General features: G+C 33.9%; 4 protein-coding genes and 1 non-coding gene across 7 annotated transcripts; 2 read left to right on the top strand and 3 right to left on the bottom strand.

Moving 5' to 3' along the window:
* The first annotated feature begins 32,969 nt into the window (after window positions 1-32,969).
* Window positions 32,970-36,232, top strand: LOC149394884 (O-fucosyltransferase family protein). The gene is made up of 6 exons (XM_089614762.1): window positions 32,970-33,787; window positions 33,871-34,039; window positions 34,139-34,228; window positions 34,514-34,797; window positions 35,118-35,376; window positions 35,486-36,232. The coding sequence occupies exons 1-6, from the start codon at window positions 33,165-33,167 to the stop codon at window positions 35,720-35,722; spliced, it is 1,662 nt and encodes a 553-aa protein (XP_089470888.1). The 5' UTR covers window positions 32,970-33,164; the 3' UTR covers window positions 35,723-36,232.
* Window positions 36,233-39,737: 3,505 nt separating this feature from the next.
* On the bottom strand, window positions 39,738-42,756 carry UPM1 (urophorphyrin methylase 1). Its single transcript, XM_089614763.1, has 5 exons — window positions 42,043-42,756; window positions 41,887-41,964; window positions 41,693-41,762; window positions 40,752-41,029; window positions 39,738-40,286 (listed from the first exon to the last, which is right to left on the bottom strand). Exons 1-5 carry the CDS (start codon window positions 42,583-42,585, stop codon window positions 40,137-40,139), a joined length of 1,119 nt encoding a protein of 372 aa, XP_089470889.1. The 5' UTR covers window positions 42,586-42,756; the 3' UTR covers window positions 39,738-40,136.
* A 1,813-nt stretch (window positions 42,757-44,569) lies between these two features.
* Window positions 44,570-44,651, bottom strand: TRNAS-UGA (transfer RNA serine (anticodon UGA)). The gene has a single exon. It is a non-coding gene; the product is annotated as a tRNA-Ser (tRNA).
* Window positions 44,652-51,315: 6,664 nt separating this feature from the next.
* LOC149394881 (putative E3 ubiquitin-protein ligase RF298) lies at window positions 51,316-54,659 on the bottom strand. Of its 2 annotated transcripts, none has more exons than XM_089616038.1 (3): window positions 54,358-54,659; window positions 52,413-53,870; window positions 51,316-52,131 (listed from the first exon to the last, which is right to left on the bottom strand). In XM_089616038.1, the coding sequence occupies exons 2-3, from the start codon at window positions 53,859-53,861 to the stop codon at window positions 51,616-51,618; spliced, it is 1,965 nt and encodes a 654-aa protein (XP_089472164.1). In that variant the 5' UTR covers window positions 53,862-53,870; window positions 54,358-54,659; the 3' UTR covers window positions 51,316-51,615. The 2 variants fall into 2 exon arrangements, with proteins under 2 accessions (XP_089472164.1, XP_089472165.1); XM_089616039.1 differs by having other exon boundaries at window positions 54,430-54,659.
* A 6,273-nt stretch (window positions 54,660-60,932) lies between these two features.
* On the top strand, window positions 60,933-63,412 carry MBD4 (methyl-CPG-binding domain 4). Of its 2 annotated transcripts, none has more exons than XM_089614038.1 (2): window positions 60,933-61,123; window positions 62,713-63,412. In XM_089614038.1, exons 1-2 carry the CDS (start codon window positions 61,046-61,048, stop codon window positions 63,205-63,207), a joined length of 573 nt encoding a protein of 190 aa, XP_089470164.1. In that variant the 5' UTR covers window positions 60,933-61,045; the 3' UTR covers window positions 63,208-63,412. The 2 variants fall into 2 exon arrangements, with proteins under 2 accessions (XP_089470164.1, XP_089470163.1); XM_089614037.1 differs by having other exon boundaries at window positions 60,939-61,123; window positions 62,710-63,412.
* The last annotated feature ends 8,677 nt before the right edge of the window (window positions 63,413-72,089 follow it).

Below are 72,089 nucleotides of genomic sequence, written 5' to 3'. Positions count from 1 at the left end.
CAAAAACAAAAACCAACACCTACGAAATGAAGAATCTATAGATTTATTGTTATTCTTCTTCTTCCAAGCTTTCATGAGACAGAACTGATTGGACTGTTTAACCTTGGCGATCTCGTAGACATATTTGACAAAGAGAGCGGTGGCGGTCACGTGGCCGGAGCGGCCGCTTCCGAAGTTGATTCCCGCCGCTTTCTTCAGGTCCCAAGAGACCTTGGGAGATCTGACCACTAACCCGAACGTGTTGTCCATGAATGTCGTGATGGTGACGGCCATTGGAGTGTCTGACTTGTACTTCTGAGTCCGAGCGTTGAAGTCCTTGCACAACGCCATGAGGTTCGGCCTGCACTGTCCCAACGTCAGCCGAGCTACTCCCACTGGAACTGCGAGTCGAATCGTCGCCGCCCCCGGTCGCCGCGTCAGGATATCTTTCAGGCTCGACATCTTCGTTAGGGCTTTTTCGGGGTTTTAGGGATTCGGTTTGGGTTTGGGTTTTAGGGTATGACACAAAAGAAGAAGAAGAAGAAGAAAGTTTGGGTTTTAGAGAAGAAGGGAATTGGAGAATTGGAGGAGGGAGGGAGAGGTGAAAGGGGAAAAAAAAGGCAAAATCGTATATGCATATTGGGTTCACTAGTAAAATTGTCCAAATTATGATTTTAGTGGAAAATAAGTTATCAAATGATAATAAATATGTCAATTTTTCAATAAAAAAACAGCCAATTCAAAATAACAACATTACAAAACCCGTGTAAAGTGTCAAACTTATTTCACTAACTCAACCCGTTAGAATAAGAAGAGGACAATGTTTGAATGCCCTCGAAACTCCATTATGAGCATATTATTAGTAATATGTGGGTATCGATTTTCATATTTCCATTTCTATTGAAATTTCCATTGGGTATTATCGGCTATCAAAATTTTCATGAACACTCAGTATATTTTTGCGATTTATTAGAATATTTTTGTCATTTTTTGTTAGGACTTTTTTTGTAAAATATGAAACTCGGTTTGTCCTAATATAAAATATATCATACAGCTACTTTTTTTTTCCTTACTCGTCGATAATACATAGCAAAATTTGAGTAGAATTTTGACAAAAGATAAATTAATACATGATTTAGTAATTTTATGTGTCCAGTCCAATCCCAAACTAAGACTGTACCAGACCAAAACAAAATTACAAACTAAATCGAATCAAACTATTTTACCAGTTCACCATTTTTTTCATTTTTACAAATTTAACTAGAAAAAATAGCTACATCCAAATTTAAGCAACTAAAATGCAAAAAAATAAACTAAACTATCTAAGACTCCAAACATCAAGGATAAAAGTTAAAACACATAATTTCAAGAAGCAAAAATTATTTATAATCCTAAAACTGATTATCTCTTAAAAAACCACCACAAGAAACAATAAACACCACCAAAGCACGGAGGGTCATGGAAAAAAGGGACACGAAGCCTGAGGACGCAAAAGATGAAGATGATTGCGACGACGGCATTGAGAGGGTTGGAGATGGAGGCGTCAAAAGTGACCCCGGATCAAGGGAGTGACTACCCAAACTCCGCTTCAAGAATTCGACCTGCATGAATTAGGCATCGCCAAAAGAAACCCATCGCCGACGCAAAGAAACGGTGGAGAAGAGTTGGGCGGCAGACTCGGGATCTACCATAGGGGCATAGATCCATTGCAAGACGAGGGAGGCGAAATCCACCTAATGGGGCGTTAAATGCTCCAAAAGTGATGGTCTAGAAAAGTTGAAGGAAACTCTCATCTAGGTCAAAAAACACCGGGGATCGGTTTCTCACTCCTTTTTGGGAAAATGGCAACTAAGAACCAAGAAACCTACTCTGGACTTGTTAATGGACAAAAATGTCCCTCAACCTTTTTATACCTCTCTTTTATTTTTGTTCTCTCTTATTTTCCGATGGTTTAAGATAATTTAAGATTGTTTAAGATGGTTCTCGATGATTTTCGATGTATTAGGATGGTTTAAGATGGTTTCGATGGTGCTCGATGACTTTCAATGCCCTCGGATGATTCCAAAACGTTTCAGGGGTATTTTTGTCCAAAATCATGACAAAAATTCGGTTTAGTTTTGATATTGTGTAAGAGAAATTTCATTTTGTAGACCTCAAAATTAGAAAAATATCAATATTAGACCTCTTAGTTGAAAATTATCCAAAATTAGACTTTTGACCCAATTTCGGACAAAAATGCCATTTTGGCCAATTTAACCTCTAATTTTCTATAATTTCCGATGAATTCATCGGAAATTTCCAATGGCTCGGAATTTATCGGTTAAATACATGTCGTTTGACTAGTCATTGAATGTATACATAGTATTTCAATACAAACATTAACTAAAAAAAAATATTTCTCCAAATAAAAAATCTTTAAACATCTACATTCATTTTTCAAAACATATTTAAATAAATATTATAAGTGTTAAATTATTACTTTCATTAAAATAATAAAGTAGACACATTTTTTATTAATAAAGTAGACACATTTTTAATTCATAAAGTAGACACATTTTTATTAATAAAGTAGACACATTTTTAATTCATAAAGTAGGCACATTTTATTATTTTCATAAATTATTATTTTATTATTTTTAAATAAGAGATATTTGAATTATTAATTTCATGAAAAAAAAAATCTTCTTATAACAAAAATAACATTTTGGGTAAACCTAACCTAAAAATGTTTAAAGTATTATTAGTCTCAACTTACTAATTTCATGAAAATAATAAAAATGTGTCTACTTTATTAATAAAAATGTTCTATTTTATTATTGTCATGACATTAATAATTTAAAACTTATAATATTTAGTTAAAGATGTTTTGAAAAATGAATGTAGATGTTTAAAGATTTTTTATTTGGAGAAATAAATTTTTTTAGTTAATATTTGTATTGAAATACTATGTATACATTGAATGACTAGTCAAACGACATGTATTTAACAGATAAATTTCAAGCCATTGTAAATTTCCGATAATTTCTGATGAATTCAGATGAATTTCATTGGAAATTATCGAAAATTAGAGGTTAACTTGGCTAAAAGGGCATTTTTGTCCGAAATTGAGTCAAAAGTTCAATTCTAGATATTTTTCAACTAAGAGATCTAATCTTGATATTTTTCCAATTTTGAGGTCTACAAAATGAAATTTTTCTTGTTTAAATCACATGTCCATTTAGTTTACTATCTAATAGGTCTAAAAATGGAATTCTCGTCAAAATCTAGTCCTCTTAATAATAGATAGAGCTATTTGTTTTTTAAATGCCCTAACGCCACAAAATTTATGAGAAATTGTGGCCACTAGATACCTTAGGGTAACTAGACATTAAATTAATGCACATAATAAGGAGACAATGGTCACATGAAAAGAACATGAGCCGTTCTTCGCTCTGCTTCCTCACTCCTAACCATTCTCTGTTTACGTCCCTCTATCTTATCGTCTGTCTTTCTTCAATTATTTTTTCCCACAAAAAAAAAAATTAATAATAATAAAAAATAAATAAACTAAATCAAGATTTGGCTTCCGAATTCATCCTTGATCGGAGCATTACAACGTATTAAAATAAATGCAAAAGCGTTGGGATGAGAATGTCACTTCGCATACAATGCAATGTTTTTTGGTCTCAAAAAACACACAAAAAAAAGGTTATCATTTGCTTGTATTCTGTTGAAGCAATTCAATGGATTCAAATCATTGTTGTTTCTTTTAGTCCATATATTTCAATTATTTGAGCTTCCCAAAGGACGAAAGACACTTAAAGAATTGCTGGAAAGTTAGACCTCAGTGGCTCTCATGGCATGCCCTACAAACAAGGAACACATGGACTTGTGGCCACTGTTCTATTTATTTATTATTACTTTTTTTTTCTTTCTTTTTTAGACCTAAATGGATAAGAGCTTGATTTATTAATTGAAGAATTTGTCGTATCTAGTCAATTTTCTAGATTCGTTTAAGTTTTTAGTCAAAGTTTCATTTTATTAAGAAAATAGTTCATCAGATCGAAATAATTTAATTAATTGTTTAGGTTAATTTAATTTATTTCGACCTAATTAACTATTTTCTTAGTAAAATAAAATTTTAGCTATTTGTTTTTGAAAAATAGAGTGGGTTATTGGCCTAATTCCCCTTTATTAATTTGGTCCATTAGGAAAATAGTCAATTTAAACATTTGACATTGTTAAATAACCAACGTTTGATAAATTTTAGATAAATAATCATTTTCATGTATTTACAGACGTAAATCTTAAATAAATAGTCACCTTCAGATATTAAACCACGTCATTATTTACGACTATTTACCTAAAATTTACCAAACGTTAATTATTTAGCAACATCAAACATTAAAGTTGGTTATTTTCCTAAATTACTGTTATTAATTTGCAATGTTTTCTCGTAGGCAAACTAATATATCAATTATTTGACTTCTTAGTTTAGCAAAAACAGTTCATGAGTGAGAAATCACATGGATCCGATCTTTGACTTTTGCGCAATCTATTAAATTCAGAAATTACATTATTATATAATATTTTTTTTCAAGGTTAAATCTCGTACTCAATTTGGTATTTGGTATATATAACCGGACTAAAAATCATGAAATGAAAGCTAAGAGAAAAAAAAAAAAATAACAAAAAAATAATCAGTAAATATAAGGTGGTCACAACTCACATCGATGTAAATAAACGTATGAGAATAAAATTAATAGATAAAAATCGATAGAGTCGCCAGTTTCATATGGGTTATTATTTATTCATTCATTCAAGTCAGCCAAATCAGCTGCTACAATAAGTTCAATACAAGATATAGACACTCTAAAAACCAACAAAAACGTCATTGTTAAGATTAAAATATTCACGAGCGAGTGAGTGAGCCTTATTTCGCTCCGGCGGACTGAAGCAGATAGTAAGTTCTACGTGAAGATCATGTGTTTTTGCAAAGAGAAGACCTTCTCTAACAGCAATCAGTTCAGAAGTAAAAGGATCGTAAAAAATTACCCATTTTACTGCTAAGAGCTTCCACCACATGAATTAATAGATAAAAATTGATAAAGTCGGCAGTTTCATATGGGTTATTATTGGATAACAAGCACAACGTGAATAATGCATTCACAATGAAATATTGACCGGCATTTAACTTGCACTCGACTTATATAAAGGCCAACGTTTTTAAAAATAGTGTCATTTTTTAACTCTTCTATAAGCTATATATTTTTGGATGATTTCTTTATGAATGGAAGTATAAACAATTAACAAAGTTGAATAGAACTTCAAAAAAAAAAAAAAAAACCTTAATTGATTGTATACAATTTAAAAATATTATATACAATTTAAAAATTATACAAAATATTGCATTTGAAACTAATTAATTAGATTAAAATTGTAAATTTTTTTACAAAATAGCCAATATTATATTGTCAATTTTTTTTTTGGACATTCTCCCTTTAAAATTGACGTTTTATATATAATTAGCAGTTTCAAAACATTCAAACTTGATAATACTGGTAACTCATTCAATTCAATGACTATTTAACTGTAACACCGACCCACTATCATTATTTAGGTAAAATATTGATATAGAGGACTTGGGTTTAAATTCATGCAATTGCTCTTGCGACTTTAAGAGGCACACCTCACTATACCACGTGCCAATGTCGATTGTACATTTAGCACATAAAAATAATTAATATAATGAAATATTTAACATGGTATGATCTAAGATTTATGCTAGTAGCAATAACAAATTTATCTAAGATTCTTTCTTTGAATCTATGTCCGCTTGTTGTTTACTCGTTACACGTATATAGACGGTTACATGCATGGACAATAATCCAATTTAAATATAGTAATTTTCTTATAAGATCTAAGAAAGCATAAAATAACCTCAAGCACTCATCATCTTGATGCAAAAAAAATAAAAAAAATAAAAAAAAAAAAAAAAAACACTCATCTTTTTAAATTAGGATTAATTACATTTTTTCCCTCTAAAGTATGGTGTCATTGATAAGTGACTCCCGAAATTTTAAAAAATTTTGTTTATCCCTTCACGTTAAACTCTAATTCGTTTTTAATATTTCTGTTATAATTACCTTTAAAAAAAATGTAAAGTAGCCACATGCTCATCAAGTGTTTACTAAAAAAAGGGTATTATGATAAATTTAGCTTTAATATATTTAAAAGAAACAAAATAAAAATTGAAATAAATCATCCCTCAATATGTGTAAGCAAAATAAGAAAGAAACGAGCCGAAGGTAAGATCGAGGATACGATATGACAATGAAAATACATCACCAATTCATGCAATCTCATAAAAAAGAATAACATCTAAATATTTACAACAACAATCCCATCTTTGCAAAATAAGATTTCAAATAGAAAAAACTAAAGAAGCCAGATAATAATAATAATAATAAACTATCCTTCTGTTCAGTAAACACGCATTGGGGATGTTGGTGGGGTTCTCTCTCTCATCAAGTTTGACGGCCACCACGACGATGCCGATTCGTTATTTGTAGACCAAGAACACAATGCCATTCTCTTTGTTTCTTCTTGTTTTTCTTTTATTTTCTTATCTTATAGAGCAAAAATTTGAAACCAAATTCAGGGGTTTTAATTTTTTGTTGAGTTGTTGTTCGAATTGAAGCTTGTTTGTTGACACGAAAGAAAAATAAGAAGAAGATCCGAAGGCGTATTCAAAAGCCGGAACGAAGAAGATCCAAAACGAGACAAAAAAAAAGTAGACCCATCAAGCTCTTGAGTAACGCAAACGCCTTTTCTTCTTCAAGAAATCGAAGATTTCAACTGAACCTCTGTCGCTAAATGAGGACGGCCTTCGATTGATTCCGATTGCAACCTCTCCTTGTGCCTGAGACATTTTAAACGTTTTTTAGATAAATATTTTTTGCCAATGGCAACTGAACCTCCATCGGAATCAATCAGAATCAATCGGAACCAATCGAAGAAGAAAGTGGGGAGAGAGAGTGATGAGAAATTTTAATTTTAATTTTTTTTATATAAACAAAATAAACATAAAGTTATAAGCGTTTTTTTATTTATGAAAACAAAAAGACAAAGATATTATCATAATTTCCCTCATTTAAGTCATTATGTGAAAGTCGCATGATAATCTAATTGAATTTTTAACATAAATTTTAACATAATGAATAAAAAGAAATGTGGTCTAAGCTAAAGGAGTAAAACAACAATTTTCAAAGAGTCGCCAAAGTTCAGGGGTGAAAAGTAATTAATCCTTTAAATTAATATTTTGTAAGTTTGAGCTTGTTTTAAGCACTAGTATTTTTGGATATTAAATTTCGCATGATAGTATTGTCTCACAAAATTTTGCGCATTTCGACTCCAAACATACTTTCGGGACTTTTTTGTGGGACAAAACTTATGTCGCAAAAATGTGGAAACGCAATTGGTGAAAGACTTTGTTTGACATAATGGCAACATTTTTCTGCGCATAAATATTTTGGGTGACAAAAATAAAATTCGTTTGATAAATCTTGTTAAGCACAAAGCAATCCTGGCTTATCGGGAACTCCCGCACGTCCCGCTCCCGCTTGTGTCCGGACTCCCGTTAATTGGCCAAACGGGAGTCCCGTCCCGTTAAGTAATGGGACGGGACGGGACTTTGCCTAACGGGAATTCGGGACCCCGTTAGGCATAAAAAATAATAATAATAATAAAAAATTCGGTTTTAAATGAATTTAAATAATTAAATAGAAGGATGTAATTGAAAGGAATTTAAATTAAGTGGGTAGAAATGAAGATTTAAATGAAGTTAAATAATTATATACAAGGACGTAATTGAAAAGATTTTGAAGTAAATGTGTAGAAAAATAATAAAAAAAAATGTGAAATTAAATATGGGCTCAACACTTTCTTCATATTCGTTATCTTCTGCATTCTATGAAACCCAAAACAAACACTGCCTATGGAGAACTTCAGTGATCTGATTTCTTCAATGTGAAGCATAGTTTCTGATTCAGCGATGGTCTGACAGGGAAACGACATCTTTCTTGTGAGCAACGACGATGAGCTCAGATTCATGTTTAGAGGGAAATGAAGAAATGCAGAGAGAGCATAGAAGAAAGAGAAAACGCGGTTTAGGCGGTGATGAGTGACTTGATGTGTAAGAGTTCTACATGAAATATATTAAAGAGACGTTTGATTGACCATTGTCTTAAATGCTTCAGAATTTACAAAGCAATCCTTCAGCTCTTGTTTTTCTTAAGCATAGTCCTCCATTCTTCACTGATTTAAATGAATTTAAATAATTATATACAAGGACTTAATTGAAAAGATTTTGAAGTAAATGAGTAGAAAAAAATAATAAAGAAGAATGTGAAATTAAAAACGGGCCTCCTAAAAAACCTCACCGACCCCTAAAAAGGTGCGACGGTGAGGAAAAAGAGCACCCCTTTCCTCGTTAATTATTTGAAAATTTATCCCGGACAAGGACCGGGATATCCCTTAGTTATACAAGTTAGTCTAACCATTTATGTTTACATTTGCGAAATCAACTTCAAAATCGTCAAGAATATCGAAGCACATGAATGTTTCTTGTGCTCGATTTCTATGTTGAATCCAATCTTTACCGCACGTCAATGCTTCGACCATCTCCGGTTTCAAGCTACATCTTCTATCATCGATGATGCGGCCCGCGCTACTAAAAGCCGCCTCAGATGACACGGTTGAAACGGGGATGGTGAGGATGTCTTGTGTCATAGATGACAAGACCGGGAACCTCCTCGCATTCTGTCTCCACCAAACCAAGAGGTCGATGGCTTCGTCATCCGTCCTGACCCAATCGTTCCGATCGTACTCTTGGATCTCCGGATGGGACCGTGCGTCAGTTGCGCTCGACCTCGTCTGACTTGTCCCAGCTTCTTGTTGTTGAGGTGATGGGCTGTACGCGGGCGCGTTGACGAAGACATTCGTGTATTGGTGTCTTCTCGGATACTACGTCTGTGATTGAGATGGTTGTGCTCGGTATTGCGGTAGGAGTTTCGCCTCGTATACCTTGAAAAGATCAAAAAAAGCTTCCACGATCCTCGAGAGATCAAGTGCAATGTAATCTTGGTCCACAAAATGGTTTCTAATGTACTTCAGAAATTTTTTTAAACCACCAATTTTACATCGGACGTCTAGAATGGCTCCAAAACCGTATAATAATGGAACCTTTCCAGCCCCCCCAATATTTTAAAAACTTGGCTGTCATTGCTTGAATAGAATCTTGAAAAATTGTTTCGTTTTTATATTTATCAAGATGCGCAGCAATTGCGGTCATAGTATGAAGACCGAGAAAAGAATTAGGAGTGTAAACAGCAGAGAGATAACAAGTTTCTTTGTAAAAAATGTCGAGAAAAGAAACAAATGATTCAGCCATCCTAATATCATATTCGGATATAGCGTTTTCGCCATGTTCGCTGTTAATGTAAGAAACAATAACATTGACGTAATGCTCGGATAAGAAGTTGGTCAACATGAGAAAGGTAGAATTCCACCTAATTTTGTTATCTAGGTGAAAGGTGCGTTCTTGGAGAACGTTTAGTCTAAGGCGTCTCTTAAGCTCATCTACTCTAGAGGTTGAACTATTTATCCAACTAATGTAATTCCTAATCTTGTTGATCGAAGGGTCATAACTAGCGGCTCCGGCTTGAACTATGAGGTTTATAATATGGGTAGCACAACGTTGATGCAAAAGGGTATCGTCAACGTTAAGTTTCTCCTTTAACTCCCTAATCATGGCGTTGTTGCTTGTGGCATTATCTAAGGTTACAGATATAATCCTATTGTTCAAACTCCATTCACCTATAACACTAACTATGATGTCCAAGATGTTTTCACCAGTGTGAGAACCTTTTATCCTCCTAAAGGCAATGATACGTTTGTTTAGGTTCCAATCGTCATCTATATTGTGCACTACAACGCTCATGAAATCCATCTTAGATTGACCAGTCCATATATCCGAGGTTAAGGCAACGCTATATCTACCAGATGATATTGTGTCTTTCATTTATTCCTTTTCCCCTAAAAACCATTTTAGGATATCGGATCTCAAGGCTTTTCTAGACATAATTTGAACATTTGGAATTATAGAACTAATGAATCTAACGAAGCCTTGAGATTCAATATGACTAAAAGATTGATCGGTGGAAACAAAATATTCTACTAAATCACGTCTAAAACTTACGGGATCGATGAGACTTACCTGGCTTGACGAGGCTCCAGATGGTGTCCCCTGGCAGTGCCTGTGATGACTCCACAATAGCGAAGTCCCCACTCTTGTGTTGTGAGCGCTGAATATTTTGCCACAACTGTGACATTTTCCGGCTTTTTCGCCATTCGCAATCACCTCTTCAAAGAAGGTCCACACAACGGACCTAGCACGACGTCGTGGTGGTTGTTGTTGTTGTTGAGGTGCTTCACGTTGTTGTTGTTGTTGTTGTTGTTGTTGTTGTTCTTGTTGTTCTCGTCGTTGTCGTCGTTGTCGGGTCTCCTCTTGTTGTTCACGTTGTCGAGGTCGTGGAACTTGAGTTCGAGGTTGAGGTGGTGGTGGTGGTGGTGGTAGGTCTTGTTATTCTTCCTCCTCCTCTTCCTCTTCTTCATTTGGATTTTGGGTTTCATCGTCATCTTCTTCTTCATTTGGATTTTGGGATTCACGATAATGTTGCTCGAATACTTGAAATTCTTGAAAAGCCACTTCGGATGGCGGAATTTGAGCTTGATAGGCTTGCTCGGGATCCATTTGAGGGTAGTATGGCACTTGGGTGTTTGGAATTTCGGTGAATTCCGAATGGTTGAAAGTAGGAGCAACATAATTTTGATCGAAGGAGTATTGGGTGTTTGGGTCGGGGGCGTTTTGAGATAAGTGCAACCAATTTTCTTCAAAACGGTGCATTTGTTGACCTCGGGAAGCTCTTCCCCTTCGACCTCCTTGGTTGCGGGATGATGAGGCCATGAAAAAATGAAAGCGTTAGAGAGAATTTGAGATTAAAATCGAGAGAGTGTGAGAGAATTTGAGATTGAGATTGAGAGAATTTGAGAGAGTTTGAGAGAATTTGAGAGAGTTTGAAAGAAATGTGTGAAGAAAATGAATGAAATGAGGGGGTATTTATAGATTTTAGAAATAAGTGGGTAAAAAAAAAAAAAAAAAAATCGGCCGAAAGTCTTTAACGGTAAAAAAAAAACGGCTCTTTTTTTTGGGCCGTTGGATCAAAGATCCAACGGCCGAGATTAAAAAAAAAAAAAAATACCGGGACTAACGGGATCACCGGATCCCGTTAGCCAAAGTAACGGGACGGGAGTCCCGTCCGTCAGCCTTAACAGGAAGTCCCGTCCCGTTACTGTTCATACTGGTAGCGGGGATTCCGTCCCGTCCCGCTACCGGTAAGCCAGGTTTAGCACAAAGTAATTGTTTAGTAGGGATTAATATTTATCATCCGCATAATAATTCAGTTGTTCTTAAAAAAAAGTGTAATATTTTACTAGTTTCACTTTATCCTAACTTCCAATTATATATATATATATATATATATATATATATATATATATATATATATAATGAAAACTGCTCGTGGTAGTTCTATCTAGCCAAACCATCATCTGTCTTTTCGCGACAAATGAGTGCAAAATATTAATTTTGGTTGCCCCACTAATTAGATAAACAATTGCTTGGAGCATATAATTTGGTAATTATGAGCTTTATTATTTGGATATAGACGACGCGAAATGATTATTGTTCGTTGCGTTCAACTAGTGCTTCTGAACTAAGTAGATTCCTTTTCCAAAAGAGAGGTTTTCTAACAAAATTCTAAATTGACGTGTGAGTCACAAATGATCCAATATTTATATGTAAACAGATATGTTAGGCAACAAATTACTAGTCATTCTCGAATAGGAGAAAGCCATTGATAGCTGATAGGGATTTGGTCGTAATTACGTGCCCATCTATACATATATGACCAGGTGTATCTATTTCGCTATTTGTATTATTTAGTGGTAAAAGACACTTGTTTAGCCCATTTTTATAGGTCAGATAAATATCTACTCGTATATCCAATACCCGTTAATAAAAATGACACCTAATATTGTTTAATAAGTGTATTGAGTATGTGAAGATGATGAAGAAAATAATTAATTGCACGTTTAAAAATAAAAACTAAAAATAAAAATTGAATATATTAGTTTTATTTACAGAAATTCGTTCAAAATTACGCCTAAAATGTATCAAAGGGCGTAAACGTAAAAATTAATAGGTTAAATTAAGTCCACATCAGCAACTTGAGTAGATTTAAAAAAATAATAAAAAATCAAACGTTAATTATAATGAAATTCTCAAGTTAAGTATGGCCATCTTATCTAACTATGCCAATTGTGTACTATAATAAGTTATTGTTAGGCATGTCTGGTAGTAACTTATTTCATGGATTTGAAATATTGATATTGTGGTAGCAAAGCTAACCACTTGATATTTCTATATTCTTCTTGCCTTTTTAATTCATTGCTTCTCCTATCATAGATTAGAATTAGGGTTTACTAATTAGAGGAAGTACAGCTAATGCATTGGGAAAACTCAAATAAATTAAAAATTCGGTGGTAGTAGTATCATAATCGAAATGATATATAGACCAATAATAATAAAATTCCAAAACCCTTGATGGATTAATATAATCAGGTTGTTGAGCAATAACAATGACACCATAACACATAATCCACGTCAGAAAGATAATCCTTATCGTTGGATGATTCTGCAAAATCGTATACTTTGAGCCCACGTACGGCCAACTTCGAGAATACGAACAAACTGTCATTAAGCTAACAAATACAATAAAATAAAAGAGCGGGAAAATAGCATGAAAAATTATATATAACTACATACATTTTCTTTTTTCTTTTTTTTTTAAATTATACATGTATTGGATTTTTATTTTTATTTTTTGCTGGAAAATATATGTATCGGATAAGTAGCTAGTTTGTGAGCGTGTGTGTTGTTTTCGCCTTTATTATTATCATTTCATTATTCAGTTTTTTAAAGAACCATTTTTTATTCATTTTTTAAAGAACCATTTAATTATTCTTATCATTACTATTATTTATTATTATCAGCGTTTCCTATACTTCTGGAAAGCTATAATAATAATAATAATAATAATAATAATAATAATAATAATAATGCATACAATGAACAAAAATTATTGATCATAAAAATTCAATTGAAAAGTGTTGTGATGTTTGGTTTCATGTTGCCGGCTCACTTGCTTAAGCAATAGAAATTTAAGGATTATTCTTCCAGCGATCATAATTTATAATTACATGTATATGAAAATTAATCTATTCATTTTTTTTGTTATAAACTTTTTATCCTTTAGAAAATTAAAATAAATCTTTATGTCGAGATAAATTATACAAACTTTCCAAGTGACAGTCTTTATAAGTCATCTCTCTCAATGTTACAAGCTTTTTCTCTTTAAATAAAGTTTGGGTTTTTCTGTGGTCGTTTTCTCCGAGACTTTTTGTGAGAGAGAGAGAGAGTGAGAGGTATTTGAAATGTAGGAAAGAAAAAGAATGTGAATCTCTTCTTTATATTTACGAAATTTATTTATTCAAATTCAGTCTTAATTAAGTGGTACTTAAGATAGTCTAGTGGTAATTTCGCACCACCTCCTGTGTGGAGGTCATGGGTTCAATCGCCACCTTAAAAAAAAAAATCAGTATTAATTAATGTTTTAAATAATATGTCATTTCTTATTTGTTTTAAAATTCTTGAATTGTATCTGAAATTTAAATCAAAGCATAAACTGACTTTATTTCATATAAAAAAAAATACTGCAAATCCCTAAGTAAATATTCAAATTATCATTAAATACTTATTAATTTGTAAGAAAATTCTTCCACACAAATTCAAGTAATAAAAACAAATATTATTTATATAGATTAAATTATATTCTAAACTGATCACGAACCATACCCACATATATACATATTCATATATAATATATATAATCAGTCTAAAAATAGAGATCCATAACTAATTTGGCCACTTTAAACATGTGATTTTTGGATCTAACCTACGTTTAACCATTTTTAGGGATATAGCCAAATGACTTATGTGTCAATAATTAAGATCTGATTTGCCCTTATTTATTAACAAATTCGTTACTTTCTCTTTCTTATTTTTTTTCAAATATTTTTTTTTCATCAAAGCTTCAAAAATTCGTATCTTTCTCATACGAACTCGAAATTGAGTGATTTCGGATCCTACAAATTCGTGGTGTCGAGATCTTCAAAAATAGAACCATTGTGTTTGATGAAAAATTATGTTTAATGCATCATATTTACGTTTCCATTTATTTTTTTGATAAATTTCAGTTATTTCCATATTTAAGGTAGTAACGTGATTTTTCTACATCTACGGTATTAAACATGATTTTTCATCAAACACAATGGATCTATTTTCGAAGATCTCGGCGTCACGAATCCGTAGGATTTGGAATCACTAAATTTCGAGTTCGTATGAGAAAGATGCGAATTTTTGAAGTTTTGATGCAAAAAAAATTATTTGAAAAATAATAGGAGAGAGAAAGTGACGAATTTGTTAATAAATAAGGGCAAATCAGACATTAATTATTGCCACATAAGCCATTTGGCTATATCCTTAAGGGTTTGTTTGGTAGAGTGGATTTTAGGAAGGATGGATAAACATAGATGGATTTGAGTGGATGAATAATTTATTTATCTTGTTTGGTAGGCAAGAAGAAGAGGATGGAAAGTGTTGTAGGAAAGATTTGAATCCGTGGGACCCACAGGAAAACTATTCCCTCATATTTGGAAGGATTGTGGGAAGAGATAGCTTTTTTTTATTAATTATTGCAATTTCTTAATATATATTCTTTTTATCTCTCTCTTTAATAAATTTCTATTTGGTGAATGAAAACTATTGTAAAATTTTGGTTTAGTTTTTAATTATTAGCCTTTTGAAAATATAATTATTTTTGTTTGGGTAATTTATAATTATAATTTCTTGTGCATTATTTGATATGTTTTTGGTAGATAATATATTTACTTTGCATGTTTTATATCACATATATATTTGCATACGTGAGTGTTATGTTTTTTTTTTGTTTTTTTTTTATCAGAGTGAGTGATATGTTTATGTATAGATGTATTAACTCAAATATTTTTTTGGGTGAAAATAGGCAGTTATTTGGTATTTTATAAGAGTAAAAAATGGAATTTAATATATAAATGTTATTTATTCTTTTTATATTTTTTTATACCAAACAACAAATGGATGGATAATAATGTTTTCTCTCATCATACCAATCAACTTTTGAAAAAACTACAATCCATCACTTTCCTTTCTTTTCTCTTTCATCCTAAATAATCCATCCACCTTACTTTTCCTCCTTCTTATCAAACTAGTTTAAAAAACGCGCTGCGCGCGAGTCAGCAATATTTAAAAAAAAAAGTGAAAAAGAAAAATAAGTAAAATAAAGTAAGTTTAGACTTTTAATTGTATTAAATATAATATACATTAAAAAATTATACAAAATATACTGATAAGAGAGGGAGGAAAAAAATCAATATACATACAAAAGTTATACAAAATATATTTATGAAAGAAGGAAAAAAAATTCAAAATCGGAAGTAAAAAAAAAATCAAAACGGGAAGGGAACAAAAATGGCTCCACGTGTCGCTGCCTGGCGGCACCAGAATTCAAGTTGAAATAAAAATATGTACAAAATATATTGATGAGAGAGGGGAAAAAATTAAAGGTCGAGAAAAAAAAATGATAATATATGTTATTGATATAGTATAATATAGTATTAGTAATTATGATTATAATATACATAAAAAATATATACAAAATATATTGATGTTTGGAAGGGAAAAAAATCAAAATTGGAAAGCAAAAAAAAAAATCAAAATCGGAAGTAAAAAAAAAATCAAAATTGGAAGGAAAAAAAATGGCTTCCACGTGTCGCTGCCTGGCGGACCAAGATTCAAGTTGGAAAAAAAAAATATATACAAAATATATTGATGAGAGAGGGAAAAAAATTAAAGGTCGGAAAAAAATAAATGATAATATATGTTATTGATATAGTATAATATATTATTAGTAATTATGATTATAATATACATAAAAAAATCAAATTGGAAAGGGAAAAAAAAATCAAAATCGGAAGAAAAAAATGGCTTCCACGTGTCGCTGCCTGGCGACAACAGGATTCAGGTTGAAATAAAAATATATACAAAATATATGATGAGAGAGGGAAAAAAAAATTAAAGATCGGGAAAAAAAATGATAATATATGTTATTGATATAGTATTAGTAATTATGATTATAATATACATAGAAAATATATACAAAATATATTGATATTTGGAAGGGAAAAAAAAATCAAAATTGAAAAAAAAAAAAACCGGAAGGCTCCCTAAAAAAAAAAAAACCTGCCACGTATCGCCCCTTGGGAGCGTCACGTGTCACCCCCTGGAGGTGCCACGTGGCGGCACCAGCATAAAAGTTAGAGAGGCATTGCCTCTTATTAACTATGGTAAGGACAAAGCCTAAAAATTATCAAATATAAGCTAAAAACAAATTTCATAGTTTCATTTTGGTTATTTTGCTACACTGCCCCTAAAAATACTTTTTAATCTAAAAATACTTTTTAATTTGAAAAAAAAAAAGCTAAATAACTCGAGAGAATAAGGTATCACTTTTATAGCAGCCGATTCGGTTGACAGTTATTAATTATATGGCTCTCTCAAATTTTTTTTTTTAGAAAAAAAAAAAAAAAAAAAAAAGGTATCATTGTTCTATATATATATAGTTTTATCTTCGCGCTACGCGCGAATGATTTTAGCATATTATAAATGATAATAGCAAGTAAAATTTGTAGAGGTTAATTTGTGCTATCAAGAATCGTAAACAATGGGCACCAAAGAAATCGACGATTAAGAAAAAAAAACTCTTAAAAATCATGAACGAATAATAAAATATAAAAAATTTATTTTGTACATTGATTAGACTTTAATGGGTAAATAAGACTTGCGTTCACTTTCTAATGAAATATGGAGACACATATAAGGTGAAAGTAATTAAATATCAAAGATAAAAAGAAAGATAATTTGATAAAGGAAATATAAAACTAACATACCTTCAAAATAATGTATGTTATTGATATAGTATAATATAGTATCAGTAATTATGATTATAAAATACATAAAAAATTATAAAAAAATATATTGATGAGAGAGAGGGAAAAAAATAATATACATTAAAAAAAATTACAAAATAAATTAAAAAAAACTAAAAAAAATGATATAGTATAATTAAGAAAAAACCCTTAAAAATCATGAACGAATAATAAAATGTAAAAAATTTATTTTGTACATCGATTAGATTTTCTTGGGTAAATAAGACATGCATTCGCTTTTCAATGAAATATGGAGACATATATAAGGTGAAGATAAATAAATATCAAAGAGAAAAAAAAATAGAATTTAATAAAGAAAATATAGAACTAACATACAGTCAAAATAATGTATGTTATTGATATAGTTAATATAGTATCAGTAATTATGATTATAAAATACATAAAAAAATTATACAAAATATATTGACGAGAGAGGGAGAAAAAAAACAATATACATAAAAAAAAGATTTACAAAAGAGATTGAAAAAAAACTAAAAAAACGATATAGTATAATTAAAAAAAAACCCTTAAAAATAATGAACGAATAAGAAAATGTAAAAAATTTATTTTGCACATCGATTAGGCTTTCATTGGTAAATAAAACGTGCGTTCGCTTTCCAATGAAATATGGAAACACATATAAGGTGAATGGAAATAAATATCAAAGAGAAAAAAGAAATAGAATTTAATAAAGAAAATATAAAACTAACATACAGTCAAAATAATGTATGTTATTGATAGTATCAGTAATTTTGATTATAAAATACATAAAAAAAATTATACAAAATATATTGATGAAAGAGGGAGAAAAAAAACCAATATAAATAAAAAAAAAATTACAAAATATTAAGAAACTAAAAAAAAACAAAAACAAAAAAAGAAAGGCAAAGAAAAAAGAAAAAAAAAACTGGAAACGGGCAAAAAAAAAAAAAAAAACCGTCACGTGTCGCCGCCTGACGACGCCACGTGGCGGCCTGTGGATGAGAGTTGGGAGGGAGTTCATCTTTATTATCTATGTTATAGATATATATTTGTACCAAGTTTTGTATTAAAACGACTAAACCAAAGACTGTTTAACCAATTGTAATTTTATTGTTATTATTTGAAAGCCTTCATCTTTGAAAGTTAAAATTCATTAAAATAAAATTAGTTTCCTTACCATTCGGAAAATTACATCTCCAACAATGTTTTCCTTATTACTTTCTAGTTTCTAATCAAAATATCATACTTATAACTATTCTTAAATGTCAAACTTATTTAATATTGTTCATAATTAATTGTCAATTCAAAAAAATATAATCAAAATTATAACTAACATTTTTATTATTCATAGACAAACTTTTATAATATTGAATGTCGTAGCGTTGGATTCTCACATGTTCTCGTTAAATCTGACTGTCAAGGGATTGTCAACAAACTTCTCCAAAGGGATCCTAATTCCTCCTCATTAAGCTGTATTTTAAATTATATCTATGGGTGTTGTAATGATTTCTGTGAGATCAAGTTTGTGTTTAGTCATCGTGGTGTTAACGGAGCTGCTCATAGCTTTAGCTAAAAGTGGCATCAAGTCAGAAATTAGAACAAAATGTGATGGCCCGGTATCCCTATTTACTAGGAAGTGTAATCGGGTTGAGTTAGTCGGTTTTTTCATGTACTATCAATCCGAACTGCTACAACTAATTTTTTAGTTTTAAAACTCAAACCATCCCGATTGAAAGGTAAAACCAAATCAAACCAACCAAAAAATAATCGAGTTGGTTTTGGTGGTTTTTTCGGATTATAATTATCGGCAAATGACTTTATAACCCGAATGAAACTCACATATGTATATTATATCTAAAACGTTATGTCAAATAAAATCAAAATTTTACTCATTTTTAGAAATTTTACATATTAAAATAAAAATTACGCATATTTTTATTTACCAAATCTTCATGTATTCGCAAATAATCAAGTATAATACTGAGTATTTGTTTTATTTAATTACAATATTATTAAAAAATGATATATTTTTTTTAACAATAGTACATATAAAATTATTTGCAATCTTAAAACAATGAAAAGATTAACACTATTGCATTGTTTTGATTCAACTCAATCTCACGACTATAAAAAATCAAACTAATCCGAAACAATTACGGTTTAGGTTGGTTACAACCCAAACTTCATCAGGTTTTAATGGGGTGGTTTAAAAAATAATGCGGTTTGATTTAGGTGATCGGGTTGCTCGGTTGGGCGGTTTTTATGAACACTCCTACTATTTACATACGAGGTACTATTGAGTAAAAAATTATTCATGAATGCCAGGCATTCTTTCGCCTCGGGAGATTTTTTCTACAAGTTTCCTCTCAAGAAGTTTTAATGAGGACTATTAAAAAAAAAATCTTGTGATTCAATATTTTGAAAAATGGTAAATTGCTTATTTACAATTCACATTTTTGTAATGATATAATCATTTATTTATTTGACTATTCGACCGATAGACATATCTTGTTGTAATTCCATTTTAATTTAATTTGTCAATTATATGTCATCGTCCCTAAAATTTGTCAAGGGTGGAGATAACGAATATTTCTTATCACGTTTTTGTATGCATATATGGTTCTAATTAAAATAGTTATATGGTGAGGCAAAAATCAATGTCTTGTGTCATGTTATTATCATTGTATACTCAGTCTAGAAATTAATATTAGGTTTTTTTAAAAGCAACGATGGAGCCATAGAGTTTTTGTATGGCTTAAAATCAATGAATAAAAAGTCTGAATGATTGTCCCGCGACCGAGAGTAGTGCAATACTACAAGTGTTATATATGGATAAGGTCTAAAATGATAGTTGAGAAGTCCAATAATATCTATCACCAGAAAAAATAATTGAAACCAAAATGACAGGATGTTGTGCTAATCATAAAAGAAGAAAAAAAAAACTGTATCAAATAATCCCAAAATTTTATTAAAATAATAATCTAATTATTTAAATATTGACAAATAATCTAATTCATGTTTACTTCTCACGCATTGTCTTAGTGTAGGTTATTTTTTTTAATTATAAGATAACTAAGCAAAAAAAAAAATGTTGAAAGTTTAAAATAACCATATACCTAACTCTCTAATTCCAAACATTCATGATCTGGATGTGAATGAGTCGAATTTTTTTATCTTTCGGTCTATTACTGAACTACCTCTCCAGAAATTGTGAAAGATGTTTCATTAGAAATAACAAAATGAGAAAACTATGCTAAATCATAGAACGAAACAATGCTCACATATTTACTAACTTTTTAAATAAATTCATGGTAATACTTAATACTATGATTTACACATACTTCCATTTCTCACATGGTAACTAAGCTATTCAAATATTTAAAGTATATAAAATCCAATATATACATAAATCTTTCATAGTATAATTCATGTGTTTCGTTTTAATTTAAGTTATTTTTTAATTATTAGAAAATTAAATATTTATCTACAATTAAAATTTTAGTTCAATTATTCAAATCTTATAAACGAAGTCCAACATATATTTTAACAAGTGTTGTCTAAATTAGGGGTGTACAAAAATTGACCGAAAATTGGTTAAACCGATAACTGAACCGATCCGGAACCGAAATTCGGTGCCACGTCATCAAACCGAAAATTCGGTTCGGTTAACCGAAACCCAATTTAAGAATACTATGATTTACACATACTTCCATTTCTCACATGGTAACTAAGCTATTCAAATATTTAAAGTATATAAAATCCAATATATACATAAATCTTTCATAGTATAATTCATGTGTTTCGTTTTAATTTAAGTTATTTTTTAATTATTAGAAAATTAAATATTTATCTACAATTAAAATTTTAGTTCAATTATTCAAATCTTATAAACGAAGTCCAACATATATTTTAACAAGTGTTGTCTAAATTAGGGGTGTACAAAAATTGACCGAAAATTGGTTAAACCGATAACTGAACCGATCCGGAACCGAAATTCGGTGCCACGTCATCAAACCGAAAATTCGGTTCGGTTAACCGAAACCCAATTTAAGAATCGGTTCGGTTATCGGTTTTGAAATCCAAAAATTCGGTTATCGGTTATTTAACCGATTTTTTTTATCAAGTATTGAAACCGGATAACCGATTTGAACCGGATAACCGATTTGGATAATTGTAACATCTTTAAATTTGGTCATCCAATTTTGAAATCGGTTAACCGATTTTTTCGGTTAACCGGTTTCAAAATTGGTTAACCAGTTTTAAAACGGTTATAAAATCGGTTATCGGTTTTACAAAACCGGTAAACCGAATTTTCGGTTAACCAATTTTCGGTTTTTGACCAATTCGGTTCGGTCATTGGTTCAAAATTTTCAAAACCGAAAATTCGGTTTCGGTTTTCAAATTGGTCCAAAACCGAACCGAACCGAACCGATTTCACCCCTAGTCTAAATTGGCTATATATCTAGCTCCTCCAACACTTATTTTGAACCATAATATATAGTGCGTTATGAGTGAAATATTCCCCTCCTCGAAAAATAGCATAGCGAAAAATTAGATAGATAACTTATCTCCCCTTAACAAGGCCAACCATCAATCGAAGGCATGAGAGCCCTAAATATCCAAGGCTTGAGGCTAGGTTCTCCCAAGGCGACACACATAGTCAACGAGGCCTCGTCAAGGGCACACACGCCCTTGGCAAGCAACCTTGGCGGTTGACTATATTCTCCTCCACGCTCTATATTCCCCTCTCTGACCTCGTATACTATATTCCCCTCCAAAGGTCAAGGCCAAGGTCATCTGGGTGAGACCTCCACCTTGTGACTTGTGCCAAACATAGTATGGTGAGTCTATTCTCTATAAATAGAGACTCCCAACCTTAAGTATGGTAAGTTTGTTCTCGTGGGAACTAGTTTAAAAGATCTTAATTAAAAATCTAATTTTCTCATACATCCTCATTACACTAATATTAATGCTGAACTTCATAAGCGTGCCAAGGAGAAACCCTTTGTGTCCCTTTAAGTTCATCGTTTATTTCATTTTCCACGACTTGAACCGAAGTAACTTTACCAACGAGGTTGAAGTACCCAAATGATAGATGATACCTTAGCCCATGCACGACCTCAAAGTCTGACCTTGTGTCGAATCGTGAACACTCTTAAATGTTAGCCCAAAACCGAACGTTAACATATATTGCATCAGTTTTATGTAACAGGTAATTAAAGTTTTTTTTTTAGTATAACCACTAATAAATGTTTTCACGATTATTGATTTACTATGAGATTGAAATTGTGGTTATGTCTATGATTCTAAAAAATAAAAATAAAAATACGATAGCCAATAAAAATTACAACAAAAATTATTGTAAAAAGTTTGAAAATAATATGTTCATAATAATTACGGTGGCCGATAAAAATTGCAATTAAAATAATTTTGTAAAATAATACACACATATATATATATATATATATATATATATATATATATATATATATACACACACACACACGTATCTTTTTCCTCTAGCCCGTTTTTCTATTAATATTTTTAGATTTATTTTCTTATATATTTATGGAAGATTTATTTACCTTGTACTAATTCATTATCCATGCCTGCTTGTATTTTTTTTAATTGTCATGTATAAAATGTTTCATTTGCAAATTCTTCAATATAAGTCAACAATGTAGGAAATGACGGTATAAATAATTAATATTTTCAGAACATACACTTTAATTATTCTTTTTTTTTTCGGGACAAAAATAATTAATGTTGAGTTGAGTTGCATCGTTAAATAAAGTCAGTTAAACTTTGACGAAAATACACATGGCAGCCTCAAATTAAACATGATTTAATTTTTTATTTTCTTGAAACTAATTAAATTAAAAATATCATTTTTATAATAAAAAATTAATTAAAAATATTATAAGAGACAGCATTAATGATACTGTAAAAAATATTTCAATATCTATTTTTATAATAAAAAAAATTGATTAAAAATATTATAATCAAGCATTAATGATATTTTAAAAATATTTCAATATTTATTTTTTAGTATTAATCAAGCCTTAATAATATGTTTTTTAAGAAAAATGCTTAAATAATTTTATAATATTATAAACGTTTTTATAATAAAACAATTATTATTTCTATAATATCTTTTTAGAAAATAATTAATTAATATTTTATAAATAAAAATAAAAATTTATTGAAAATGATTTCATATTTATTTCTAAAGATTAATTAAAAATTAATAATATCACTTTTAGAAAAATGCTTAATTAATTTTTTAACATTAAAAATGTTTTTTAATAATATTATAAATGCTTAATTATAATATCAAAGTCGTTTTAAATTAATTTTTTACTATAAAAATGATATTATTAATGTTTAATTAATTTTTAAAAAATATTAAATTGTATTTAATATGAGGTTGCCACGTTTATTTCCGTTTTAATGGTGCAACTTAAACCCAACATTAACTATTTTTTCAGCAGAAAAAAAAAAAAAAAAATAGGTATTTAAGTGTGTGTTTCTGAAAACATTAGGTATTCATGCCACTATTTCCTACATTTTAAATAATAAATATAGGTGACTTTTAACAATTCACGACTAATAGGTGACTTTTGTATGTATTACGGAGAGATGGTGAATTTACGATAGGTGGCTTTTATTTCCACGGCAAAAATATCAAGCATCATAGTTTGTCTCCTCTTATTACCTCCACCAAGTATTTTTTTTTTCTAAAATAAACAATCGTTAAATGTCATTTAGCCAGATTCGTTAGTACATCACAAAAATAGGGTGATTTCAGTAGAAAAATGCGATGTTACACACAAATAGTATTTTGTCGTTCAATAAACCATGAAATACGCGATTTTTACGTCATTTCGGCACAAATGTTTTAAAATTAAAACCTTGGACTCAAGCCATGTTTGACTCATCAATAGAATCAAATGAAAATGTTCGCAAGGTTCAATTATGTGTTGAAATCCTATGAAAGAATAGCGATAATGCAAACAAATTATTGAGCACAATAAAGGCTTTCTGGCAGATACCTCTATAATTCATGAGCAAATCTGATCAACTAAGACCAACAGACATTGAACGATAGTTGAAAACCCATGTATCCATCTAATAGGATTTTCATAAAAGTATATTTCGCGGTAGCAGGGTGAACTGTTTTCTATATAACACACGTTTTCCGACTAAATCCCGACTTCCATCCACCACCACAACTTCCCCAATACACTTGTACATATTATTTTTACAAAATAATTTTTTTATATAGTTAACAATCATAAATAGAACTTAATAACAATATGATTGAACTTAATGAATCAATATGAATTAATAGATCAAATATTGATAATTTTGAAAAAACAAGTATAATCTTACTTTAGATTTAAGAGTATTAGAAAAATAAGAAACCCTGCAAAGAGGTTTGGTTGTCCAACGCCAACATAACGTTATATTAATTAAAACACTTATTAGCCAACCCAAATTAATATGTATATATATATATGTATATAGATTAATGATGTTGGTTTTGGTTCCTTACTTTTTCGGCTCCACGACTTTGGTTTGGTCCCCACTAACCTCGGACCTCCTCATTATTTTAACTCCCAATGGACCCCTAAACATTCTAGAAAAAAAAAAAATTAATGGACCCATAAGCAAAATAAATTTATATAATAATAATAATAATTAGAGGAAAAAAGAAAGAAAGTTAATAACCATGTGTCACTCAGCCGAGGTGTCATTGTCTGCCAAGTGGCTGCACCTTCCAGCGTGGAATTCCAGCATCGCGCTCCAGCTGGCATTATATGCCAACTAATTACTTTCTTTACAATTAAGAGCATAGTTGGTAAAGATATTCTTATCGAAAATTTTAGCTCCAGCCCTTACTCAAATGATCTTAGTATGAGCTGTTTAAAAGATTTCCAAATTACTGTAGCACCAAATGTACAACACAAGAAAATATCATTGTCTAAATAATGTGTCAATATATTATAATACTGTTTAAAAAAATTTAATGTATGATTTTGATCCAATTTAGAAGTTAACTCTCTATGTTAACCTTATAAAATAATTTATACGCCAAACACTAATTAACTATTTTTTATAATTACAGACTACTGTTTAATTAATCAAATTTAGTTTCCAAGGGTTAATGGCTCAATAGTTTCGGTCATACTTTTTCAAAGTGAATGAATCAGTAAATTTATAATGAGCCTACGATAGTGATTATATGAGGTAAGCAATTTACTTATAGATTACTATGTTATAAAACTTAACTGATTTACTTATAGGTTACTATGCTATAAAACTTAAAGTTGGAAAGTGAATCCTATAAATTTAATTAAATAACGTTTAGTTCTAAGCAGTTTAGTGCATTTAGACGAAAATTCTTGAGACATGTACTCTCTAAAATCATCTCCAACTCTCAAACTAAAAAATGTAGATTTTTACACTCCAAAATACAATTTTTATTACATCAAACAGTGTTTCATCTCCAACGCAATGCTCCATTTTTAACACAAAAAATCATATTCTTCATAACTCTATTATTTTAATAATTTGAACATATTTCTATATATTACAATATAACCCATATGTATTTAACTTGTATACTTTGCATCTAATAATGTTATATTTAAAAAATAAAATAAACACACATATTATATACGACATGAGTTATTTGGTTCAAAATTTAATAAGTAACATCATACAAAAATACTAATTTTTTTTTATCTATATGTAATGTCATGTTATTTAGTTTCTAGTTTGTTTGCAATGAATGTAATTACTTTTTTTTTTATCACATATCAAGATTAATTGTTTAATAATAAATTAGAATAAACTAAAATAATTATATATGTAATTTCAGATAAATTAATACAATCATACATAAAATATAATTAGTATTGTGGTTGATTTGTAAATAAATAAATTATTATTATATTATTATAATTTCACTCCAAAATGGAGTTGAATGAATAGAGAAACTCCATATTTGGGGTTCCACTATTGAAGTTTTATTATCTCTCCACTCCATAACGGAGTGGAAAATGGAGTTGCATTGGAGCAAATGTTCTCAAAAGTTTTTCTTGGAATTTGGACACTCCAAATTCTAAAATAATTGATATGAAAAAATTGGACGGATCTCATATAAAATTGAAAAAGTTGGACGATTCTATATTAATTTGGATATCCAACTTTTCATATTAAATTAATTTATTTTTATTTATTTGTTTTTAATATGCTTGACCATTGGATTTATAAATGTTGGAGATCCAATGGTAAAAAATATTTGTTTATTTTATCACCTTTGTCCTTTAGACATCTAAAACATTAAAAATAATTAAATTCTAACCCAAACTATTTTTTTTCTTCTTAAAATACATCACATTACTACTTATTTATTCACACATATCTCAGTTCTCTCCCAAAATTCACTCATTTCCTTTTCAACTTTACAACGGCAAAGTTTGAAAAAAAAATTGTCATCTTCACACAACACATCTTCTCCTTCATTTGAAAATTTGTATTATTTTTTTTAACACTTTGTAAATCTCATTTATTTGAAATTTTTAGTTTTAATTTTTTTTTAATAAATTATGATGTTATCATATAATTTCTATCAGATTTATATGTTTTTAACCACTCATTCATATTCTATTTAAGTTTTTACATTAATTGCTTTATTTGTATTTTTTTTCATTTTTTAATTTGCCTATAACTATAAAAATATTTCAAATAAATCCCTTTATATATCATTAAAAATAGTATTTAAAAAAATATGGAATTCTATATTCCATTGCAATTTTATAGAAAATAATATATCAAATTCATAAAAAGTTGGAATGAAATCTTCCATCCCATAAAAAAAAACTGGGAAATTATTTTTATGGAATTTGGACAATATGAATGTCCAAATGCTCAGGATTGGTTCTAATGTATTTTAACTAATAAGATGATTATAGGAATATTTTGTGATAACTCATAGAGATAGACAGAGAGATATAGTGTTTCTACATTAAACTCTCCTTACATACTCTCTCTATCGATAAATTCAACCCTCAAAACTTATCATTTATCCTCGTCCCTAGTTATATTTATTCTTGTTTTTTCTCTTACCAATCTTTGTCTTCTCTGACGGCCGGTCCTCGTTCATGGCCATGCTTGGAATTAGATGGGTGCATTTTTTAGGCCAGTGATGTACAGATTTGACACCGCCTATGTGACTATCAACGGTGGGATTCTTCATCATTACGGGGTGGCCAAATTTGTCTGATGGTTTCACCGATCTATTATGTTTACGTTTCTCTATGATGAGGCTGGTGTTGTGAGACAGGTCCATTGTCATTTTGAGTGGGCCATGGGTTGTGGAGTCTGCTCCGTTTGAAGTAAATGCTAGAGTTTGGGTGCAGGAAGATTGACGTATGTGGGAGGTGGATGAGGTGTCGCTTAGAGGATGTTGGTTGTTGGAGATGAAAATTTTAATTTCAGCGTTTGGATTCTGTTTGTTTTATGTTGATTGTGTTTGGAATTTGGTTTGCTTTTTTTGTTCTGGATATGAAATAGCCATCTTTAAGGTTTTTTCATTGGAGTTTTGATCGTACAAGTACTTGAATGTCACTTCTCGAGGTGTGTGGTGTTGAATTCTATCTTAAAACTAATTGGTGTCAAGTAGAGGGGTCCAGCCGATATATAAACGCATGTCCATTCACACACACAACCAATGTGGGACTATCCCACTTCAATACTCTCCCTCACGTGTAGCGTGACTAGGCCGAGTAACAATCTCCCTCACGTTTCGCGTGGGCCGGGCCAAATTCAAGTTGTGTGAATGGACAAGGCTCTAATAGCATGTTGAATTCCATCTTAAAACTAATTGGTATCAAGTGGAAGGGTCCAACCAATATATAAACACATGTCTATTCACACACACAACCAATGTGATACTATCCCACTTCAATATGTGGTACTCCTATATTTGGATTCAATCTATTAACTTTCGAGGGATTTGGTAGTTTTTATGTTTACGTGTTTGAAATTTAGTTTGCATTTGTTCTGGATATGAAATAACCATTTTTTAGAATTTTTTTATTGGAATTTTGATCATTCACGTACTTGAATGTCACTTCTCGAGGTGTGTGGTACTCTTGTGTTTGGATTCAATCAATTAGCTTTTGAGGGATTTTTAAAAGAGCCATGAAGTTACTCTAAAATTAATGTGTATCTATGTATTATTTTCGTTAAGAAGTTACACACATTGCGATATCATTCGAATCTAATGTTGAATCTATTATAACTTGAAGCCTAAATTTTCCTTATTGAAAGGAGTTTAATATTTGTACGTATTTGTGAGTATTATACCCATTATCTAATGAAAATTCTCGCGTCACCCAAAAAAATTACAAGAATGTAATTATATTCGTACATTGTGGCAACTAAGATAGTGTAGCAATAATTTCACATCACGGAGGTCATAATTTTGTGACAGTACTTGCTATTTTATCATTATACAAAATAAAATGATTAGTTAGCTCATCAATTCTTAAATTTTTCTTAATTTGGTAACTCGTCTAAAGGTTTACTTTTGGTCCCTCTAGATTTTAATTTTAATTTTTCACCCTCTTAAAAATTAGTTTAAGATCTAGCCATCTTGAGTTTGATTTACAGCTCTGCACCTTAGTTCGAATTTCGAACCTCTTCGCTCTAAGTAAAATATGTGCAACTAGACATATGTAACAAGTTTCGTCTCCTTTTATGTCATTATTCTATAATAAATAATTTTTTTCATAAATGTTTCCAAAATTTTGTTCTCTTTTCAATTGGTCGTGGATTTTTTTAATAATTTATTAAGGAATTTAGGACTTTTAATTTTTAATTTCAAGTTCATGTAGGCAAAATTTTATTTTTTATTTCAAATTCGAGTTCATACGAGGAATATACGGATTTTTAAAGTTTTGATGAGAAAAAAAAACTATATGAGAGAGAAAGAGCGATGAATCACTGAAGCAAAAAAAAAAAAAACAAAAAAACAAAAATTGGAAGGACAAAATGGAAAATTTAAAGAATTTTATAACTAACTAGGTCACTTTAGCCAACATTTTGGAGAGTTTTAGAAAAATAGCCAATTATATTAGGTAGCACTAGAGGTAATAGGTTAAAATTTCATATTTGTCCTTAAATAAATATAGCGTTTTTTTCTTCTAAATTCATCACTTTCTCTCTCTTGTTTTTTAATTCATCAATTTCTCTCTCCTATTTTTTTTCAAACATTTTTTTTAATCAAAACTTCAAAAGTCCATATCTATTTCATACGAACTCGAAATTGAGTGTTTTCAAATCCTACCAATTCGTGACGCCGAGATCTTCAAAAATCGACCTATTGTGTTTGATGAAAAATCATGTTTAATGCATCATATTTACGTTTCCATTTATTTACAGATGATTTTCAAAAAAATTCAGTTATTTCTATGTCTAAGGTAGTAACGTGATTTTTTTATATCTATGGCATTAAACATGATTTTTCGTCAAACACAATGGATCTATTTTTGAAGATCTCGGCGTCACAAATCTGTAGGATTTGGAATCACTCAATTTCGAATTCATATGAGATAGATATTGTTTTTTGAAGTTTTTATGCAAAAAAAAAGTGTAAGAAAAAAACGTAGGAGAGAGAAAGTGACGAATTTGTTAATAGATAAGGGCAAATCAAACTTTTTTTCTAACTTATCAGTCCGTTTAATTATATTCTTAAAGTTTGATAAACATGAGCTAAAGAAAAAAAAAAATTCTTTTGGCCATATTTCTAGAATGTTCAAATTTAAATGGTTTATTCAAATGCCAAATCATCTGTTTGACTATTTTTTAATAAGTTTCTGAACGTTGGGTATATCCCAAACGTGATATTTGAAATGACATAATAAGTTACAAATTTATTATAATTTCCATATAAATAGGCGTTTTATAGAGTTTCTTGGAGAAATAAGAATAATATTACAAGAGATTTAGGCGTGAACTATAATTATAAAATAATTAAACTTTAAAGTTAGTAATTCTAGAAGTCTCAAAAAAAAAAAGTTAGTAATTCTAGTATTTTTCTTAACTTTTTTTTTCCATGAAGGAATAAGGGTAATACCCACAGGACGTACGGTGGGGTAGAAGAGCAGAGGAACACGACAGAAGCCAACAGAGAAAGCAATTCGCAAGCAGGCATTGGCCAGCCTGGCTATTGTTGTTGTTGAGAATTGAGATGTTACAGACGTGGACCCCACTTCTCTTCCTCTTTTGTTTATATTTATTTTTTTTATTTACGTGTTATTTACAGCTGGCATTACCACAAGACGACATGCAATTGCACTCAATTATATAATTACTTTGGAAAACCAAATCCTCCTCTCAATCATTCATTAGCGCTAATGCTTTTGTCCATTCCCTCAGCGCGTGCCTCTTTTTCTGTTTTTTTACGCCTATTTAGAAATATATACTTCTTCGTAGTAGTAAATTTATATATGAAATCAAGATTAAATTCTGGATTTTTTTTTATTTTTTATTTTTTAAAATTTTAAGAGAGTGATTAAAATCACATTAGAAATTCAGTATGAGAGAAGAACAGTAGGAAAAAAAAAACCATTTAGTATAGGATCATGTAGAAGAAGTATACCTATGCGAAGATAGTAACTATAGAATGTATTTCAGAAAGTATTTCTTCTTTTTAATAGGATATTTGAGTAAAAATCACTGAAAAAATAAGATATAGTGAGAAAATGAGTTTGTATATATATATATATATATATATATATATATATATATATATATATATATATATATATATATATATGAATTAGAGAGTAATATTTTAAAGGTTAAATTGAAAGGTTGGAAAAAGAAAAGAAAATAAATATATGATGATGTAAAGGATTATAAATATGATGGTAGTTTCTTTGAAAAAAAAATGGTGTTATAACTCTATATAAAGGATTAAAATTTCAGCTGTTGAACTTTAAAATATTGTTTGTTCACGAAAATCTCTATGAAATTATTATGCTGATTTCAATATATAAAAAATGATACTTTTGTGTTAAAAAATTTTGAATTTTGAATTTTTGCCAAGAGTATTAAAAAATAGTAAAATAAAAATACAAAATACAATTTATTAAACGTTAAATCAAGGATGAGTGATCAAAATTTCATCCAAAAGTCCCAAATATTCCACCATTTTTAATCCCTAGTAGATTATTTGCGACACAATGTTACACAAATTTTCTTTTTTATTTTCGGTAATAGAATATAGATAATAGTTAAAGATAAACATGTTTAAACTTTAAATGATAATAGAATATGGCAATACTTTTTTATTTGTTTATAAAATGAAATGATAAAAACACGCTTCCTAGCTTTGTATTGGTTTGTGTTACATTATTCTTTTTATTATTTGTCCTCATATATGGGTAATAGTTAGCGTGTTTTATAATTAAATGGCTTTTCTAAATATAATCATGTTGAGTTTGTCTTTGTTTACTCAGTTAATGTCATTTCATCATGACGCCAAGATTGAGTTCTAAAGTTGGCTTTGTGATTGCGAGAGGATGTTAGGAAGTGTTTGACTTTAGAAGCGACCATTTCAAAATCACGTTCCCTTTAATTTATTAAAATCAAATGACATATAGTTTAATGCACTTCAGTTAAATACATAATAATTAATAACATTTTATCAAAATACTATTATACTCTCGTCGTGTCACAACTTTGATTGATTTCAATAGTTATTGTGATATGTGTTTGTGTGTGAATGCTTATTGGCGAAAATATTTTTTAAAATAAATAAATAATCTTCATCGATTAATCATATATTTATATATATATATTATAAATATAAAAAAATTAGGTAATTAATTAATTAAAACGTTTGGAATTGCTATATAGTCAACATTTCGTAAATCTTAAGTAAATAACTATAAAGATGACATGATATAATATTTGAAAGTGATTATTTATCTAAGATTTAGGTCTGTAAATATATGAAAGTGCGTATTTACTTAAAATTTACAAAAACGTTAATTATTTAGCAATGTCAAACTATAATTGTTGATATATACTTAATGGACTTTATAAATATTATAGGAAAGACGAGAGTAAGACATCCCAACCTACTTTTCTGTGTTTTTCAAAAGGAACCCTTTTTCATTTATTTTCACAAGGGTAATCTGCTGAGAGAGTTTATTAGTTTGAATGCAAGACTATATTAATGCCGAGTAAAGACTATTAATATATTAAATTATTTAAAAAAAACAATTAATAGATTTAAAATTTAAAACCTTATGTCACACCCTATGAAGATCTTGTTTGGGCGGCACTGTATTTAAAATTTAATACCCTATGTCATAACCTTATGTAAATAAAGCTAATATATATTTCTCAAGATATTCACATATACAAAGAGAAAGAGGTACATTTTTTATTTTGAAGAAATATACAGAGAGGTATTTTTACTTGCTTGCTTGTATTATCAAACTATTAAATTCTTAGAACTGAAACGATGTTCACTAAAATAATAATAATAAAAAAAAAACCCTGAATCCGTGACACTGCTTGTTTGAGAAGAAAGATAAACTATAATAATAATAAAAAAAATTCAACAGTAACACATTAAATTATAGTCAAGTAAGTTAGCTTGTCCATTACACGACTTACTAACTACTACACAACTTAAAATATTAATATAGCAATAGCATAAATAAATTATATATCTATATATGTATATATATAATAGCAGAAGGAAACGCGTACAGCAATTATCAGACTTGGCGTTCCCGCCGCCAGTTTTCACATTCATTCTTCCCTCTCTCTCTATACATTCACTTTCTCTCTCTAGAAAAAAAAAAACAGTCTGAAAAGGAAAAGGAATTGTTATTCTTCTTTTGTTTCATTCTTTCATTCTTTACATTTCAATGGCAAAGTCGAAGAACAACGCGAAGAAAGTCTCGTACATCTCTGTGCCGTCTCAGATAATCAACTCTGTCTCCTCTTCCTCTCTCCAGAATCTCCTACTCTCGCCGAAGAAGACCTCGCGAAAAAACCGCCTCTTGTCCCTCACGAAGTCGCCGAGGTTCTGGTTCGCCGCCGTGTTCTTCTTCTGCCTCGTCGGAATGCTCAAGCTCGCCGGCTTCAACATCGACGCTCCGTATTCCTCGCCGTGCTTCTCCGCCGCGGCGACTCAGCAGCAGCAAGGCTTGATCTCCGCCGGATTCTCGAAGCCCGACGCGCTGGCCGCGGTTTCAGACTCCGAGCCGAGCCTCAGTCTGAGCCGAGCCGAGCCGGAATCGGAATCGGAGCCGTTCTGGAAGCAGCCGGACGGTCTAGGTTACAGGCCGTGCCTGATCTTCAGCAAAGAGTACGGAAGAGCCACGGAAGGTATGGTCAACGATCGGTCAAAGTACCTGATGGTCGTCGTCTCCGGCGGAATGAATCAGCAGAGGAACCAGATTGTGGACGCCGTCGTGATCGCCAGAATTCTCGGCGCTGCTCTGGTCGTCCCAGTCTTGCAAGTCAACGTCATTTGGGGAGACGAAAGGTACGTTTCTCTCTTTCTTTTTTTCCCTTTCTTGAACTTTGATTTTTTTTTTCTCTTTATTACTAATTTAGGATCAATTGCAGTGAGTTCTCTGATATATTTGATTTGGAGCACTTCAAGAGCGTACTTGCCAGCGATGTCAGAGTAGTCTCTTCTCTTCCTTCGACGCACATCATGACTAGGCCGGTCGAGGAGAAGAGAACTCCGCTCCACGCCACCCCGAACTGGATTCGCTCCCGATATCTGAAACGCGTAAGTAAAAAAGAAAAAAGAAAAAAAGATTGCTCTGTTCTTTTGGCCTATCGCCTAGTTCTGAATTCGCTTTTATTTCGTATGTGTTTGTTTGTGTAGATCAACAGGGAAGGCGTTTTGCTTCTGCGTGGTCTCGATTCGAGGCTCTCCAAGGACCTTCCACACGATCTTCAAAAGCTCCGCTGCAAGGTATGCATATAGATGATGTGCATTATAAATGATGTTGTAGAGGTTAACAGTTAATCCATGGAATGGAAAGAGTAAAAAATAGACAATAAACTAGATACCCGAACTCAATAGAAGAGGAGAGTGTCTTTCCAAAGCACGAACAAATCCAAAACGAGCAATAGCCTCTGCATCTTTGAATGATAGCAATATATCTCTGTAGATTTCGCCACAAGAATCAATCTTTTTATTATTATTATTTTTTTCTTAATTCGAATAGAATCTGATTGTACTACTATTTATTTTCAGGTGGCGTTTCACGCTCTGAGATTCGCGCCGCCGATATTGCAGCTGGGGGAGAGGCTGGCTGAGAGGATGCACAGCAAAGGCCCGTACGTGGCTCTGCACCTCAGAATGGAAAAGGACGTTTGGGTGAGGACCGGTTGTCTTCCCGGGCTGAGCCCAGAGTTCGACGAGATCGTCAACACCGAGCGGAAACGGAGACCCGAGCTTCTCACCGCTCGCTCCAACATGACTTACCACGACAGAAAGCTCTCGGGCCTCTGCCCTTTGAACGCCTTAGAAGTCACCCGGTAAGGAAATCTACATATGCATCTAACTTTTAAATTTAGTATAATAAAATTCCACTGTTTCAATTTTTTCTCTTTTTGTTTGTTTGTTTGTTTGTTTTTTATTTGAAATGGAATTTTTAACTAACTACCATGAATAGGATCAAAACATGTTCGACGATGGCCTACAATTCGAGATGTGGATCATACTTATTAAAAAAAAGGATTCTCTTAATTCTCTAATGAACTCGATGACCCACCTAATACTTATTTACCATCCCGGTGGTTGAACAAAATGTTTCTGTGTAACGTTGTGTTAATTTTTTTTTTCTTCCTTTTTTCAGGCTGCTTAAAGCTCTTGGAGCTCCGAGGGACACTAGAATATACTGGGCCGGAGGACAACCGCTCGGCGGAGAAGAAGCCCTTGTTCCGTTGACCCGCGAGTTTCCAAACTTCTACAACAAGGAAGATCTCGCTTTGCCCGGGGAACTCGAGCCTTTCGCGGGCCGAGCTTCGTTCATGGCCGCCATTGACTATATCGTCTCCGAGAAGAGCGATGTCTTCATGCCATCACACGGCGGGAATATGGGACATGCGATTCAGGTATTGTCATTATTATCACAATCTTTTCTCTATGTACTCTTGATATGATTGTAAGATCAATGGAAAAGAAAAGGTTCCAACGTGTGTGCGTTCGTTGAATCTTTTGCAGGGTCATCGAGCTTATGCGGGGCACAAGAAGTACATAACCCCGAACAAGAGGCAAATGCTTCCTCATTTCCTCAATTCTTCTCTCCCCGAATCCGAGTTCAACAAGATCATCTCGTATCTGCACCGAGACTCCTTGGGTCAGCCCGATCTCAGGACGACTAAAGCCGGGAGAGACGTTACAAAGTACCCTGTAGTCGAGTGCATGTGCAACGACTCTCGCCCTGATTCGACATTATGAGAGATTCATTGACGACGACAACAAAAAAATAAAAACAGCTAAACGGCGTAACACGATTGGATCGGAGCTCTTTGAAAAGTAAGTCTCGAAAGGGCAATGATGGTTCTCTGAGCGCGCTTGATTTTCGAGGGCGGTTTTTGGATTATTGACCGCCCTGTTTTGCTCGAGCCCTTTTTCTCACGGATAAGATAACCGTCCCGGCATACAAAAGATTGGATTCCCGACAAAGGGGGCACTAGAAAAAACGTATACTATACTTTTTTTTGTTTTTTTTTTTCATTCTTTGATTCTTTTAAGAGCGAGTATTGTTATAGGAAGGGAAGCTTCCTTTCCTTTTACATTTTCCATTCTTTGTTCTTTTACAGCTATGCATAGTCATATAGATTTATAGATAAGATAACATATATTTATATATATACATGTACATTTTGTTTTGTTGTATGTAAAAATCTATCATAGAAAATGTATTATTATTATTATTATTATTATTGTCCTTATTTTATCGTTCAATTTGGCCAATCAAGTTCGACCATTTTTTTTTTTTTTTTTTTAATGTTAAGTGCGTTCTGGTGTAAACTTGCTCTATTTCTTAATCTATATTGCTTGGAAATCACGAATTATTTTCTAACTAAAACAGGCTTAGTAGAACGTATTATGAGATAGAATTGTGGTAGCCGATGTTTTTGGGTTTAAACATTTATAAACCCATTTTTTTAAATAAAAAAATTAGCATCCACGTGTTCTCTAACGGAATTGTTACTAATAGTGATCCTAAAATGTTACGTTCGGTATTTTTCAATCGAAAGAAATAAGAAGTGATATTTAAGTTTATCAAATCTAAAACATTAGATAATTATAGCGCTATTAACCTTATTTAATATCGTAAAATTCATATGCAATTAGTGAATTTTGGCGAAACTCAATTATATTTTCCCTTCTACATATTTGTTCACGTGAAAAATCATCTCAAAGCAGCCTCGACTAATTCGTGATGAAAATAATCGATTTGTATTTATAGAGAGGCTTCAGAATTCCATAACGAGATTAGATCCGATCCGAAATAATGATAAAAAAAACAATAATAGAAATGACGCAAATTAAATGGACAAAATATGGCTCTGACCTTTTTATTGAATTAAATAGCGATGAACAATAAATGTAATAATTGGAAGTTGTAAATAGCCAGCTCGAGAACACAATAATCGTAAGAGTTATTGAATTTTTTAAAATTAAAAGTTGAACTGTCCATTTTACCCTTAATGAAGAGAAATATATTAAACTAGACTTAATACTTAGACAAATATCACAGGTATAAAAAGGTAAAATAGGCCTTTCAATTTTTAATTTTTTTAAAAATCAACAAAATCTTATAAAAAGAAGAATTTTGATTGGTAAACACATTTTATAAGATATTTATATAGGTATTAAAGGATACTTATGATATTTTGATTAAACATAAGGGGCAGATGATACTTTTTTTCCTTAAATGAATATAGGGAAAAAAACAAAAATAGGGAAAACAAAAGAAATAATAAAGAAATGGAATACAATGGTATAATATTTTTCCTTTGAATACCATCTTACAGTGACAACTAGCTTGGTCTAGTGGTAATCTCATGCAAACCTCGACCAAGAGGTCTTGGGTTCAAGTCCTCATGGGATGCAGAAATGCATGTCCTCTATGATTTATTCTCAATTATGTAATCTTGACCAATAGTGTCACTTGCACTTTGCACAGCTAATATCATATAATCTCGGCCAATAGTACCACTTCTAAAAAAAAAAAAAAAAAAAATAAAAAACACCATCGTACAATGGAGACGATGGTAAACGAAAATACGATAATGCTATCATGAACTTGAAGACGAAGCTCTTGTCCACCAATGCCATCCTCAAGAAGTGCAAATCCGAGACCCTTCCGTGATGCAATGGCTCGATCAGCTCAAGGAAGCCATCTACGATTCCGAAGACCTCGTGGCTCACGTACACGTTCTCTTCTCTCCTTTCAACAAGGCAGCAATGAAGAGCAGGCTCTTCGAGATTCTGGATATATTGGGTTTCATCATGGAACAAAAGGGGTTTCTTGGTCTGAGAGAAGGCGTTTCACCTTCACATTCATCGAGGTTGGTGTGGAAAGAGCTTAACAGAGAGGCTGTTGTGGAGATGGTGTTGTCGATGTCGGAGGAGCCCGGGGTATCGGTGATGTCGATCGTGGGCATGGGAGGGATCGGAAAGACCACTGTGGCTAAGCTCATCTACGACGATCCCAGAGCTGAAGAGTGGTTCGGCACGAGGGTTGTTGTGGAGATGGTGTTGTCGATGTCGGAGGAGCCCGGGGTATCGGTGCTGTCGATCATGGGCATGAGAGGGATCGGAAAGACCACTGTGGCTAAGCTCATCTACGACGATCCCATAGCTGAAGAGTGGTTCGGCACGAGGGCTTGGGTCGGTGTCTCGGATAAGCTCGAAGAAGTTTATGATCGTTCTCCACGACATTTGGAACGAAAATTATGTGCGTTGGGATGTTCTGACGAGTCCTTTTGGTCCGTGGCGTGCGGAAGTAAGGTTGTGGTAATGACACGGAGCGAAATCGTGGCCTCTAAGGTCTCGACCGGTCCCACTACTATCACCTGGGAATGATATCTGACGAGGCCTGTTGGGCATTGATTGTGAGGCACGCGTTCAACGAAATTTTAACATGTAAATTGTTTTATGGAATTTTTATCAAATCGTAATTAAAAGAAAATCAATACACTCAGCACGTCTCCATGTCGGGGCCCTTCCTTGCCGCGAACCAAGACCTGCTTAGCATAGTTCTCGAAACAAACTGCTCCATCAAGCCTCTCTATTATTCTTGGCTCCAATAAATACATCATTCCTCACAAGTTCATAGTAAGCTCTCTCAATTTACATAAATTTTGTCCATCTCTTATCTAACTTTCTTGGACTAACTTAAACGTAAAAGAGTGTGTCATAAAGTCCGGTTGCAAATCCAAACGCGTGGGTTCTACATCTTGAACAAGTTTTAGCATTAAAAGTAACTGTTATAGGATAATTTTTCTTGCACCAAAAATGACATGCGCAACCCAAAACAAAGGAAAAATAACTTACCAAGCCCAACCCAAGGAAGGTTCAAAGAATCTAGTGACATGGCAAAGATAAAATGTCCAACGACGTGACGATGATGAAATGCCCTACAACGCGGTAAGGATAAAATGTCATGCGACACGACAAGGATAAAATGTCTCGTCAGGTATCCTGTGACCGACAAGAATAAAATGTCCCGCGATCCGACAATGATAAAATGGCATGCGATGCAACAAGGATAAAATGGCATACTATCACAAGGATAAAAAGTCATATGATGCGACAATGGTAAAAGATCCAGCGAAGCGACAAGGATAAAAATGTCCCGCGATCCGACAAAGATAAAAAGTCCAGGGACGTGTGAGAAGGATAAAAAGTCATGCGACCTAGCAAAAATAAGAAGACCCGCGACAAGGATAAGAAGTCTCGCAACGAGGCAAGGACAAAAGGTCCCGCGACGCGGCAATGATAAAAAGTCAGGTGACATGACCTCCAATGAGGGTCCTAATGAGAGACGACTGACGAAACTACCCCGATACCTAACATAAATACCTCTTATCTCATCATTTAGAGGTAAGTTTCTCTCAAGTTAACAAAACTCTGCTTCTCTCTCACCCAACACCTTCTCGTCGGAACGCGCGCCGGAAAAAACCCTTGGCACCCCTCTAGCTCACTCTTCTCTCTTTTTTCAAGTTACGCGTAACAAGAAGCCTCTTTTCGGTGAAGCAAAAGCGGCGAACTTGAGAGTTTCTTTACCATTTAACCACCACGCAGTCATAAGATCAGCACTAGATTGAACCGCAGCCGATTCTAAGTGTTAATCCATCTTTCGACATTAACAGTAACTATTTTGTTTGTCCTCGAGACTTAAAATTTATATATTGTTAAAATTTATATATTAACACAATGACAAGCAATAGAAGGCAAGTTCCAGTCAAATAAATAAAATTAAATTTAAAAATAAATAAACAATAGAAGGCAAGTTAATTACAACAGAAAAACAATTAGGGTCTTAAATTTAATAATAATAAAAAATAAAAATTCAAAGAAGAACGAAGAAATAACCGACTTATGAAAAACCTCGGGCCAAAAGTGGTTCACAATAGCTCTGATAAAGCAGATAGCCTGACAAAAATGCGAGGATAAAAGAGCTCATTCTCTAATTTCTTGATGCCATCAAAAATTTCCGGCTTCTTAGAAACCTGCTTTAGTTGCTCTCTCTCTCTCTCTCTATTAATTCACCACGAAGATCTTGACGTTTGAGCTTTTGCCGAAATGATCAACATCAAATAGTAAGATTTCCAATTAAACTAACATATATTTTTTTTTATTTAATTTCCGCCAAGCAGGAATCTTCCTTTGCAAGATACGGCCACATTGGCGAAAGCGAAACCACTTTTCCGATGATAATGAGCGTAGGAGACACCAACTCTACCGACGCAATCTTATCGGCAAGGTTGCTCAATTCAGCAAAAACCTAAAAATAACAACAAAAATATTCATTCACAATTTAGCAAAGCCATCCTAAATATTGATGTACATAATTTTGATTGCGCATTTTCTCGGGTGTACCTAATTATTCATGTTTCTCTAGTAAGTTTATCGAAAAAGCATAGAAAATTAGTCAAAATCGCAATCCTGGCTTTCATCTCCTTGTTTCTCTCCGAAATTGGATTTTTTTTTAGTTTCCGGCTCGAATCCTTTTTTATTATTATTATTTATAACCGTGGTGTCCGTGAAAGACTGGACTAAATTCCACGAGGCTCTGGCATTCAAGGGGGAATCGAACCCCTTGTTGGACATAACTTAATTGCTTCTTTTTTAACCACGTGACTTTCCGAACCACTTAATTAACCCACATTTTCGATTTCGAATTCATAAATAAATTTATGGTTTATCGTTGATTATGTAGCCTTGAAAGTAAAGGCGACAAAACACTTACGTGGCGTTGTTGAAGCGTGGTCCCTCGTTCGACAGCGACCGCGGGAGTATCTCGGGGAAGGCCGTGGTGCATGAGCTTGAGAGCGAGGGAAGGGAGCGTCGACAAGCCCATGTAAACCACCAAAGTCGTGTCGGGATCGGCCGCGTTTTCAGCCACAAACAGAGGGTCGGTCCCTCCGTTCCTCGAGTGTCCCGTCAGGAATCGCACGCTGGTCGCGACTCCGCGGTGGGTCAAAGGAATCCCGAGCTCCGCTGCTATTCCCGAAGCAGCCGTGATTCCTACAATGAATTCATATGAAAATTTTAATGTTGATTAAATATTAGTTGGGTTAAAAGTCTATCCAATTCTCTGCTGGGTTCTTGAATCTTTTCAAGTCCATTTCAGTTCAAAGAGAAATCACACAATTTTCGTGCGAAATTTACCGAGTTTTTGAAAGGGGCATCTTAATAAAAGTCCCCAAAAGTATGATTAATTACATTCAGTTCCCATATAAATCTATAATCTTCCTGCGAATTTTTATCGAATTTGTCCGTTTGATTTGAAAGTGATTTAATAATCAACATTTTTGGATTGGACATCTACATAAAAGCCCCAAAAAGAATAGTATTCAGTTCACAAATAAATCACACAGTTTTCGTGCGAAATTTACCGCTTTTTTTTTTCTCATTATATTTGAAAATGATTTAGTAATCAACATTTTTTAATTGGAAATATAAATAAAATTCATCAAAAGTAAGATTAATAACATTCAGTTCACATATAAATCACACAATCTTCGTGCGAAATTTTATCGAATTTTTCCGTTTGATTTGAAAGTGATTTCATAATCAACATATTTTAATTGGAAATCTGAACAAAAATCCCCAAATGTATGATCAAGAACACTTCTTAGTAGCCCAGCATTACTAATATGATTCAAGAAAAAGAAGTTGTATATAAACCTGGAATAACTTTTACTTGAATCCCTCGTTGCTGCAGAAAATCCATTTCCTCTCCACCTCTCCCAAACACCTGAAAGCAATTCCCAAAAAAATAAAAAATAAATAAATAATTATAAGTACAAATCAAAATGTGTAGCACTAAAAAAAAATAATCCCAAAAATCAACTTTTGTCATTCATTCAAATCACACTTACAAGTGGATCGCCTCCTTTCAATCTCACAACCGTAGCTCCAGCCTCAGCAAAACTCAAAAGCAATTCATGAATCTCCTCCTAATAAAAAAAAAAATTAAATGAAATCAAATTCAACATTAATTTCTTATTATATAACATTGAATTGTAATTTTATACCTGAGTTCTGCTATGATAACCGGCGGTTTTTCCGACGTAGAGAAGCTTGGTGTGATCTCCAACCAGTTCCAAAACATCGTTCGAAACGAGACGATCGTAGAGCAACAAATCCGCGCTCCGAACGATTCTCACCGCCTTCAGCGTCAGAAGCTCTGGATCTCCCGGTCCGGTTCCGACGAGAAACACGCTTCCCGGACCACCGCGCTCCTCTCTCTCCGTCGCCGTCCTCTTCTCTCTCAGAACCTCCAGAAGCTTCTTCAGCTCCGGAAGCTGCAAAGCGATGTCGTTTTCCCTCCGAGACGACTCGGAGACGGGATCGGGATCGGAATCGGCGGTCGAGAGGGAGCTAGGGCTCTTGTACAGCCATTGGTCCCTCCGGTACCTCTCGACGGAGTGCTTCTCGGTGAACGGAGAGTGAGAGGAGGCGATTCGCCGCTGCGCTGGAGGTCTGTAGTGGAATTTCGATGGCGGAGGGATTTGATATGAGGAAGAAGAAGAGGAAGAGGAAGAGCAGAGAGATTGGAGTCTGTTGAGGAGAGCCATGAGAAGAGAATGTGGTTCATACTTTGGTGAATTTTGAGTAATATGGAGCTGAGAGAGCCATGAAAATGGACTCTTCGAGAGGATGAGGAGGTAGAGAGAGAGAGTGGTGACGGCGCTGGGATGCTCTTTGGCCTTACAACAAGGCCAAGTTCATTTTCGAAGGGAAAAAAAAAACATACAAAAAAAACAAAGGACAAGTTCATTCCAACCTCTCTTGCTTTTTTTTTTTTTTTTTTTTTTTTTTAGTTTCAAAGCCGTGCCGTCTTCCTTGTAAGTCACGTGCCATTTAAAAAAGAAAAAGAAAAATTAATTACGAAATATTTATATTTAAAAATAGGAAATATAATACCAACAAGGTTATTAAACGGAGAGGAAGAGAAATGTATTTGGACACGAAGATGGGAAATGTGTAAAATCTCATTAACTGATTATCAAGGATTTATAGATCTCTTATATTGCTTTTATACATTGACGACCTCACTAGGCATAAGTTAGTTTAGACTTCTAACAACTCTAAACAGATCTAACAAATCCTAAACACTCTGCCACGTCAGGATCTCTATTACCCCTTGCAAGCGAATCGACGGTGCAGATGGTAAGCTTGGAACGCAAACAAGAGAAACGAGGGGCAGAGAGGGACTTGGTGAGTACATCAGCGACCTGATTAATAGTGAGAACATGTTGTACACGAAATTTTCCAGCTAAGACCTTTTATCTGACGAAGTAGATGTCGAGCAACAAATATTTCATTATCTATATTGTTGTTTTATTATTGTGTGAGAATATTTTCAATAGAAACTCTTAAACCCTCATTTTTAGAAGTTTGAGTGCTTCTATGAGACTTTCAAAACTTCATTTTGAAGATTTGTCCTGTGCATCCTCAAATTTGAGTTTAGGTTTAGGGTGGACCTTCTAAACTTCATTATAAGAAATTTTATAACTGATTTTTTACTAAGATTTGTGAAATTGAAATAATAGGACAATTTTATCGAAAATATCCTCATTTCTCAAAAAAAAAAAAAAACATTATATATACTAACAAGTAAAATCAATATAATAAATTATATAAATTCGCCATCAACTTCTACAAGAGTAATAATTTGCACCGTGATCGTTGAAATTTCAAACATTCACTTTAACATTTCTTCTAATATAGCAAAAAAAAAATGGTCATAAAATTCCCTCGTGTGAGCCACATGAATGCCTCCACCGGCGGGTTCCAAAAGCCACATTGACCATTATCAACTTTTATGCTCCCTTTGTCACAAAATATACTCTTTTAATAACTAGATTTTTTACATAAAAATCCCATCTGTCTACAATATACTCTTTTAATAACTAAATAGACCATTTTAACGATATTAAGATATGCGAGACTCTTTGGTTTATATGTTGGTAAGAAATTTATCCATAGGTAACTGGGTTATATCTATTAATAAGCGGTTTATACATTTGTCTGCCTGCCGATAATAGTTGTGTGTTATTTTTCATTCATATTGAAATAAAACTAATTATTGAACATCGAAGTACTTCAGAAGAAAAAAAATTATATGATCAATTTGAAACAATTGTGATATCTCTTTTTATTTGAGAGCGTGAGTTCAATTTTGTCTTCGATATTGAAGCTCAATTATTTCCTTTGTATTTTTGTGTTTAAATTTTCAATGTAATCTTTTGCAACCAAATGAGGTGAAAAGAAAAAAAAATACGGAGAAAATTATAAACATAATTGTTTTTAATGGTAAAATAACGGTTGTTTTAAATTTTTTACAATTTTTTTTATAGATGAAATTTAACTCAATAATTTTTAAAAAAAAATAATTATAAAAATCAAGAAAAAACTTTAAAAAAAATATTATTGTCATAATAAAAACTTTAAATATGTTATTTCCGTAATAAATTATACTACGGAGGCAATTTCCAATTGGGATTAGCGTGAGACTCTTTGGCTTCGATATAAAAATTAAAAAAAAATACACATGAACGTCGACAGCAGGGTTCGAACCTGCGCGGGCGAAGCCCAACAGATTTCAAGTCTGTCTCCTTAACCACTCGGACATATCGACTTCTGTGTATATTTAAGAAATAATTTTTATTAAAACATTTTAATCCGAATAATTTCAAATTGGTTAGGTAACTAGTTAATTTGGGAAAAAAAAGGGAGTTCAAATTTGTACATGTACCTCAGACTCAAGTGCACAGTTCACTATAAAGTGAAAACTGTATATTATGCTAAAATGTTTTACCAAGATGACTATTTCAACATATCTCTTAAAAAATTACAATTTTTATTTAAGGAATACATAGAGAGGAAGCTCAAAATTTAAACTTGGATACGTGTACTACATATGAAGATTGCTTGATCAAAGAAATCAACAACTTTTAGTTATTATGATAAAGAAATTAAATTGATGTTTAGCAAATTGTCAAAGTTTTGTTTACCGTGGATTGAAAATAGATGCATGATAGACTTTCAACAAATTTTCGATGAAATAGCTTTCGATGCAGTTTTCGTAATTGAAATTCAAATTTCATATTTTAAATCGGTATTTCTATATTTTAAGTGAACATGATTTATTATAGTAAACAAAAAATATATTTTTTAAGTTAATAATCTCTACTTTATTATAAAAGAGCGTAGACCTAGTAGTGAGATAACGCCACGTATTAAATTATATATAATATTTTAATCATTGGATCTCATCTTTATTAATGTCAACGTAAACGGTGTTAAATATCGTGAATATCGCGCGGTTTCCGCAATCCACAGGACCACAACAGAGGTTCGAGTATATTCCGCAAATATTTTCACTTTGCACAAATTTCAAAAATAGCGCAAAAATTATGCAAATACCGCAAATATAGCAAAAAATTCAACAAATACCGCAATATTTTATCAAATTCCATGTATACCACATTTTTGTTTTTCGCAAATTTTGCGAATACCGCATATTTATTTATATTAACTTATTTATTTATATAATATCTTGCGGTAAACTTTCGACACTTACCGCGGTATAAGTAAGCGAAAAACCAGTAAAATTGAAGTCACGGTACGGTAGTAGTAACCGATAAGTTAATCATTGACTTAAACATCTTATTGCATGTAAGTTTATAAAAATGGAACCCATTCTCTCTCTCTCTCTCTCTCTCTCTCTCTCTCTCTCTCTCTCTCTCTCTCTCAACAGCGGGATCCACGATCATCTCCTTCACGTATAGTGATTTTATGCACAAGGGTGGAGCCACTACAGGCGAGCGGGCCAAATGTTCTTCATGAACTTTTGAAAATTACACTTTTATCTTAAAGTTATCAATTTCTATATTTTTAACTTAAATTTAATTGATTTTTTTTATATTTTCCCCCCATGACTTGAATTCCGAGCTCCATCAGTGAATATGTACATGATAAATTGAATAAATTAGAGTTAAACTACAAACACAAAATTAGAGATAAAATTATAGAAAATCAATAATAAATATACCTATACAAAAAAAAGAAATACTACAAGTTAAACTAGTTAATATTTTGTTTGGCATCCAAAAAATATTAAAGGAAAATACACACACTACCTAATACAGCCTCAATTTTATTTTATTTTGTTTCCTTTTGGCCAATACTATTGCAATTTGTGCAATTCGGCAAAACAAATTCTTACCGAGTTGTTCAAGCTGGAGCGTCATCAAGTTGTTCAAGCAACTTAAGGTCAGGGCAGCTACGTGTTTTCCTCACGCGGAATCAAGTAACTAACTGCTTTAGTTAGTTACCCGATTTACTTGAAATCATAATCTCAGATTTGGTGAATCCGATTTATTTGACTTTCCGCATAGGATTCAGAACCAAACAATATATATATCCCACCTAGGGTTTTTATGAGGTGGTTGTTGTTTGGTTCTTCGATTGTTTGGCATATACATGGCGCCATAGTTCTTTGCTTGTCTCTCTAATTGTTCAAAGATCTTCATCGACAACATGCTTAGAACAACTCACAGCTTTCGTACCGTCGCACTAAGTGGGAGATCGTGTGTTGCCTTGATGTGCTATTGATATTCGGGAGAAGATTGGAAAAAGCTTAGAGAGGGAATCTATAAATCCGAGGGGAGCTTGGATCCATATCCATTGGAGATAACTAAAGGAAAGAGGTGTTTGCAAATGGGAGCTTTGTCAAACTTAATATTCCTATGACCTTAGTTGATTGATTATAATGGATTACTTTTACCCGGACGTCTCAATCCTCATGGGTAGGTTGTTTATACCGAACAAGGTTACCAATTGTCTTGTATTCTTTATTGCTTTCTATTTAATTGTTTATCATCTTGATTAATCTGCTTAAAAAAAAATCAGTTGTTCAATAAGTTTGTCAACCTAAAACTTGAACAACTATCTTAACCACGTTAGGTAATTTCATTAACTAAAGAATAAATTTAATTTACTCTTTAGTTAATTTACTGCGGGTCTGGTGGGTTATTTTTAAGGGCAGCGCAAAAAACCATGTGAAGACGTAAACCGAACCGGACCACTAATTTTTGGACCAACGGTCCGTTTTAAACGGTTTAAAATTTCACTGTTTCGGTTTGTTCTTTTATACGGTCCGATCTAAAATTTTTAAAATGCGGTCTAGACCGGACCAGACCAGTTAGTATTTTTTTTAAAATAATAAAAAAGTCTAAAACGGTCTAAAAATGGATCAAATTGGCTATTATTTTAGAAAAGTATAAATAAAAATAGCTCAAAATAAAACGGTCTAAAACGGTCAAAATGGTCTAAAACAGTTTGAAACGATCTAAAGCGGACTGGACCGTTTTAACCGGTTGGCCGGTCCGGTCTGATTTTTTTTCTCTTATTTGACATGATCTGGTTTAAATTTTTTTTTAAACAACCATTTAGACCGGTGTGATTTGAGTTTTGGACCGGACCGGACAATCCACACCCCTAACCTCTTTTTTTTTTTAATAAAATGGAGACTATTTTTTATTAAAAGTAGAGTGAGTTATTGGGTTACTATCTTAATTGACCCGTATTTATCATTATATTTTAACTTCAAGGAAGGTAATGCCTTTTGTCAAATTGAACGTGACTTTTTGGCTTTTAGAAGCCATTTTTGTCGCTTTTTAAGGCCTTTTTTTTTATTAGTTGTGAGAGTATATAAGATATGTTTAAATCCTAAATAAAAATTGATTGTTTATAATGTTCTAATAATTTATTTGTTTTACATTCTACGCTGTTATCTTTACCTAATAATTTCACATTGTTATGCTTAAAACTCAATTGTTTAGTTCAATTTTAGAATTTGAAAATTATTTACGTGCACTCACGGGTGTGACCATGTAATTTAAAAATTTAACTATTATACGAGTATACAAAAACCCAGCTACATTAAATGTGGAAACCCAACTACATTAAATTTCACCCAATGCTTAAATATGCACTTACATGACTCTTTTAAAATACATGTTATCATTTTAAACAAATTCTCAATTTTATAGGTTTGCTCCTTCATTATTTATAACTAAGATTCTCCTTCTTAGCTTCCCATGTGGGACATACATTTGTTAGCCTCTCTGAATATTTTTCTATTGAACTTAATCTAAGGGAGAGAATGTAATTGTACGAAAGAAAAAAAAAATATCAACACAAACGGAAAAGTGAGACTAATTAATATACACATAGAAAATAAACATGTGTGTGAGAGAGAGAGAGAGGGAGCGCTACTCTACTTTTGTTGCCGCAGGTTTCATTATGATTAAAATTGGGAGTCTGTGTACAACCCTCTCATACGCTCTATAAAAAAAATGACACCTAAAATATTGTCATATATGATACAAGCATTAAATTTTAAATATTAGTTTAGGGTTTAAAGTTTATTAATACTATTAAAACGCTTTGCGCAACAATTTGGACATGTTTACAATGCTGTTATAATGCTTTTGCGAAGCTATAGCCTATAAAGACGCTTGACGATAGGAATATAACAACAGAAATATGACACTATTATAACGTTATAACTATTTTGAACATCTTGATGTTACTATGCTAATGTTTTAACAACATTCTCACCATGACGATCAGACTTTTCATATTGTCTTACTTATTTTACTTTTAAATTTTAGAAAATTCTATCGAAAATTTAGAAGATTTTTTTTTAAAAAACATCGTATAAAAAACGAACCGAAATTTTAAAAATTTAAAAAGAAACAAAACATAAAAGAAATATGAAGATTGCATTTTAAACGTTTCATGAGAATTATTTAACAAAAATTGAAAATACGAAGTACCAAATTAAAACCAAACATAATAGCAAAATAATAAAATATAATCTATAATATAAATCTCAACGGAATTATAAAACTATTTGAAACTTCATAACTTTAAAATAATTGATAATAAAAACCTTAAAATTATTTCTTAATGACTCGTAGCGGAAGACTTATCTCGTGAATGGCAACCACAAGTCAACCCTCTCGATATTGACGCCGCTAATTCACTCTGCTCAGCTCCTTATAAGTTGTTTACCTACAACACAGACGTAGTTTTTTTCCTTTGAAGAATGAGATTACGCGCACCGAGAATAATATAAAGCTCACAAATTAATAAGAGTAATACAATACATGATCGAGTTAATTATATTTTCAAACTATAACGTGACTTAAGCTTTCTCTTCTAAATTTTTTTTAGATCGGGGTATCCCTAGGGTACTCGTACATAGTTCAGTGTACACTTTGGAAACAAGCTACGAGGATGCGACCTCTCATAGTTTCGTTCCATCTTTTAAACTTATAACATTTGAGAAAAAAAAATTCTCACTAGAACCTCGCCCCGAGAAATTTCCCCATTTGGGCCTTGACCCGGAAAACTTCTCCTTAATACATCTCGAAGCGGTACAACTCCATTGCTTATCTTCTTTTCACTTTGTTATATTAGTTACATGCATTAATGACATATTACATAAACATACATGACAACATAACTAGAAATAAGAATATGTTATAAATATTCTAATTTATAACATATCATAACATATCACGTCATTAACTCTACATATCGTAACATATCATTCATAACCTATCAAACCATACCACATCTTAACATATCACACATATCCAAACAATCACACACTAACACTTCCAAAACACATAACTAATTAATTCAGATCACGTACTCATTGTATTTTTATTTTTGAACTAATCTGGGTTGGAGTGAGATTATTCTCACCTTGACAATTCGAGAGTAATTAAAGCTCTTTTGTCCAAGACAGAATTGGAAGCTCTTTTTTTACTCGAAACTTAATCGGGATAAAAGACTATCCGGGATCAGTTAAGAAAAATATTCAAGACCTGGTTTAGGTTATGAAAATGTACAGAAACGACACTCAACGTGAAATTACTAAACTACTCTTGGCTATAAGAGTTTCGAAAAAAAAAAAAAAAAACTCAAAAAAAACTTCTCTTAAAATTTCAGTAAATAAAAAAATTATTTTGATCATTTTTTGTAAAGGCATCATGACCAAAAACATTGTTAGACCATTTATTAAAAATAAAACAACTATAAAATTTGACTTTAAAACTTGTGTCAAAAACTGGTCAACGCATCGTTTTCAAAACACCTGACATGTAAAGTTGGTATATTGAAACCAAGATCAAATTATATATATATTTCAAATGAAGACACATAATACTAAACACTGGAAAAAGAAATTCGAATTAAAATAATTAACGAACTATTCAAACTAAAGGTTTCAAATTCTGTTTTGAAATTAGGCCAAAATCGTTAAACAGGTCTGCACACTTATTTGAAAATAATCATAAAATATTATCGATTTGATAAAAATATAATTCGATTTCACATTTAGACAGAAGACATGTAAAGTGGCTCTCGCAAAAATAATCGACGCAAAATAATAATTTTTGAATCCACAATAAGCATTTTAAGAAACGATTTTGATTGCATACGAACCAAAAAACATTTTAAATTTATTGCTCATAAAAATGATGGAGAAAACCATAAAATTCTATATAATCTAAAGAGGGTACACGATTTTACCAAGATTAGGATGAAGAGAAACGGCTTCTTAAAAGCTTTAGACTCTGAAAAGGATAGATCTTGGTGGCTAGGGTTTATTTTTGTGGGAGAAGAAATATAGAAAGTATGGAATAAGGAGAAATTAAGCGTGGAGAAGGAAATGAAAAAGCAATGCAATTGACATTAGAATATTAGTAAGTGTTAACTAACGCTTGAAACTTCCTTATAGAACCGACATCAATTCCTTATAAAATCATTATTTTAGTGTTAACGAGTTCGGGTCAACTTATCTAGACCTGGACTTGCTAAAATCTTAATAGGTCTTACTTTTTTTTTTTTGCTCGGAGGGTCCTACCCATTTACTTGATAAGTACGGGTAGTACCCAGCCAATTAAACCGGGTAACGGGCTGGATCCGTTAATACCGAGTTACAGGTAAAATTGTCAATCTAGTTCCGGAATAGTTCAAAATAATTTATAACTTAACATCTGCTCAAATTCCCAGAAAAAAAAAAATCAAATAAAACAATAAAACAAATCACAGAATAATATGAACAGAATCATTTTTCCCCATTCCGTCGCTCGCTGTTAATCAGAACAAAAGTTTCCTATTCCGCTTTTGAAGCTTGTGGAACGGAATTTTCCGTTCTCAGGTTCACTAATCACTCACAAAGGAACATACCATTTGAATGTAACTCCTTAAAAAGAAATGAAAAGTAACCCACTGATTAAGAAAATTAAATTTTTTTCCCAGAATTAGCACAGGCAAGTTTCATATGCACAGTAAAGTACCCTTCAGAAAACAAAACTTTACATTTACCCCTTTGATTTCTCTATGATCAATTATTCTCTTTCCCTCTATTTCTTTAACCTCACTACTCACTAACCAACCGCATTGCCAATTGTCCATTAACAAAACATAAACCCCTGCTAGGCAGAAAAACAACACCAGAAAAACAAAAAAACTTTAAAAATCCAACCAAATTATACCCTTTTCTTTTAATCTCAAGAAAGCTACGAATCAGCGAAACGCACGTTGATGCGCCTCTGAATCGGAGTCCTACAAGAAGGGCAATCCTTGAGTCCTCGATTCGCGTGAAGGCCGTTGCACTTCTCGCACAGAACCTGGTGAGAGCAAGGAACGAAAACGACCTTAATCTCCTCCGAGAGACACATGACACACTCGCGGTCCTGTCTCACGCTCTTGATCCCGAACCGCTCCTCGAAGTTTCGGATCCCCGTCATGTTCACGAAGCTCTTCTTCTCGACCGTGCGTTTCCCAAAGCTCTCCGAGGAGCCCTTTTTCAGCGCGGCGAGTCTCGAGGAGTTTGACCGCGAAACCTCCTCGGATAACCTGGCCTCGAGTTCTCTGATCTCTTTCAAGCTCTTCTGTTTCGCTGATCTCGCCTTGCTCTCGAGACGGTCCTCGTCAGCTTTGGCCCGGGCTTCGAGCTTCTCTCTTTCTTTATTCATCGAATTGACTTGTGTGAGGATTTTTCCTGTTTCGTTCTTCTCGCCTTCCAATCTAGCCTGCAGCGTTCGAGACATATATGAGCAGAAATATCAGTCATTTATGTCTTCTTTGTAGCACTTACAAATGTCAAACTTTTCTTAGTTGTTGAATTCAGAGCCAAAAAAAAAAAATACTCTCAAGTGGGTTCGAGTGTGTTGAATAGTTGTTTTTGATAAGCTCAAACAAAGGGTAGGTTATCTTATGGAAAATTATTTGAATTTAAACCAATGTCTAACTGTATTCGTGCACAAACCACTGATACATAATTATACATCATACAAGCCTGAAAGAAATATACCTCCAATCTGAGATGATCATTCTTCGCCTTGCTTAAATCCCGCTGCAGCGCCGTAAGCTGTTTCTTCTCTGCATCGAGATCCTTCTGCAGCGACCCGATCTTCCCGTCCCACGTCTGAATCTCTTTACGCGCCTTTTGCTCTCTCTCCAACGCCGCTTCGTGATCCTCAGCGAATTCCTCGGCTTTTCCTTTGGCTATTATCAGCGCCCTCCTCAGCAACGAATTCTGATCCTCCAGCGAGCGGATAATCTCCTTCCCTTTATCGGCCAACGACTGAATCCCCTCGACCCCGTTCTCCATGATAGCGATCCTCTTCGTGTCGTCTTCTTTCAGAAACGTCTTCGAGGCTTCGGTCACTTGTCGCATCGTCTTCAGCTCGGGCTTGATCTTCCCGAGCTTCCGAGCCGCCTGCATAATCTTCTGGTTCGCCCACTCGGTCCATCCCCGAAGCTCCTTCCGAAGCTCTTGAAGCCGCGGAGCGAGCTTCAAGATCAGCTCGTCCTTCTCGTCCCGAGGGAGGTATTTCCCCGAGGACTTGTCGTACGGAATCGCCTTACAGTACTCGAGAACCCCCTCGGAAAGCTCCGGCGACGTCTTCGAATCGGGCTTCGCCGGATTCTTCGAAGACCCGGCCTTGAGCTTGTTCTCGACCGCGATCCCGTGCTTCGACCCGTGTCCCCGGCAAGTCTTCCCGGCCAGCTGATACGTGCTCGCCCACCTCGCGATCTCTCTCTTCGAGTGTCCCTTCCGACCGAGCCCCGCGCTCGTCCCCGGCCCCGAACCCTGACACCGAACCCTCGGGTTTCCCGCGGAACCGCCCAAGAAGCTGTCGAGATTCTTCAGCATCGAGCCCAAGTTCAAGTCTTCCCCGTCGGGTCCTCGGGGCTTGGCTTGCTTGAGAAACTCCCCGAACGCCGCCGAGTCGGCCGCGCTTCCCTGAGCGTGGGCTCTCAGCTGAGAGATCAACAACTCAGCATAGTTATCAGACGACGAAGAGAAAGACAACGACCCGCCCGGCTTCGACGAGTCCTCTTCGAGCCGACACGCCTGCAAAACGTTCATGTCGCTTATCAGAAGCCACCACATTGCTTCCCCGGCCGAGAGGAACGGCCTGACTTCCCTGAGGACTCCGGTCATCTCGAGGAGAGTGTACTCGGCCAAGCTCGGAAGGCCATCGAAAGTCTCCTCGAACGTCGAGGCCGCTTTTTTATTGGTCTTGGCCGTGAGGCCGTCGAGAGTGTCGCTCACAATGGTCGTGACCGGGTTCTTCGAGCCGATGTAAAGGCCTCTCCGCAAGATCGCCTTTTGAGCGCATTCCTCTTTGTATCCCCACTCTGTGATCTCCACGATCGCGCTCTGGAAAATCAGCCGAAGATTCTCCACAAGAAGCGATTCGAGATGCTTCGCCATCGGCTCGTCCCATCCGGAACCTTCTTCACTTCCTTCCATTCTCCAACACTGAAAGTGAAACCCACAGAGCAGTTTTCTTTAAATAAATAGATATTTTTTTAAAAAATCCCCAAATATAAAGGCTGAACCAGTCACATACTTCAATTTTGTTCGTAGTCCACGCATAAAAAAAAAAAAAAAAAAAAAACTTCTTATTTTATCACATTCAAACCAGTCTTATATGAGTATAAAACATCTAATAAAACCGAAAATCATTCGAAATAAATAAAAAAACAATAAGAACAAATACATGGCTAACGAACTGGATTAGAATCAGACCTAGTCAGAAATGGAACTTTATTTACAAACAGGTCTCTCACTGAGCGAAAAACTCAAGCAGCCAAACAAGTTCGAGAAGACTAGCATTACAGAATATCGCTAATAAATAACTAAAAAAAAATTCGCGAATAATTAAAAATAAAAATAAAAACTCGCTATAATCAGCTGAAACGAGAACGAACCAGCATTGAAAAGAAAATGACGGGAAAAAAATTACCAAATATCAAAGCCGCGAAAGAAGAAGATTCTTTGGTGAGGGTTTTCAGTCAGAAGCAATACTATTATTCACCTCAAAGTAAAGAATATTCAAATATGACGTTTCAGAGTCTCAGTGTTCTTTGCCAAAGATCACCATTGAAGCTGAATATAAACCTCCATAAATCTCTCTCTCTCTCTTTTCTTTTCTTTTCTTTTCTTTTTCCTTTTTTTTTGTTATAATTTATTTATTTATTATTATTCTAATGGTGAGAAATATAAGAGGCAAGAAGCGGGATTAGCTTCGGCTTTTTTTCTCTACTCTCCTTCGAATCACTTCATCGCGCGCGCGTATTGTATATAGTCTTATTGGGCCTTATTAGGCCCAATAAAGCCCAGCCCTTTAGACTTTAATTACTGATTTAATTTAATTTTGGGACTATCTTTATTTTGGATTTGAAAATTTTCCTTTTGTTCTTAGGAAATTAAGAAAATATCCTATTGAAGATCCAAAAAAAAAAATGAATACACCGAAAAGATAAAAAGATAAGAATGGCTGAGTATAAGAAATTTAAGAGATTTAACTCGAATAATTTTACTTAAAACATAAAATTTACTAATTTAAGTGAATTTTCGGACTATCTTTATTTTAAGAGATTCAAAACAAATGAATATACCGAAAAGATAAAAAGATAAGAATGGCCGAGTATTATAAATTAAAAGATAAAAAATTACTAATTTAATTGAATTTTGGGACTATCTTTATCTTGGCTCTGAAGATTTTCCTTTTGTTCTTAGGATATTAAGAAAATATCATGTTGAAGATTCAAAGTAAATGAATACACCGAAAAGATAAAAAGATAAGAATGGCCGAGTATTAGAAATTTAAGAGATTTAACTCGAATAATTATACTTAAAAGATAAAAATTACTAATTTAATTGAATTTTGGGACTATCTTTATTTTGGCTTTGAAAATTTTCCTTTTGTTCTTAGAATATTAAGAAAATATCCTATTGAAGATTTAAAAGCAAATGAATACACCGAAAAGATAAAAAGATAAGAATGACCGAGTATAATAAATTTAAAAGATTTAACTCAAATAATTATACTTAAAAAGATAAAATGGTAAGAATGACGGAGTTTCTAGAAATTCAAATGAATGTATCGACAGGTAAGGATGAACGAGTTTAAGGTATTACCGTTACTATAATCAAGAAACAATACCATTCATGCATATCGTTTTTTTTTTTTTTTTGCATTTTCAATAATATTAAAACTACATGGAAAGAAATTACAAATTTAATGGTTCCTTTGTTAAGAGATTAGAAACGTCTAGTTGCTAGGCCAATATACAAGGAAACTACTCGATACCACGCATCCATCTCCGCATAAGTGTTGTAGTAAATTATAATGCAATGTTCGCATGATGCTACTCGTAATCATGGTCCCAATTTCTGTACTAAGTCACGATTCCATCGTTATTAGACAATCTAAACTTTTTTTTATAATTAGTGCCAATTTAATCACACTTTTATAGTTTAAATTATTTCTAACTTTACACTTAAACCTCGTGCTGATTATATAAAAGATGGGATATGATTTTGATTAAGTAAATAAAAGTGAATGAACAAATTCTCGCTAATGTCATGACCCGTTATGTTGGCCACAACCCTTTTGACATTTTAAGGCCATATGTTTCAAAAATACAATCAATTTTGAATTCTCTTTTCTAAAGCGTTTTATGGCCGTATACACTATGTTTATATAAAATACTCAAAATATATCGCTATCTTTTGAAAGTCTTTTTGCATGTAACGCCAATATGTACAACCTTCATCCAGGCCCGGCCCATCCGCAAGGGAACTAAAGCAACAGCTTTAGGCCCACTCTCAAAAGGCCCACAAAAAAATAAATTTCCTTTTATATATAAAAAAATAAAATAAAAAAACATTCAATTAGTACAATGTGTACTTTAAATCTAGCAGTGAAAAAAATTGAAAAGTCTTTTAAAAGTTGGAATCCGGGTCCACCTGCTGCCACACATAATTAATTCCCCATTCCCATCAATTAAAAGGCTATAAGCCCATATACACCACTCAATTAATAAATAGGGATCCCTAATAAATAAGTATTGTATAAGCCCAATTCCTTGACATCCCGCTTTATACACGTACAAGACGTATATGAACTAATATATGAAAAAACATGTATGTTCATCTTCTATTTTGAAGTCTGAAGACTTTGAACCAACGCTCAACATTTGCTTTAGCCCCATTCTTCGTAATTTAGGAAGTGAGAGTGAGGTAGAAAAAGATGAAGAAATCCTAAAAGAAAAAGAAGAAATTGAAATGGAAATAGAAGTAATCTAAATTAATATTTTTTGATCAATCTAAATGAAAAAACATAGTGACAATTGTGTGTGAAAAAAAGTGTGTAAAAAAAAGACCTATTTTATATTTTCGCTTTAGGCCTCCGATAGTGTTAAGCCGGCCCTGCCTTCATCTTCATGTTATCATTGTTTTGCTATAATTATCTATTATGATTTATGATTTCATACAATACAAACTACTTAGTGAGTGATAACTAGTAAACATATAAACTATCAATGTGCGTAGCTATTACAATACAACAACATCAATCAATACCAATTTATTATACAACAAACACAATTATATCATATAGATATGACGATATCATTTCTCAAACTAGTTAAGGGTATGAATTAAAGTCACTATAATCATGATCTCTCCGTCAAGCGTATTCAATTCACATTACATGTTAGAATTATAATGTTTATAGAATATTATACTATACAGTTATTATTTTATTTATCAGTTTATTTGGTACTACAAGCATCATAGCAATTCTTATTTTTTAATAATACGTGGACACAACTTTCACCAATGCCCACAAATAATATAAACAACAACGCAACTACACCATATGTTCATTTAAATCGAGGGTGGACTCGTTCAAGAAGTTTAGATCGATAAATTTGTGCAACTTTAGTTTCAAGGTGATCACGAATCATTACTTCTCGGATTCGGAGATTCATCAAGCAAATGAACTCACCCTTCCAATCAGCTCTCATCCCCGGTCATTGGATTAGAGAGAACACTATCCTTGCTCGGGAAGTAATTGACACTATGGAAAAGAAGAAAGGGAGAGGTCGTACTTTAGGTATAAAGATTGACATGAGCAAGGTTTATGATGAAATGGAATTGAGTTTTATTCTCAAGGTACTTAAATGTTTCGGTTTCTTCGAAAACATGACAGAGTTAATCAAAGAGTGTGTATGCTCGGCCTAAAGTGCGATTCTCCTCAATATATCCTCTCTTGGCACTCTTAAATTCGGTCGGGGCCTTCGTCAAGGTGACCCACTCTTGCATTTTCTCTTCATTATTGCCTCCGAAGTTTATTAGCCACCTTTGGATGAGAGAGAATGGGAGATGGGAATTCCATTGAACTAGAATCAAGACAGGAGTGCCAATAATCTCCTACCTCATGTTTGCTGATGACACAATACTATTTTGTCGTGCGAATATTAACGAGGTCAAGGTAATTTGGAAGTATATCATGAAATATCAAGGGTGGTCCGGGAAAAATTTAAATATCCTTAAATTCGGTCTCATTTTTTCTAATGATTGTGTGAAACATGTGAACAATAGATTGAAGGAGTTCATCCGCATGACGTGCTATCCCGACATGACCTATTTATGAAATCCTATTAATATTGAGAGAAGTCGTGTTGCTAGCCTATCCTTCCTCAAGAAGAAAACTCATGACCGATTTGAAGGATGGATTGCCAAAATGATTTCGATGACTGGGAGGACCACGCTGGTTAAGTCGGTCATTCAAAGCATTCCCACTTAATTATGCTATGTCCGCCTTTATGAATCCCAAGACCATTTGTAAGTCGATTGACAAGGCTACAATGAAATTTTGTTGGAATGGTCAAGGGGGCCAATGCAAATATTTCGCCCTTAAAAAGTAGGATAAACTTTGTCAACCTCTTAAGAATGAGAGGGTTGGGTTTCCAGAGAGCCGAGAAGATGAACGTTGCCCTTTTCTCAAAGATAGGGTGGCATATGGTGGCTAGAACGGATAAGAATAAGTGGGTGCAATTGATCAATGCGAAATATTGTACGAACCAAGATTTCTTTGAGTATGATCACGAGAAGAATAATTTGGTGGTTTGGCATGAAATTCTTTCTACGCGGGACTTCATCAAAATCTATTCTTTCTTTTGGATTGAAACGGGAAAAATGTGAGAATATTCGGGGATAAGTAGATTAATTCAAATACTAATATCCTTAACCTGAATCCAAAATAACATTCGAATCCGAGTCTGTAATTTGTTCCATGAGAGTTGTAGACAGTGGGATACAAACTGAGTGGAGAACTGTGCGGGCTGAAGAACAGGTGGAAGATCTTTGGGATTTGGATTGGTGCAGTGAAGACTCTTTGGCTTGCTGAAAGGTTGGGAATCAAATGAATGGGGCTGATAGTCACATCGAATAGGATATCATCAAATCTATTCTCCGGGACAATGGGTATTACAACAAAGTTGGGGGTAATCCTTATGAACTCATAATTAGAGCCTCTACTATCTTTGAAAACTTTGGGCTTGGAGAAATTTGAATGTTTTCCAAGTCGGAGGGAACTGCGATCAAAGTCGGAGCAGAATTAGAGTGAGAGTGATTGAGCAAGTTCAAATCAGGATTAAAGAGGAGAAGATCTCTGAGATGTCGCGTGCCAAGGACAATGTTGCGAACGTCACTCCGATCATATAGGATTTATGGAGAATTAAGGTGGACGTGAACTTCACATAGATAAACAGGCTGCTGGTATCGTGGCTTATGTCATAGATGTCAACTTCATATGGGCTTTGCGTAGCCCAATCAAAGCGCACTCGACGTTAAAAGCAGAGTTCAACACAGTTATGCTTGGCATCATGACAGCCAAGTTCATGAGTGTTAGGAGATTTATTGTGGTATGCGACAATTAGCAGGTTATGTTGCGTTTGGCGAACAAAATCAAGTGTCCTAGTTAGAAATGCACATCTATGTTTGATCATATTTTAGCTAGGGCCAATATGTATACTGAGGTAGAGTTATCTGGCGACCAAGGGCTGAGAATAGTACAACTCACAAACTGTGACAATGACTGAACTGTTCAAATTGTTATGGATTTTATAAAAACAAGGAGTCTCTGACCTTTGTTCGGGATAATTTTAAGCCGATTTTAGGCTATAGCAATAGGGCACTCTTTCCTCACCCGAGGTGCCTGTTAAAGGGTCGGGGAGGTTTTGACGAGGCCCTCAAAATTTTCAATATATAAACAACACAACATCTAGTTATATACATATCACACGAGTTCCTCATGAGATTTGAACAACAATATTAGTAATTTGAAAGATTTTGACAAAAATCAACCAAAAGTATAATTGGGGCAAATTTATAAGTGGATCCAAAAATATAATTACAACTAATCTATAATTAGTGGGTCACATTGTGAAATATCTATATTACTTTTAAATTTTTTTCTCACCTGTTTCTTTTTTCCTATCTCTCTCTCTCACCGACACCGCCGTTGTTCCTTGCGAGTCCAGGCCATCGTTGAGCCCGAGTACGTTGGTTTCCTCATAGATGACATTGACATGATTCTCATGCTTTAATATGAAATCATTGGTCATGGATTAACTCTGGGGTCTCCGAGACCCCGTCGACGGAACCCAAAGAAACCATGTTCATCGGGGATAAACATGCACCCATCGAGGGTTGGATTGTCGTGGTGGGTCAGACTGTTTGACCCACCTCTAACTACACATGTCGTCGAATTTGTGCAAGGACCTCAAGCTCCGTCTCCATCGACCTCTGCAAGCCAAATCTTCAATGCCTTCCTCAAATAAAAAAAAAAGTTTCATATAGCAATATTATTAGTTGTAATAGTAATTGTGTTTAGAATATCATCATGCACTCTTGCAATAGTGATTATATTTTTGTAGGACGCACATTGTCATGGATTATAATTATGGATTAGCCATAAAGACAAACTCAATTTCCAATTCTTTCCATAAAAAAAAAAATCAAAACATGATTCCATAAATTGTTTTGTAGTTAGTAAACTTTGAATTTGAATTTTCTTTGAATTGTATTATGACTTTGATATTTATTTATGTTTGGATGGCAATAAGATTGTTGATTGGATGGCATTAAGATTGTTTTGTAGTTAGTAAACTTTGAATTTTAATTTTCTTTTAATTGTATTATGACTTTGATATTTATTTATGTTTGGATAGCATTAGGATTGTCGATTGCTTAATTCTTTTTAATACGAGTGGGCTATTCGACTCGATACTCGTAAGTGTTAACCGGGTAAACAGATAACGGATCTTTTACTTTCCTGCATGTTTATCCCGAAATATATATCCGTTATTCCGTCCACTCCAAAAATTAGGTAAACGGTTTCAAATACCGGGTCTATTTTCTAATCGGGTCCGGTACCAGAACCAGTGTGGACCCGACCAATTCTGTACCCGTTGTCATTCCTAATTTTAATGAACTATATAGCTAATTTACCCTTTATAATAACATAAACAGTAATAAATAGGTAGTAGCTCCACCGTCGTTGAATACATTCCACGAGCGGCTTGTTTGATGCGTTTTGTTCTCCTTTTGGAAAGAAACAACCACTGAAAAAAAAAATTATGAAGAACGAGGAAACTCCCACCGAAGTACCAAGCGTAGTGGACACAAGCCAAGATTCAGTAGTTTCTCCGTTAAAGGTATCAACAAAAACTTGGATCTTGTTCGATTTTCGCAGCTTTTTTTTTATTTTTTTTTTATTTTTTATCAGATCTTTCACCGGTTGTTAGAGAAAGAGAAGAATTACAACAAAAAAAACGTTGGTATTTAAGTTCTTTTAAAAGAACAAACTGAAGATTTTTTTTTTTGGGATAATAGAAACCAGGTCTGGTTAGGTTTTTTTTTTGGTAATTTTTGTTCTTTTGAATCAATTTCGTCATAGCTCTCGAAGCTGATTGGGGCTTTTTAGCGGCGATTTCGTGTTTCTAAAATGGAGTTGATCGATGATCGATATGACGATTATCATGCGGTGTTCATACAGTTGCTTCAAATTTTTAGAAAAAATCTCTGAGTAATGTATATCTTTATTACCAATTTGTGTTAGAAACAGTTTGATCTGATAGCAACTTTACTTCTTTTTTTTTTTTTTTTTTTTTTAAATGTATATAATAATATATACATGTCGAATACACAATCCCTTACTTTGAGTTTTATTTACCCATTCTCAATTGATGTTTATAACAATTACAGGCGTTCTTAGTTTCTGTTGACAGTCCTATTCTAGTCTCTATTTCTTACTTTACCCAGAAGTTGAAAATAAATCTTAAATAAATGAGCTACTGCTTAAGCTTGCTTATATACACACAGCTCGGTGTTATTGAAATGTGGAGTTTTTAGTATTATGGATCTAAGGAAAACAGACACACAAATCGGGTTTTTTAGCTTAAAAACTGTAACATAAACACGTTTCAAGAGTGGGTTTCACGAAGTCGTTTTGGGCCGATCCGAAAGACTCATGGTGTGCGAACCGAAGTGTGATATTTTCAGGACTTAGTCGTTTCACACAGACTTGTTGTATTTAGAGTTTTTCAATTCCTTCTTGCTGCCGATTTCTCCTGAATTTCGAGACTATCTATCACAATTAGTACTGATCTTTAATATTGTAATTTTTTTTCCCTGTCAAGGGTTTTCCGCGTCAAAAATCGATTTTCTATTATCTCGTGCTTTATTTTATTTTTTTTAGCTGTTGATCGCATAACCTCAATAAATAAAAAAAACTTAACATCTGTGTCTATTATTCACTCCGACGTAGTAGACAGAAAAGAATGGTTAGTTCATGATTGCTGCTTTTCCGGGTTATGGATGGTATTATTCCACCTTAGAAGTAAAAAATCAAGTTTAAGTGTAGAGTTTTGAGTTTTTATGAATACAAATGAATAAATTATTAATTTAATCCTATTTTAGATTAGAGTTTTGAGTATAGTCACAGAGTGATTTATTTCATCTTCTGTCGATAAGTGGTATAAGCTGTGAGAGATTGGTTCACCTTCTCGAATTGTGAACCGAGTCCATCAATAGTTTGTGAACTGTACCAGTTATGTCGGGCACAAAGTGGCTCGACCCTCTAAACGCAGAGAGTTCAAGCGTAAAAGTTTTGACTTTTTTTATTTTTTTATTTTTTATTATTTTAAGGGGAAGAACCGTAACACGAGTTCTTCACAAGTTCATTATTATGTTTCCGTTAGACCCGGGAGGGTAATTTAGTAATTTGTTTTTATTGTGTCAGAAGCGGACGAGACAGGCGGCGGAGAGTTCGATCGACGTGTACGCGGTCCAGTGCGGAGACTGCCACAAATGGAGGGTCGTGGAGACCCAAGAGGAGTTCGAGGAGATTCGGAGCAAGATCATCGAAGACCCGTTCGTTTGCTCCCGAAAAGCGGGGACCACGTGCGAAGACGCGGCCGACATAGACTACGACTCGACTCGGACTTGGGTCATCGACCGGCCCAATCTCCCGAAACCCCCGAAGGGCTTCAAGAGGAGCTTGATCCTCCGAAAGGACTACTCGAAGATGGACGTTTATTACATAACCCCACAGGGAAAGAAGCTCAGGACCCGGAACGAGGTCGCCGCGTTCGTCAAGGCCAATCCCGAGTACGCTGACGTGTCGCCCGCGAGCTTCTACTTCGCGACCCCGAAGATCATGGAGAACACGATCCCCCAGAACCTTGCCAAGGGCTCGCCGGCCTCGTCTGGCCTCAAAAAGTCGAGTCGGAATTCCTGACTATTATACGAAATGATGTCATACTTGAGAAGTAGGTTTGTGGCTGTAAGTGTTTTGTTTAGGGACTGGTAAAAGAGTGTTTGGTGTTTTTCTTTTTTTAATATATATTGAAAGAGCTATTTGTTGGACTTCATATTGCTCTAGTATTTGAAGTTGAACCACCAGAACTCTGACGGAAATATCTATAATTAACTTGTCCATGATTCGTTTGTTTGGTCAGCCCACTTTGTTTGATATGATGTAGACTGGGATGGAAATAAACGGAGGGAAACTGGGGTGGAAAATAGTAACAAATAATTAATAAATAAATAAAAATAAGAACACGTTACTTTGGGGCACAACTTTCGCTTGGAGAAATTTTTAAAGATTGAAAAAAAAATTCAAGATATCCCTAAATTTCATATTTCCATCCTAAGTAAACTTGGCAATCTGAATCAAGGATTTAAATGTCGTTTTCGTTGCCGTTTCGAGTCTCTTGATTTACGGAAAATCGTCATGTCGATGAAAAACCGAACGGAAAAATTGTGGAAAAAGGCAAGTGAAATGTCGTTTTCAAATTCCGTTTTCGATGGAAAACCGACGTGCCAACGGAAAACCGAACGGAAATAATGTGGCATAATATATTAAAAATATATATATATATATATATCTATATATATATATATAAATATATCTTCAATTTTAAATTTGTAAAATATATGATACTTAATATATGTATGATTTTATTTTAAAAGTTTATGACAATGTATATATTATATCTTTAAAAGTTTAATTATATGTATGTCTAATATATTTATTTTTTGACACAATGTATGTGAAATCCAGAAAATTAGATGCAAAAAAAAAAAAAATAGTTATGGAATTTTTTTATTTTTTTATTTTTTTTTTATTTTTATGCTTTCATTGGAAGGTTTTAGATAATATGGAGTAATTTCTTCAAAAAAAAAAAAAAAATGCAATATAGATATACGTTAAAATTATACGTATTGAATATATATATATATATATATATATATATATATATATACACATAAAAGAAACATTATTTGTTTCTAGTGAAAACATCCTCTATAATATATATATATATATATATATATATATATATATATATATATCAGATAAAGTATATACATAATCATCTGGTGTTGTTGGCGTGATATATGATACCGATTTTGTTTTGGTTTTGTTTTGTTGCCGATTTGAGCTTTTTCTTTTTAGCAAAATAATATATAATATAGGTGAATTTTTTTTCATCACGTTCAAACTCCTTATAAATAGATTAGGTTTAGGGTTAGAAAGGGTTTACGCTCCCAGTCTCTCTCCCTCTTCTTCTCTCTACTGCTCTCTCTATCTCTATCCCTCCTTCTTTTCCAAAATAAAAATAAAAACCCTAATAATCAAATAGTCACCTTAATCTCTAGGTTTTGGGTTCAAGAAGTGTTAGTGAGTTTTTCCAATCTCTTTTAAGGTATTTTTCTTCGTGCTCAGTTCATACTATCCCTTTATATATATTTTTTTATGCTTTTATTTCGTTTTTCATAAGAAAAATTAGGTTTAATATTTTCCTATTTAGAAATCAGCTTTAAGCAGTGTCAAAATTGCACGTTTTAAAATAGCTACAAATGGTTTTTTAATCTAATTTTTTTACAGAATATAATTTCACATGTTATTTAATTGTGGTTTAAATTTCAGAATTTTTCGAGTTATCATTATTATTTTATGAATTAATTACGATCAGTGCGCAAACTAGTTTTTACCCTGATCTTTTTACAACAAAACGTCTTGTTTATATATCTACAAAATTTTTTTTGACCTAATTTTTATACACGGCCTAGTTCTATATGTTTATGGTTTTTACTCCAAATTTTAGAATTTTTGGATTCCCACAGAATATATTAGGAATAAAATCCAAACGATGCGTAGAATCGTTCCAAAACAGTTTTTGTTTTTAAAAAGACTAAATATTGCTTTCTTATACTTTTTTTTTAAAAAAAAATAATCTGAGCATATTTTGTACATGCCTCTGAAGTATGAAGTGTTCCAAATATTATTTCTCTCTCACCGTAATTTTTATAGATTTATTTTTCAAAAAAATATTTTATCGACCCCGAGGGTATTTTTGTAATTTTACACCTTCAGCCGAAATTTTGAAATTTCCAGAGACTAAGTCATGTATTAAATCCTTTTCTTACCTGATAAGTAATAGTCAACATTTTCCGTTTAGGTTCCGAGTCAGTAAGAGCATCTTTTTCCTTCGACGGTCTTCGATCGTAATTCCGATATCCAGGTGAGAATAATCTCACTGCAACACGGATTGGTTCAAAAATATACTAAGTACTATGTGATATGAAATATTTATGTATTGTGTGAATTTTTGTGTGTGTGTTTGTTCGGTATGTGCTTGGTATGATATGGTATGACGATATGTGAGTTATGTTTTCTTATGCTGTGTATTAGAATATCTATAACACATCTTATCTTGCTAGCTATGTTATCATGTATGTTTTTATCTTATGTCGCTCATGCTTTTAACGTAATAAACACGATTAATAAGCTAAGTAAGCAAGAGAGTCGTACCGCCTCGAACTACGGAGGTAACTAGAGGAATTTATCGAGCCGAACTACGGGCTCACATAGAGAGCTCCTCATATGTTTATGTATGTGATGGGGCGTTTTATGGGAGGTCGCAGCCCCATGGTTCGTTACCAAAGTGTACACTGAAATCGGTACGGCTACTCTAGGGGACCCCCGAACTAAAATACGATAGACTTTTAATAGGGTATCTCATGTCACGGTTAAATTTAAAGTACTAATAACCGGTTCATGCATTTTATTTTATTACTTATGTTTTGTGAGTTATAGTTATTCTCGCTGAGCGTTAGCTCACTCTATGTTTATACGTCCGTGTTGTAGGTAAACAACATATGAACAAGTGAGGAGGGTGGATCAGCGGCGACGATAGCGAGAGGGTTGGGTTATGGTTGCCGGTTTCAAAAATAAGAGACTTCCGCTTTGGTTTCAGTTTTTCAATAATCCAAACCCAAGGTTTTAAGTTTCATGGTTTAAGTTATGTTTTTCATTTCCATTAAAGGTTACGACTTATTTATGGTATTTATTTACTATGGTATTTTTGGGTTTTAATTTGCGATTATGCAACTTCGACTTTTTGGTTGTTTTCGTTCATCAAGTTTTAAATGAAAATCTATTTTTTTTAGGTTATGAGTTTTCAAACTTTATATTTTAAGTTAGGTTTAAAAAAAAAATTTACCCCAAATTTTCTTAAGTTTTAAAAAAAAGTAAGATAAGTAAGACGGTCCGAAAAGTCGGGTCGTCACAGTTGGTATCAGAGCAACGAACCTACGACCCCCTTCGCTATCGATCGCACGGCTTCCCCCTACTTAAGTAAGTTAATTATTGTTTTATTTTGTACGTTTAGTTCTTTTTTTTTCTTTTCTTTCGTTAGATGGACGATGAAGTAGTAAAACACGTGATCGCGGAAACTCGAGAGCGCAATAATGATCGAGATGTCATGGTCGATTTCTTGAAGACGAACCCTCCAGTGCTTACAGGCGATTCGACAGGAACTATTGGCACACGTGAGTGGTGTAATAATATGGATATGCGTTTTCGAATTTTGCGAGTCCGAGAACCTCTACAGGTGTCCTTCGCGCAAATTCAAGTCCAAAGGCGAGCATTGTGTTACTGGGAAAGAAAGATAGAGGAGCACCCCGAAGCTGGCTGGGAGTATATGAAGGAAGGAATTATACGAAACTTCACTGCTGAAGGATGGCGTGCAAAAATGGACAGATTACATTTGCGTCAAGTTTTGGATGCATGGAAGATGAACGCCGGAGAGATCGTAAAGGAATACTACGATCGGTTCTTCAAAACGTCCGTCCACTGTCCTTACAATTTCGATGAGGAAGATGCGATTAGAGTTTATTGGAACGAACTCTCTGATTTTGAAAAACAACAAGGGGCATATCGCACCTATGAACCCGCGCCTGGAATAACATATGACGAGTTCATGAGGGACATGAAGCATTATATGGATCTTGTCGACGATGATCTACCGCTAGATGGCGATTCCAACATGAACCCGGTAGAGAAAGAATCAGAAGAAGACCCAAGTGAAGACGATCCAGAAGAAAACTAAATCTTTCGTTTCGAGTTCGAGCATCACTCACTCCTTCCTCTTCTCCTCCCCAAAGTCTAAAGCACTCGTTTTTATTTATTTATTTTTGTTTTGTGAGGTTTTGGTTTTGTTTTTGTTTTTGTTTTGAGTATCACTTTCGGTTTTGGATTATATGTTTGAGCTATTTAATATGGGAAGCACTATTATCTTAATAGTTTCATAAGTTCTTTGTACGAGGGTGTTTTGCATGTTCAGTCTTTTCTATAATCAATCCTAATAGTTATAGTAGGCAAAAACTCTAATCGTGAAAATGTCTTCGAAATCTTAGATGGAAAACGTTCAAGCTGCTCGTGGACAAGGCAGAGGTAGGCCACGAGGCCGAGGTAGGGGAAGAGGTAGAGTTGCCGCTGATGTCCCAATGCAAGATGCTCATCATGCCGCTCCGTTTCCCGAACAACAAGGAGCAGCAGTGAATCCCGACGGTCCAGCCCCCGCACCTCAGCCAGCGGCCCAGCCAGAGCTTGCGGTACTCGTTACTGCATTGCTACAACGTATCGAAGCCCAAGAAGTGGAGATACAAGAGTTGAGGAACCACCTCCCCCAAGTGAATGGAAATATGGGAGAGGATCAACAAGCACCACCAGTACCTCCTCAGGGTGTACCTCAGATGGGCCAAGTTGTTGTGGCTGATGATCTTTTCGAAAGGTTCAGAAGGATGAGAGCTCCAGATTTTGAAGGTTCCACTGATCCTTTAGTGGCTGATGAGTGGATGTCGGAGATGAAGAAGATCTTCAACTTCATGAATATCTCGGAAATTGAGAAAGTCATATGCGCGTCTTTTGTTCTGAAGAAGGATGCACGATACTGGTGGGAGACAGTGGCTGCTAGAAGAGACACACGCGCTATGTCTTGGGAAGACTTCATTGAGGAGTTCAACATTAAGTATTTCAACATGCGAGCGATGAACACTCAGCAGAAGGAGTTTGCGGAGCTGAAGCAAGGGACGATGACTGTGACTGAAACTGTTAGTAAGTTCAATCAATTGGCTAGATTGTGTCCTCACTTGGTTCCAACAGAGACAGAAAGAGTTAGGAGGATGATGGGAATGTTCCGACCGGAATTGGCCTTAGCCATTGATAGTGGAAGTCAGCCACCTACCACAGTCGCCGACTGCCTCGAACGTGCCATGCGAGCTGAATACCACTTGATCCAAGTAAAGGAGGAACGAGCTCAGTTTTACAAGGCTCGAAAAGAGGAGAAAGGTCAAAGCAGAGGACCCGACAACATGAAGCCAAACCAATCAGGAAATCCACAGCCTAACCATAACCGTCAAGGCTTCAAGGCACAACCCCAATGGAATGAGAATGGAAAGAAGAGAAGTCATCCTGGAAATGGTGGCAATGCCAACAACAAGGTCAAGGTAGAGGGAACGACCTTTCCAGTATGCAAGACTTGTGGGAAGATGCATCCTGGAGAGTGCCGGAAGGGAACCATGACCTGTTTCAAGTGTGGTCAGCCTGGTCACTTTCTCAAGGATTGTCCGAAATTAAATTCCTCTCAGAATGGACAATATCCGCAGCACAACCCGAATGGACGACTTAACTTCATGCAAGCTGCCATCGAAGGGCCACAGATTTCCCAAGTTCGTTTAGAAGCACCTCCAACCACCCAAGTTCCACCACCACAACAAGCCCGCATCTACGCCTACACCAACGCTGATGCTATAGTCAGCTCTTCGAATGTGGTAGCAGGTCAGCTTCCTATAGCTCATTTTGACGCTTTAGTATTGTTTGACTCTGGTGCTACACATTGTTTTATTTCGTTAGAACTGGCTAGGAAATTAGGCGATAGTGTAGTGAAAACTAGGAAGGTTTTCAGGACGGCATTACCGTCTGGTGATGTGCTATTATCAGAGTACTGTTTAAAAAGAGTACCGATAATAATTGGTGGTCATGAGTTAAGGATCGATTTCATTGTCTTAGAAATGAAAGACTTTGATGCCATCTTGGGTATGGACTTCTTAGGCGAGAATAATGCAATGATCGATTGTCATCATAAGAGAGTAGTCTTCAAACCGGTAACGGGAAGAGGGTTCACCTTTGAAGGAAGACCACTCAAGAAATCAAAGATGTTGGTGTCAGCATTACAAGCTAGAAGATTGATGAGTAAATGGTGTTATGGATTCCTAGCATCGGTGGTGGACAGGACTAAGGATGTAGAAGCAACTCTAAACGACGTGCCCGTGGTGGGAAATTTTGTTGATGTTTTTCCCGAAGAATTACCAGGCTTAGCTCCAGAGCGTGAGATTTCTTTTGGGATTGAATTACTACCTGGTACGGGACCGATCTCTAAGTCACCCTATCGAATGGCGCCAGCTGAACTCAAGGAGCTACAAACACAACTTCAAGAGTTGTTGGATAAAGGATTCATCCGCCCAAGTCATTCACCATGGGGAGCACCGGTTTTATTCGTGAAGAAGAAGGATGGATCTTTCCGTATGTGCATCGACTACAGAGAGCTTAACAAGGTCACTGTCAAGAACAAGTATCCGCTTCCTAGGATTGATGACTTGTTTGACCAACTCAAGGGAGCGAAGGTATTCTCAAAGATTGACTTGCGATCCGGCTATCATCAACTACGAGTCAAAGAGGACGACATTCCAAAGACTGCTTTTCGCACCCGCTTAGGTCATTACAGATTCACGGTCATGCCGTTTGGACTTACTAATGCACCTACGGCATTCATGGACATGATGAATAGGATCTTTAGCAACGTCTTGGATAAATTTGTAATTGTCTTCATTGATGACATTCTGATTTACTCTAAGAGTGCCGAAGATCACGAAGAGCACCTGCGAGTTGCACTACAGACGTTGAGACAACATCAACTATATGCCAAGTTCTCGAAGTGTGAATTTTGGCTAGATAAGGTGTATTTTCTTGGTCATGTGGTTTCTAATGATGGGATCTCTGTTGATCCTTCCACGATAGAATCCGTCAACGATTGGAAACCGCCTCGAAGTGTGACAGAGTTCAAGAGTTTTCTCGGTTTAGCGGGCTACTATAGAAGATTTGTTGAAGGGTTTTCTACATTAGCCGCTCCACTCACCGCCCTCACGAAGAAAGATAAGAAGTATGAGTGGACCGCGAAATGTGAAGAGAGTTTTCGCGAGTTAAAGAGAAGACTCACCACCGCACCAATCCTAATAGTTCCCGAAAGTGGAGAACCTTTGTCTATTTACAGCGATGCGTCAAAGACAGGTCTTGGTGATGTGTTAATGCAAAATGGCAAAGTAGTGGCCTATGCATCACGACAACTCAAAAATCACGAGAGGAATTATCCTACTCATGATTTGGAGTTAGCCGCAGTGGTTTTTGCCCTCAAGATTTGGAGACACTACCTGTATAGTGTTCGGTGTGAGATATTTACCTATCATAAGAGCTTAAAGTATATTTTCACTCAAAAGGAGTTGAACATGAGGCAAAGAAGGTGGCTAGAATTGGTTAAGGACTACGACTGTGGTATCCATTACCACCCCGAAAAGGCAAACGTGGTAGCTGATGCCTTAAGTAGGAAGAATGAGGCTAGGCTAACGATTATGCGAGCATTATCACCTCAACTCACTGATGAAATCAACAATTTGGGAGTTGAAATTGTCACACAAGGATTATCCAATATGACCTTACAGTCAGATCTTTTTGAGAGGATCAAGGAAGCGCAAATGCGTGACCCGGAGATGTCAAAGTTGAAAGACGATGCGTTGGAAAGCCAAGAGTCAAAATTTTCCATTTCGGAGAATGATGTACTCTTTTTCGATGGAAGGATTTGTGTACCCAACGAAGATGAGTTACGAAGGCAAATTCTTACCGAGGCACATGAGGCACCGTATTCAATCCACCCAGGTTCCACGAAGATGTATCAAGACCTCCGAGAACATTTTTGGTGGAACGGAATGAAGGGTGACGTTGCAAAATTTGTCAGTAAATGTCTTACCTGCCAGAAAGTGAAAGCCGAACATCAACGACCAGCTGGAGAATTACAGCCAATCGAAGTTCGTGAATGGAAGTGGGAACAAATCACAATGGATTTTTTGGTTGGATTACCTAAGACGGTTGATGGTTATGATGCTATATGGGTAGTGGTGGACCGTTTGACCAAGTCTGCTAGGTTCATCCCGATGAAGGTCACGTACTCGGTGAAAAAGTTAGCTGAGCTATACGTTAATAACGTGGTGAGATTACATGGCGTTCCTCTGTCCATCATCTCAGATCGTGACGGTCGTTTCACATCTAACTTCTGGAGGTGTGTGCAAAAGTCGCTGGGATCGCAACTGAAGTTTAGCACCGCTTTTCACCCCCAAACGGATGGCCAGTCTGAGAGGACGATTCAGACCCTAGAGGATATGCTAAGGGCATGTGTCATGGACTTTGGTGGGAGTTGGAGTAAGAGGTTGCCACTTATTGAATTCTCATACAACAACAGCTACCAAGCCTCAATCGGCGTTGCACCATACGAAGCTCTCTATGGGAGAAAGTGCCGATCTCCAATTCACTGGTTTGAAGCTGGAGAAAATAACCTCGAGAAAAAAGATTTTATCCGAGACACAACAGAGGCTATCAAGAAAATTCGTGATCGAATGGGGACTGCCCAAAGTCGACAGAAAAGCTACGCCGATAAGAGAAGGCGGCCACTGGAATTTCAAGTCGGAGATTTTGTGTTCTTGAAGGTAGCACCTCTCAAGGGTGTG

The sequence above is a fragment of the Urtica dioica genome, chromosome 5 (assembly GCF_054948205.1).
Source record: "Urtica dioica subsp. dioica isolate 48M chromosome 5, U.dioica_male_clone48M_v1_H2, whole genome shotgun sequence".
NCBI lineage: Eukaryota > Viridiplantae > Streptophyta > Magnoliopsida > Rosales > Urticaceae > Urtica > Urtica dioica.
This window is presented reverse-complemented; position numbering and strand designations above follow the sequence as displayed.

Coding starts and splice junctions, on each gene's coding strand:
- UPM1 (XM_089614763.1), bottom strand. CDS start 42,585: ATGGCTCTCCTCAACAGACTCCAATCTCTCTGCTCTTCCTCTTCCTCT. Junction 41,965..42,042: donor GTTATCATAGCAGAACTCAG/GTATAAAATTAC, acceptor TTTTTTTATTAG/GAGGAGATTCATGAATTGCT. Junction 40,287..40,751: donor CCACGCTTCAACAACGCCAC/GTAAGTGTTTTG, acceptor TGTTATTTTTAG/GTTTTTGCTGAATTGAGCAA.
- LOC149394884 (XM_089614762.1), top strand. CDS start 33,165: ATGGCAAAGTCGAAGAACAACGCGAAGAAAGTCTCGTACATCTCTGTG. Junction 34,798..35,117: donor AACGCCTTAGAAGTCACCCG/GTAAGGAAATCT, acceptor TCCTTTTTTCAG/GCTGCTTAAAGCTCTTGGAG. Junction 35,377..35,485: donor ATATGGGACATGCGATTCAG/GTATTGTCATTA, acceptor AATCTTTTGCAG/GGTCATCGAGCTTATGCGGG.
- MBD4 (XM_089614037.1), top strand. CDS start 61,046: ATGAAGAACGAGGAAACTCCCACCGAAGTACCAAGCGTAGTGGACACA. Junction 61,124..62,709: donor CAGTAGTTTCTCCGTTAAAG/GTATCAACAAAA, acceptor TTATTGTGTCAG/AAGCGGACGAGACAGGCGGC.
- LOC149394881 (XM_089616038.1), bottom strand. CDS start 53,861: ATGGAAGGAAGTGAAGAAGGTTCCGGATGGGACGAGCCGATGGCGAAG. Junction 52,132..52,412: donor ATGATCATCTCAGATTGGAG/GTATATTTCTTT, acceptor CGAACGCTGCAG/GCTAGATTGGAAGGCGAGAA.